Source organism: Chenopodium album, chromosome 22 (assembly GCF_948465745.1).
Source record: "Chenopodium album chromosome 22, dcCheAlbu1.1, whole genome shotgun sequence".
In the NCBI taxonomy this organism is placed as follows: domain Eukaryota; kingdom Viridiplantae; phylum Streptophyta; class Magnoliopsida; order Caryophyllales; family Amaranthaceae; genus Chenopodium; species Chenopodium album.
This window is the reverse complement of record NC_137855.1, coordinates 18,534,300-18,606,388: the sequence shown is the minus strand read 5'-3', so window position 1 is coordinate 18,606,388 and position 72,089 is coordinate 18,534,300. Positions and strand designations below refer to the sequence as shown.

Here is a 72,089-nt window from a genome sequence, read left to right as displayed (position 1 = left end):
AAAAAGTTACAACTTACAAAGATAAGTCATAACTAACACCAAACACCACAAGACCTGAACCAGGCCAAACAACCCCAAGACAGTTCCAGATTCTGCCCTAGCCACCTTCTAGACAGGGTTCTAGGAACAACCAGGAACAACAACTGGACTCAGGTTCCCAGCCATCTTCTAGGAAGGGTTCTGGAAACCAGGACCAGATAGCACAAAAAGACCAAAAGCAGCAGAAGAGACATGCCTAAAACTGCTACAGCAAAACTGGACTCAGAGGTGACAAAAGACAAAGCCACACTCAAGACCAGAGCATCACAAGTATAACAATTTCCTATCAACATCATTACATCTTATAGCAAATTTACACACAATGTCCTTAAAAACTAAGTCTGTAGCTTAACAGTCACCAGTAAACATCAAATTGTTCCTTTGAAGCCAAATGCTATGAATAGCCTCAGCAAAACACATCACATAAATTCTACTTTTACTGCTAGATCTCTTAAAATTCCTGAGAAGCCATTGTTGTTCACTTTGGAAATCTTGAGCTGATCTCTTAATCTTCAATAAAGTAAGGACATGTTCTCAAACATCTCTAGAATAAGGGCAAAGAAAGAACAGGTGAGAAACACACTCAGTATTGTTCTGACAAAAGAAATAGGCAGGATCACAGTTCACATTCCATTGCAGAAGCATGTCTTTAGTAACCAATTTGTTCAGCAAAGTGATCCAAGTGATTAAAATGCTTTTAGGGGAAGCAGAATTGTTACAGATAATCTTTTTCCATTCCACTTTGCTTCCTTGAGGCCTGAACTTAGCATAGAGTTTAGAGATACACGATCTGCTGTTATGCATTGCAACAGTCCAGCCACCCACCTGATCAATGTATTCTCTGTAGCCAAGGATCTTTTTAAGGACCCAAGAACATTTTTTAGGCACACTAGCAGTCCAGAGGTATTTATTGTTGAAATAGTAAGTATGCACCCATCTTACTAATAGGTTGTTGTACACCTGTCAAAAATAAATTCCTAACAAAACCAACTAATAATGTAGTAGGGTAAGTAGGGTCGAATCCATAGGGAGATGGTATTTAATCTAACCTCTAAGAAATTGGAGAAACTAACCTATGTCATGAAATCGGAATAAAAAGATAGTCTAAGTTAAAGTAAGAATAAAAATAATTAAAAGGCCTAGGGTTATGGTTCACCATGCTTATAGTTTTAAATCTATCAAGATACCAATAAAAATTCAATCAATCAATTATTTAGGGCAATTGCTAAGCCTGCGGTCGGGTCTTAACGCTCTCAATTCACATATGTAGTTCGGTTGCTAACATAATCAGAATTGCAAATTGTAGGTAAGCCTCTAAAAGTAAGATCTTTCGATTCAAGCTCTTATTAACAATAATTAATCAAACAATTGATCAAGTTTCAAGATTAGCAATAAAACACTATCAATTAGAGATATCAATAATCAAAATATCAAAACATCAATCAAGATTCATTATATAAACATGGATTCCTAAACCCTAGAAATAAACTACTCAAGCATGAAATAATAAAAACTAAATCTAATAATTAAAGAAAACATAATTAAAGCAAAGAAATAAAATTACCTCAAAATTAAAGTAACAAACTCAAGAACAAAACCATAGAGGAATCCATGGAATTGTCTAAGAGAAACCAGGGCTAGAGAAAACGAACGTAAACACGGCCTAAGGGAAAAATAATAATCCCTTGAAGTATTTATAAACTTCCTAAATTCTAATCTAAATATAAATAAAGAAAAAAAAATAAGAAAATAAAGATTACATAAGTTAAATTATTATTGGATGATAGAAGATGACGTGGCCAGAAAACTTGTGACGATGTGGAATGAAAAGGCTACTAGAGGCTTCAAGGCTACTCGACCAGACCTGCGGGCGCAGGCTGGTGGTCGCGGCCTGGCAGTAGCACCTGCTGGTGTCGTGTGGTCGCAGGACAGGGGCGCAGCAATTTTCCCGCGGGTGGCTGACAGAATCACTTGGATTCAAACGCCTATAACGAACTTCTGTTCTAGGAAGCTTCTTGGGGCGTGTGACCTATCATTGGAAATCTATTTAAGTCTAGTTTCCAACACAAATTGAATCACTTCAATCCAATCTGTAGAACTCAAGTTATGATAAAAAGAGTGACCAAAGGTCTGTTTTGACACTTTGTAACACGTCGTTTGACTTTATTTCTAACTCAAATTCAATACCGAAAGGTGCATAACGATCATTGTGGATTCTATTTTCATTTCTTATGCGTAAAATCCTCAGAGTCAACATCCACGAAAATGTGATCTTTGATTAATAAGCTCAATTCATCGACTTCCATTCAAATATCATCCGAATCAACTCCAAACACTACGAAAGCGTCCAAATGACTATGAAATCACCTGAAACATTAAGAAAAACACAAACGGAGCGTGATAGAGCACAAAACAAACAACTTATGCATTTGCGACCTAAAAAGTGACTAAAAGACCTAAATAGCAATTATAAACTTAGCATAAACGTACTTATAAATCCTATATAAATATGATTCATAACTTACCTACATATTATCAGCTTTGTGAGCTAAATCCCAAAGGACCTTCCAAATGGCAGCCGTATTCCAAAACTCAAGAGAAGTAACATTCCACCCCCACAAACCTTAGGCAGAGTCACGGACTTCTAAGGGACAGGAGCCTTTTTAGACATATCACCTTTTCCAGTCCAAAGAAAACTCTGAACCTAGACTCAATTTCCCTAAAGATCTATTTAGGGAGAATGAATATCTGAGCCCAATAAGTCTGAATGCCAAATAACAAACTCTTGATTAACTGTAATCTACCAGCATATGAGAGATGTCTAGCAGTCCAGCAATCAATCCTAGCTGTAATCTTTTCAATAAGAGGTCTACATTGAGCAATAGTGAGCTTCTTTGAAGAGAGAGGCACTCCAATGTATCTAAAAGGAATAGTGCCCCAGGTAACACCAAGAAAAGTCTGCAAAATAGATTTCTCATCCTCTAAAATTCCTCCAAAATAGACTTCACTTTTGCTGAGATTAGCAGAGAAACTAGAAGCCTCAGAAAACTTCTCAAAAGCTTTAAGAAGAAGCTGAACAGAAACAACATCAGCTTTAGCAAATAAAAGCATATCATCAGCAAACATCATATGAGTGATACTAAGATTCTCACATCTAGGACGATAATTGAATTTAGGATCAAAGGTCATCTCATGCAAGCACCTAGACAAATATTCCATGCATATAGCAAAAAGAAAAGGTGACATAAGATCACCTTGCCTTGATCCTTTCTTTGCTGGAAATGACTTGGAAGAGCAGCCATTAATCATGATATAATAGGATATAGAAGTCATACAAGCCATAATCCAGTGAACCATTTTGCTAGGAAAACCAAGCTCCTCTAGATTAGTTTTTAGGAAAGACCACTCAACAGAGTCATAAGCTTTCCCAAGATTAATTTTAAGCATACATCTAGGGGTAATAAACTTATAAGAATAACCCTTAATGAGTTCAGTAGCTAACAAGTTATTATCCCCAATATGCTTCCCTAGGATAAACCCAGCCTGAGCCTCATTAACAACAAAGCCAACCACCTTGGCTAATCTGCAAGTAATGATCTTAGAAATCAGTTTGTATACCATGGTACAGCAAGCAATGGGCCTATACTCTTTAACAAGAGAAGGATTCTAGACTTTGGGAACAAGAGTAATGGTGCTACAGTTCCACTATTGACAAAGCTTACTATGCTCAAAGAATTCCAAAATAGCAGCATAAACCCCAGATTTAATAATGTGCCAAGCTTTCTTAAAGAAAACAACATTGAAACCATCTATCCCAGGGGCTTTGTCATTCCCAATACTTGCAAGAGCTTGATCAATCTCATCATAGATGACAACAGCAGTAAGAATGTCCATAGAAGTAGCAGAAAGTTGTTTCCCTGCTCTCATGGTTTGAATATCAACACCAAGAAGGGAAAGGGCATTAGAACCAAGCAATACTTTGTAAAAACCCACCACCTCATTTTCAATAAGGCCATGATCCTTAAGTAAAGTGCTAGATTCAGTATAAATTGAATCAATCTTGTTTCTGCTTATTCTATACTTCATAGCATTGAAAAAATAATGAGTGTTTGCATCACCCAATTTAAGCCAGTCAATTCTTGATTTTTGCTTATACAGGTTGTTAAGAACATGAGTCCAATGCTTCACCACATTGATGTGTGTCATAAATGGCACACATTTGATGAGTATTTAGGTCCTTTTTATCCTCTTTTCATAGCTTTCTTGCTTAATAAACGTTCGGTTTTATGCTTTCTCTCTCTTTTCTACCTTCCTATGGTTTTCTAGTATTTTCTATTTTATTTCTTTTATTTTCGTTATTTTAGTTGTTTTCTCTTTATTTTAGATTTTATAGATTTAGTTCTATTTTATTTTAGTTTATTTGATTTTATTTTCATTTCATTTCCTTTACTTTATTATTTTCATTTTATAATTTTTCTTTCCTTTATTATTTTCATTTTCATTTTATTTCCTTTACTTTTATTTGTCGGTCTTAGTTTTATTTCACTTTGTTTTATTTCTCGGTTTTATGTGTGTTTTGTAGGTGTTGGTTCAAGTCCAAATTGGTTCTAGCTACTGCATAGTTGAACCTTCATCACCATCATGGTGATGACGGTGATGGTGTTGAAAGCTGCCAGGAACTCCTCACTTCTCTTCCCCTGTTCCTGCTCTCCTCTTCCCCTGCTCCACACAAAGCTTCCCCCGCTCCTCACTTCACAGCAGCACCTTCTACCTCACGCAACAACACCAAGCTGCTGCTACCTCGCTCCCTCACGCAGCAACACCAACAACCGCAATTAACTCCAGCCAAATACCCCGCAATACCACACACGCAGCCATTGCCCCTGCTCCATCTCCACTGCCACGCAAACTCCCAGCAGCCCCTGCTGCCCCTCCAAATCTCCCACCAAATCAGCCACCATATCTCCAGCCACAACCACCAGCTGCTGTCCCTTTTACCTCCTCAACCGCAACAGCAATTCCCGCAACCACCACGCAACACAAACACCACCAACAATCGCAATTAACTTCCCCTTTCAGCCACCTATTGCGCCAGCTGCTGCCCCTCACCTGCCACGCATCTCCGCCACCGTTTACACCACCAATGCGCTACCAATCTCCTTAATTAACCAACAGCTCCTCCTATTGAACCACCGCAATGGAGCTCCTTCGAACCTCAGCAGGTGCGGGCGCACATTCGATGAGTGCGGCCGCACCCAGCTGGGTTTTACTTGATCCGTTGACTGATGTTGATGAGTGGGTGTGATGGTGTGTGATTTGATGATGATGAATGATGATGATGTTGCGTGCTTGGCCGTGAGAATCATGGGATAATTCCCCATTTGAAGGAGTAGCAATTCTTGTGCTCTCCGATTTCCTTTTCATTTTCTTTTATTTTAATTTTTCTTTCTAACTTAGTTTTCTTTTATTTTTCCTTTTCTTTCATTTATTTATTTTATTTTATTTTCTTTTCCTTTTCTTTTATTTTCTTTTCTCTTTTATTTTCTTTTACTCTTGTATTTATAAATACCCATTTTTGGGTAGAGAGGGAAACAAGTAGAAGTAGAATTAGATTAGAATTACAATTAGATCATTTTCCTAGCTTAGTTGAGAGCTTCTCTCTCTAGTTTTCAGGGTTAATTTTAGGAGTAGATTTTAGAGAGAGAAAGTGAGGAATTTCAATGGTGATTGAGAGATTGAAGATTCAAATGTGACAATTGTATTGGAGATCTACTCTATTATCAAAGAGCATTTCTAACTCTATCTCATTTATTGCTTTGTTTAATATTCATTGTTTGGATTGTTGATTTTGATTAGAATTTGATGATTTGATGACTGATTTTGGATATTCATGTTTGTATTGGTAGAATTGATCATCATGTTTGAGTAGTTGTTTGGTTAGGGATTTGGTGAAGCTTATGATGTAATGAATTGATGTAAATTGGGGATAATTGATGGAGTTGATGATGTGATTAAACTTGGTTGATTGATCATGTGCATGTGTGTGATTAATTAGAGAGTAGCTAACTTTGATTATTGCACTAGATTGCATTGTAAGTTCACATTGATACGGAACATTGATTTGTGGCTTGCATTTACACGATTGAGGTGTCTTGTGATGTTTCCTAGCTAGAGTTTATCGTAGTTGATGCTAGTTTGACCTCTAGGAGAATAGCTTGACATGCTCTTTTGGTTGCATGATTGATTTTCCCTCACATTGCTTGACTTAGTCGACTTTCCATTCCAATTTGCATTGTTCATTGCTATCATAAGTGAATCCTAATCCCTAGCTCTTATATTTGTTTGGTTTCCTCGTTCTAGTAGTTGTTAGAGTCATCTTTTACCCCTTGTCTTCGACCTAGCTTAGGCACATAATTGAAAGCATTTAGACATTACCGTTCCTTTGGGTTCGACCCTTAACTTACCTCTATACTTGTATTTAGGTTTGTTGAGTGTTTATAAATTTTGTTTGGCTTAGGGAGAATTAGCCCAACGACCTAGTTTTCCCCACGTCACACATCAACAGCTGCAGATTCCTGCATATGAAGATTAGGATTTGCATAATCTAAAGCAATGTTGTTTTGAATATCAGTCAGGTGAGCCTGAGCCCAATTTAACTTCTCAGCAACTTTTGCAAAGTGTTTAGTATAAAGGCCTTTAAGAGCATGCTTCACATGCTTAAGCCCTAGCCAAATCTGAGTCATAATAGAACCACTAGAACCAATCTTCCAGGAATTCCTCACAACCCCATCAAAATCAGGATGATCTGCAAGGCAATTGAGAAACCTGAAAGGCCTACCCTTTCCCTGCTGCTCCTTATAAATTTCAAAGAGAAGAGGACTGTGATTAGAGAGAGTAGGAGGAAGATAGATATCTTCTACCTGACTGTAAGCTTGAATCCATGCTTGGTTCACCAAAGCCCTATCAATTCTAGCTACAGTCCTATCAACATCATGAGCCTTATTGTTCCAAAAGAAGAAAGCACCCTTGCTTTTAATTTCAATTAGATCCATGTAAACAATAACTCCTTGAAATGCTTCACTTCATAATCAGTAACAGGAAGACCATTACATCTATCTTCCGAATGAAGAACATTATTAAAATCTCCAGTCAAGAGCCAAGGAATAGAAGTAGAACCCAAGGATACAATTCCATCCGAAAGAGGGACTTTATCATGGATAAAGTGAAGCCCATAAACAAAAGTGAAAGCAATAACATGGCTACCATCCTTAGAGCTAACTGTAGTATGAATATGTTGTTCATGAATAGCAAGAACAATCACATCAACCCTGTCAGAATGCCAACCAACCCAAATTCTTCCCCAGGAAAAGCAGAATAGTTATAGCACCAATTCCAAGCATTACCAAATTTCTTCTGAAGAGTAATACTTTGATGAACTTTAACCTTTGTTTCCAGAATACTAATAACATCTACAAATTGATCATGTAATAGTTTCTTAACAGAAACTATTTTATTGGGATCCTTAAGACCCCTAATATTTCAAGAGAGGACAATCATGTTCCCAGAGGGGGATTACCATCACCCCCAATAGGAATAGCAGTATTATCATCTTTAATGTCCTAGAAACAGTTGGCTGAAAGAGGGAGGAGCTCACACTTCTGTTCTTCCTACCAGCTACCCTCTAATCCTTGTTAGAATTGGCTTGTTGGACAGTTGGGGCAGGGGTAATAGTAGCAAAACCATGGACGGTTGCATTCTCACCAACACCGGCAGCAGGAACAGTTGCAGCAGCTGCAGGGACAGAACTAGGCTTAGCTTTAGGAACCCAAACTTTGTCTTGTTCCTTGGTGACAGGCTGTTTGCTAGGAGCTTCACATTTATGGCCCACCTTATTACACTTTTTGCAGAAGGGAAGAGTCCATTCAAAGATCACTTTCTGCTCAAATAACTGTCCCTCAGGACTTTCCATCCAAACACTCTTAGGAAGAGGTTTAGTAACATCAATTACAACAAGTAAACGAGCAAAGGATACCCTTAACTGCCTAGATTTACACTCATCAGCACAAATGGGCACCCCAAGAACACTACTAAGCCTACTTAAGGTCCCCACCCCCAGCTATTAAGAGGTGGATTAGGAAACTTTACTCAAAGAGGTATAGTCCTTAAAACTTCAACCTGGAAGTCAAACTTTTTAGACCAAGGTTTCACTATGGCTGGCTTCCCAAAGAACATATGAGAGCCAGCACTCAATATGGTGGTCATATCATCAGAATTTTGCAAGCAGATCAGAAAATAACCATCATCATGCCAATAAATTTCAGGTTTCAAAACATTACTCCAGTTATCAGAAATATAACGGTGAATAGTAGCAATTGTAGGTTCATAGCCAACATCATAAAAGACTATAGAGTTCTTCCATTTAACATTACCTACCTAAAGATCACAGCTCTGCAATTTAGCAATCGACTTTCCCTCTTTAAGAACAGGGGAAACAAAGGAAAGGAGGGTTCCTTTAGTAGTAAGCTTACCCTTGAATAGTCCAGTCCCCTGATTAGTGTTCTGACCTTTAACAGCATGCTCAGGTTGTTCAACATTAAGCTTAGAAGCCATCGATTCCTCAGCAGAAACTTTATCAGCTCCAGAAATCAATGGAACAATAATCGCAGAAACCCTAGTTACTGTTCCATTGGATTTCTCTGGAATAGATTCAAAATTGATACCATGAATTAATGCAATAGTCTCAGCATCAAACCTAGAGATTAATCCAGAAGGATGAACAATTCCAGGTGCTGGAGATATAAGCTCATCAGTTTCATCAATCGAACTAGGTTTAAAAGTTGTACCCACATTCTGCAATTGATTCAAAAGCACATCAAAAGTAATAGGATTAGCTAGATTAGTTGTAGATTGAGGGAGAAGATTAGATTGTTTCTTCTTTTTCGCCATTTTTTATCGATCAAGTGTAGCAAAAACCAACAAGATCAAATCGCCATGAGAGAGAAGAAAGAAAAGTCAACGCTCGGTCAAACCCTCTTGAATGCGAGTCATAAAGCTTTTTAACTTTTGTAAGATCAATTTCTTTTTAACTTTTTGTTAATACGTAATTAGTGACATTGTTGGTCGGTAAATATTGAGAACTATGTAAAATAGATTTCAGCACATAATTTTGATATGGAGGGAAAAATAATTTATTTCCACTCCTTAATTTGTTTGTCCATTTCGTATCTTTATCTTGAGAGAAGGAAAAGTATAAATATGAATAATCCTTAATAAATATAAGAAAAGTCGCATATTCATATAAAGTCTTAAAGGTTGTTGCTCAAATATGTCAATGGAAAATTGTGCAGTTGAATAAATGGGGCAAAACAAAAAGGTGCAAATGAAGGGTATTAATAGTATTAAAAAAAAATCAATAACTGCCAATTAATAGACCGTTTTGGATGTAACCACAGTTAACTTAAGAAAATAGTACTCCCTCCGTCCCAAAAAGAACGACCCATTTGTCAAAACTTTGTCCAAAAAAGAATGACCCATTTGCATTAAAACACCCACCAATTTGCTACAATATTTGTGCAAAATTAGCTTTCCCATATAAAAATTTGCTTTTCCATGTTATTTTATTACTTTCTCTCTCTATTTTTTTACAAACCCTATGTAAATTTATCTTTCCAATATACTTTTACTTCTTTTTACTTTACTTCCTTAATACCCGCGTAATCAACCCAAATGGGTCGTTCTTTTTGGGACGGAGGGAGTAGATAAACATAGACTATATAATAATTACCGATCCGTCCAAAAATTTAGAATCTGTCAAAATATTCTGTTTGTAGTCCCCACTTATCAATTAGATGATAATAAATAGCCAACTAATTTAATTAGCTAATATCAAACACCTATTGTAACCTTAAACGCTTGAACTGAAAGCCTTGTCCACAATCAACCCCTGAATCAAATTTCTATCAATTTTCTATTAGCGTATAAGATTGATATTGCATTATAAATTAAACTTAAATCCTTAAGTGAACATAAAATCTCACTAAATTGGAGAAACATATATGTTAGCATAGTAATACAGCTATGCACAATAATTTTGATGTCTTGCCGTCTTTGAATCTTAAATAAATAATGTGCTAAAAACCTTTTCGCAATTATGTTAATAATATTATGCATGGTAAGTGGTTGAGAAGGGGAATATAATCACAAATAGCACGAATTTAAACAGATGAATTGAAAATGTGGAGCCCATTAAAGAATTATTTGATGGGCTACGTTTGTAAGTACTGCTAGCCTAGTCTAAATTTTTGTAAAATATCTTTAATAAATAATTCAGTTATTTTCAAATAGGTAGTTTTAGGATAAAAACTCATAGTAAAAAGCCAATGGTTAAATCTAACATTATAACATTCTTTATAATCATTAAGAAAATTCTCAATTGTAAATTTTATATAGTTCATAGATATAAATCCACGTTTTGATAATTTGATTAATATTTAAAATTCCTTATAACACCCCACTAATTCTCCCTTTTTTATACCGAATATGTTAAAAAAAATTATAGAATCACTATTAACATGTCACCACCATGTGTTAAATCATTAAAGTTTATATGAATATAGCAGCAGAGCTCATCAGTCAAGTCTAGAAATGATCTAACCAAAATTAAAAAAATTAAAAAAATAAATAAAAAAAAAAAAAAAAAATTTTTTAAAAAAAAAAAAAAAAAAAAAAAAAAAAAAACCATAGAAATGATCTAATCATTAAGGATCTACTTAAGGCCCTTATCTTTACCCATTAAAAAGTGAAAGCTTGGTCTACAAAGCTTAGGAATATGGGTTTTGGGTGTATAGTCAATGAAATCTATTACTCTTATTTGACACAAACGGAGATGGTTTGCAATGCTTTCTACATTTGAATTGCAATTTCATTTATTAAATCATTGTTAGCTTTTATCATTTTCGTTCTCTTTCACCCATTATGTTCTTGATATTTCAACTCCTTTTCTCTAATCCCTCTGTGGAAGCATTTTTCGAATTATTCAATACTCATTAGCATTCTCTCCTCCATCAAAGCAAATGCAATGGTAAATTGTTTATCGATTTATGAAATTATAAGTTTGAGCTATTTGTTCATCTATTGTGGAATATTGAACTAAAAAATTTTCCAATCTATTATCATTAAAATGGCATGTGCTTTTACTCTTGAATTGAATAAAATAGTATATAAATAACTGTATATTAAAATGGTATATAAATAACTGTATATTAAAAGACACACCAGAAATGACACATGTCTAGTGTGTCCTTACTCCTTAGTATTCTTTTTTTTTTTTTTTTTTTTTTTTTTTTTTTTTTTTTTTTTGAAAATATTCAACTATAGTATAAAAATCTTATACAAAAATAATTTTTATATACGTTAATAAAAACGATAATTACTTTGAATTAAAAAGATTTGGTATACCTTTTCACACTAACTTTTATGACTATAATAGAAATTAATAACATAAGTTGCGATGTATTTTAATTTACTTCAAGAAAGTATTCATAATTTTTCCGTAATTAAAATAATTCGTAATTTATTTATTGATTAGAATTCACATCAAAGTAATGTGTATAACTATTTTTTTTTTACATTTTTTTTAAAAAAAACCAATTATATAGAAAACTCGATATCATTATCGTCCATGACACGGGACCTTAACTAGTTAACAACTAATTTGGTTTCCTGACGATGCCCAGATTGTTAGAAAATCTAGGATAAAATTTTTGGGTTTAATGTTAAATACAGTCGTATAATCCTTTTTGATAATGTAGAATATTTAGACATGCGATTTCATATTACTTATTTATACAATAGTGTACTTTTGTGGGTTTGTTTATTGAAGTTAAATTAATTTTTCAACTGCTGATTGAAACTTATTTTACTGATTTTTATTACTTTTTTAATATTTTAAATATATTGACTAATTTTCTATTTTTTTAATATTTTAAACATACTATGAATGGATTTTATTTTAAATAACTTTTAAAAATGAATTTAACGATGGAAAGAGAACCGAGTTACGTGATTTTTTTTTTAAAGTTATGGTTAATTTTGTATAAATGAAATATCAAAATTATATTGATAATAAAACTCTATACAACATTTTTATCTAAACTAAAGAAATCTATCCAAAATTCACTTACGTAGTATCATATATGCTAGACGATTGGCGAAAAACTAGAATGCCCTGATCGTTGTCATGTGGCCTAATTGCAAGACCCACTTTATTTATTAGAGATATGATATGATAGCATAAATGATATATTTTTGTTAAAATCTTTCACTAAGGTCAGGGTTTTTTTTTAAAATAATTTTAAATAAAAAACCCCCATCACTCCCCTTAGCCCTCCCTCACCAGGCCACCAGCCCACCACCCCTAGGCCCTAGCCTAGCTGACCCTCGTCTTTCGAAGACGGCATTGACGTCACCCCGACCCCCCATCGCCTATTTTTCCTTCTTCTCTCTTCTTCTTTCTCACTTGTACCTTTGTTATTGGTCAGGTTTCTCGTTGAATTATTTTTTAAAAAAAAAAAAATTTTAAAAAAACCTAGAAAAATTCAACTTCAATTCTCTCTATTACTCGCAATGTCATCAAATTTTATCATCAGGCGTCGCAAAATCATCAAAATCTAAAAAATCTTGAAAAATTCCTCTGATTTCCTCATTCTATCTTACCCTTTGTTTCCGCCACAAATGCCACCCATCCAACTCCCCAATTGCTGTTGTCGTTTATTGGACCACTTTGCTTGTTTTAGAGCGTTTTTGGGAGGGATGAAGAGTTTTGGGGGAGTGGGGTTTATGGTTCGAGGGGGACGGGTCGAGCGCAATTGATGCATCGCCGGCCTCAAAGGGGGTCTAGCACAGCCAGCTACGGGTGCAAGGGAGATCAGAGCTAGGATCATGGAAGTTAGAGGTGTCAAAAGTACACCCGACCCGACCCGATCCGAAACCGACCCGAAAAATATCCGATTTAAACTTGGACTCGCGTGGACATAATAATTTAAATTTAGATTTTTATTTTTTAAATTTTTTAAAAAAAAGGAATTTTAAATTATTTAGTTATAAAATAAATAAAGTGCCTAACCCTAGTTAAAGCTTTTAACCAAAATATGTCCTTAATGATGTTAATATATACTTCTAATCTATGATTAACAAAGATAATTAAAATTTTTGGTGTTCACCAAAGAGAAAATTAAAAAACACGTGAGTATCAAAGAAAAAACTAAAAAAACATGTGAATACCAAAGAGAATTAAAAAAAACACGTGAGTACTAAAGATAATTAAAAAACGCATAAGTACCAAAGAAAATATCCCCCAAAAAAATAAAATAAAATAAACTAAACTGAGCTTGATATACAAGTTTTGAATGGGAGATATTGGAGTAGTTACAAAAACAAATTGCTAGGAATCAACAATTACGAAAAAAATACACAAGATCAAGAGAATGTCCCAAAAAAGAACAAGATTAATTTATAAAACTGGTAGGGAACTGGTGTCACAAAATATAATTTAGCTTTGTTAGAAGTTAAGCTAAAACAAATCAAATGAAATACTTGCATTTAGCTTTCGAAATTGAAAGCTATTCAAGCCCAATTCTGCAAATGGGATTCTTCTTCATCAATCCCAGATCAACCTAACGACCAAGAAACGTAAAGTATTATAACAAAATATCAATAATGAATTCTAATATAATAAAACAGAAAAAATTTAAATATTCATAAGACATACCTTGTGCCCGAATAGATCTCGTATGTTATCAATTCCATACAAGATCATCGTAGGCCTGCAAAAGAAATTACAAAAAAAAAAAAAAGATTGAAGCTACATGACACTAAATAGTCCCTCTTTTCACAGTGCTCGCATATATGTCAAAATTAATTACATCCATTTCAAGATTCATGATCTCATTTCTTGGGTTTGAAAAAAGCCAATAATTGTCACAAATTATTCAAAAGCCATGACAAGTTTTTCAGCTAATATCAATTTCCCTCTTCACCTTTTCTTTTCTGTTGGTTCTAGTCATCTCTTTGCCACAATATAAAGAAATGAATACTATATATTCTTATAAGAAAACATAGTTTTAATATCAGCTAAAGTTGCCACAATATAAGGAAATCAATACTATATATTCTTATAAAATAGAAGACATAGTTCAGTTTGCTTGAAATTACACTAACAAAATTGCAGCTGGTATATCTCAAGTGCAGTATTCATTATTAGAGAAATGAAACCATATTAAAGCTCACCTCTCAAGGGATAACCCCCATGCAACTACACGGACATCATCTGGAAGCCCCATAGGAAGCAACATCTCGGGTCTGAACATACCCGAATTTCCTATCTCCACCCACTTTCCAAAGCCTTCATGATAACTGGCAAATCAAAGATTAAAGGTTTCAATGCAAGTGACAATTTGGCAAGTTTTGCAAAGCAAATAAAACAGGTCCCAACAGGACAAGTTTGGTTCATTTATCAGTCCAAACCGGATTATGCATAACCACAAATATGATCATGGACACAGCAGTACACTGCTCTTAAATAATACATATACTTGTGCAAAAGAACATGCCATGATTTTTTAAATCACAATGACAGGAATTGTACATACACATTATACACTAATGTTTATATAAAATCTTTCTTACCTGAAGATTTCCATACTAGGTTCAGTGTAAGGGTTGTATGCAGGCTTGAAACGAAGTTTCGTCATCCCTGCACAAATCATGAAACACTTACTTTACATCACCAGGGAGTCATCCAAGTTGAAATCAAAGTATTGCTTTAAAGCTATATTCCAGATTCAGAGATCTGATAGTAGTTATAAGAAAAAGTTTCAAGGATGTATATGCTGAGCAGCATCCTGCCAAAGCTTAATTTTGGTTTTCTAGTCATCAATAGTATTTTAAGAAATATGCTGAGTAGCATCAAGAAATAAGTTGGATTTATATTCTCACTTATGGCATATTCAGATTCTCTCGGTCAAATAGACCATAGAATAATTTGTAACATGACACTAAAAAAGCTAGACAATAACTTGAATAAACAAAGACAAATCTTACCTAGACGTGAAAAAAAGTCATGCAGTACGCCAATAAGATCTCCTAGGGTGAGACCACGATCACATATAAGGCCTGAAATGAGAAAATACATGATTAGGCGAGTAACAAACAACAAATTCTCATTATTTTATCAGAGAAAATTTGATGCGCTGCTAATTCAAAGGTACCTTTCCAAAACCACACACTTATGAGCAATAAATGTTAACACAGATGTAACCCAAGTTTAAGTATTTTATTTATTTTAAAACAATTGGCCATGCAATAAGAAATTGGCCCTGTTAAATGATACACCGTTATGAGAATTAAAATTTGCAACCAACCTTTGTCAACCTCGTACCCAATATTTAGAAATATGACTATTGCCCAACTAAGAAACAAAAAAAAAAATTAAAAAAAAAAAAAAAGAGAGAGTTCACCTTCTATCTGATGGAATTCTGCCAAGTGCGTCCTGTCAACAGCTTCATTTCTGAACACACGATCTATTGAAAAGTATTTTTGAGGAGCAAATGGTTTCTGCAAACATGAGAAAATACATGATCAGAACATAGATACATCAATCTAGTTGAACACTATAATTTGGCAAAGTCATTAAGCATAAGATACAGATCAAATTAAAGGATATAGGAGTATTAAAGCAAAAGACCTCTCCATATCCAACGTAGAACATAATATGGTTTCATGTCTTCACCACTTACTAAACATTTTTTCCAAGCATTTGTAATGTGTTACAAATTACAATCAATTTATTAAATTTTTATATAATAAAGGGTTATTTGTGGACTTCCAAGTTGTTAGCTTGAATCTTGAGTTGAACATTGTAGAATTGTTGTTCTGATAGATTGATTTGCACCATTAGCCATACAATAGGTGTGTTATTGGCTCTTTGGCTTTTCTTGCCAATTTGCCATGTTATCTAGTTTAGGATTCTAAATGAATTAGAGTTACTTAGGTTGGTTTGTAGTGTATATAAACGAATATCCAATCATTGATTTTCTTTTTGGTCTACTCAAATCCATATCATTGATAGAGGACCAAAAGGGCCCTACAAAGGACTAGGGTTGATTTATTATATGTTACACGAACATGTAAACATCTATCCATTTAACTATCCATAAATACACACATGAAAACAAAAAGTCGTGGTATTCACCTCTTCTGAAGTAAATGTATACTGCCCCCATAAACAACTATTCGACTGATTATCCATCTATCCATCCATGAATAGACATAAAAACAAAACAAACAAACAAAAACCCATGGCATTCTCTTTACTTTTGAAGTAAATGTTATACTGCCTCAACTAACCATCCAGCTCGTAGGCCACATTTGATTAAAAGGGTCAAGACTCCACAAGAGCTAAACTAGAATCACATAACAGGTCTAATCCATGTCCTTTTAGATGATTAATAATGAGAGTTTAAACTTTAAAGTGCAACTTACTAAATCTAGAATTTTTATTCGTAAAAGTAAGTATAATTTACAAGTAGAGGGAATACTTACGTACAAGTTAGACTTTACAAATTGAAATGACATTACACAATATATATATATATGTATGTATATATATATATATATATATATATATATATATATATATATATATATATGTATATATATATATGTATATGTATATATATATGTATATGTATATGTATATATATATATGTATATGTATATGTATATATATATATGTATATGTATATGTATATATATATATGTATATGTATATGTATATATATATATATATAATATACATATACATATACATATTATATACATATACATATACATATATGTATATATATGTATATATATATATAATATGTATATGTATATGTATATTATATATATATACATATACATATATGTATATGTATATGTATATGTATATGTATATATATGTATATGTATATGTATATGTATATGTATATTATATATATATATGTGTATGTGTATGTATATGTATATATATATATAATATACATATACATATACATATATGTATATGTATATATATATAATATATGTATATGTATATATATATTATATATATATATGTGTATGTTTATGTATATATATATATATATAATATACATATACATATACATATACATATACATATATGTATATATATATAATATATGTATATGTATATGTATATATATATATTATATATATATATATTTGCTACCTCCGGTCCAAGTTAGTTGCAACTAAAGATGGGCACGGGCCGTGCCGGCACGCGGGCGGCACGGGCCCGGCACGACTCCGGCACGGCCCGGCACGGGCACGGTGGCCGGCACGGCACGGCACGGCGGCACGCCGGCGTGCCGTGGGCCGTGCCGTGAACAACTTTTTTGGGACCGGCACGGGCACGGCCCGTGGCACGGCGGGTGGCACGGTGGCCGGCACGTGGGCCGGCACGCCGGCACGACCCGCCGGCACGGCACGTGGCACGGCCCGGCACGGCCAGGCACGGCACGGCACGGCCCGTGCCACTAGCCGTTGGAATATGGCCGTTTATGGCCGTTTTCCAACAGCTATAAACGGCCATATTTTCCACCCCATTTCCCACCCAAATCCCCTATAAATACCTCATATTTTCCTCCAAAATTTTCACAATTCATCAACTCATCTCTTCTCTCTTATTCTCTAATTTTCTTACTCCCAAATTCTCAATTCTCAAATTCCTAAAAAACATACAAATTCCTAAAAAAAAAAATTGTTATATTTACATTCGGGAAATTAAAAATTCGGGAAATTATAAATTTGGGAAAGCATTGAAGCGTCATTGTAAGATCTAACTCAACTTTATTTTAATTTGTTATTGTTATTGTTATTGTTATTGTTATTGTTACTATTATTGTTATTATTATTAATTTATTATCATTATTATTATTATTATTATTATTATTATTATTATTATTATTATTATTATTATTATTATTGGAACTACTTAATTATATAAAAACTACTTTCTATTTTAATTGTGGGTTATTTGGATTGTTGAAATCTGTCTAAGGCGGGATTTGGGCTCTGGACAACGTCGCTCCTAACCTCTCCTACCTGGGATCTCATTGATCCAAGTAATCTACTATTATTATAATTATTTTTGAAAATTTAATTTATATAAAAACTACTTACTAATTAATTCTCATTGATCTCATTGTTGTTAATTGTTACTTTGTTATTGTTAGTTGTGTTATTATTATTAATTAATCATGGCATCAAACCCGAACGTTTCCTCCTCCTCTAGAAAAGCCAAGTCAACACGTAGGGAATCACCAAACCCAAACACTTCAATGTCTATGCCCCCCCCTAACATGCCCTTTCCCTCTCCTAACATGCCCTTTCCAAACACTTCCACCCCTTTCTTTCATCCCCAAAACACGGGAGGGCAAGAACAAATGGATGATATGGCTCCTTGGACCCAATTTCAACAAACCCAATTTCAACAATATGAATTTCCTTTTCCTCCTCCTCCTCCTTCCCAAGGTAGCCAAACACAAGCTTCCGGGTCGAGTGAACCATCCACAACAATATGAATGTTAGATGCATTTGTCATGTTCTTAACTTGTGTGTGAAGGATGGAACACAAGCAATTGGTCCATTTTATCACAAAATAAGGAATGCTATTTGCACTATTAATAGCTCTAACATGAGATATCAAGAATGGAAAGGTTTTTGCAGGCAACAACGGATAAAAACCATAAAAATAGCACCGGATTGTCCAACTAGGTGGAACTCCACCTATGAAATGTTGAGTCGGGCAATCGAGTACAAGGTTCATTTAACACTTTTTTATAATATGAAATATCCACAAAATGCTTTACTTGAAGATGATTGGGCTAATTGTGAAAAATATATGCAGTTTTTACAATTACTATATGGTATGACACATTGTTTTTCTTCTGTATATAATCCTTGTGCTCATTCTTTTCTTAGCAATGCATGTTTACTTGCACAACTTTTTGCGGAACACCGATCACAACACGTTTATCGTGGATATCTTCCATCCATGGAGGATAAATGGCGTAAATATTACACCGATATTCCTAAGATTTATATTTTTGCTTCTATTTTAGATCCTAGACAAAAATATGATGGCACCTTTTTATTAATTGATATTTATTATAGTAACATGAATTTTGAAGATGATGTTGAAACTTTTAAAAATAAGGTGACGGATGAGTTTTTTAATTTATATAATGTTTATGAAAGTAAATATGGAACCGTGTCTCGATTTGCCCCTTCTCAAACATCCAAAAATGTAAGTAAACGGGCCAAAGGTTTATTTGCACAAGCTGCTAACTTGATGTCTAAGTATTCAGGTACAGAATCATCATCATCTAGGAGAACACAAAGCGATGTTTCGGAGTTGCAAATGTACTTAAGTTACGACTTCATGAAAGGCATGGACGACGAAGAGAAGTTTGGCCTCGACATCCTCGATTGGTGGAAATCACAAGCCGTGAAACATCCAATTTTGTCGGCAATGGCTCGTGATATTTTTGCTATCCAAGTCTCCTCCGTTGCTTCCGAAAGAGCTTTTAGTGCGTCGGGAAGAGTTCTAGACGATAGAAGAACAAGACTAAAACCCGAAACACTTGAAATGTGTGTTTGCTTCAAGGATTGGTTGGATGCCGAAACACGTTCTCAAGATCGTACTTATGCACAAAACGACGACGATGAAGGAACGTCGACTTCTTTTAGTTCTCATACTTCTCAATCCACTCAATTGGCGGATGACCTTGAACCTCTAGGAGACGAAGACGAAGATGAAGACGAAGGCGAAGACGAAGACGACCAATAATAATTACATGATTACATATTTACATTATACAATATTGTATTCTTTTTGTATTATCGAACTTCGTATTCCGTATAATAAATGAAGTTATTCAATATTCATACACTATTGTACGATTTTTAATTATCATTACTTATTTTGTAATTTTGTATTATTGAATTATCGTACATTCGTACCGGCTACCGTCATATAATAAAATAAGTTATTCTTCAATTTTTTATGTTTTCGGATTATCGCACTCGTATTTTTTTTTTTTATATGCATTTTTATTTTTAATTCGTTTTTTTTTAACATTTTTTTTTTAAAAAAAAAAATAAAAAAATATCAAGAGGCACGGTTTGGCCCGCGGCACGGCACGGCACGGCCCGTTAGGCACGTGGGCCGTGCCGTGCCGTGGGCCGGGGTGTGCCAATTGCCGGCACGGCACGGCACGGTCACCACCCCGGCACGGCCAGGCACGGCCCGCGGCGGCACGGGCACGGCCCGCGGCGGCACGGGCACGGCCCGTGCCCATGTTTAGTTGCAACTTTGGAATATTTTATATCTCACAAATAATACCCCAAAGTTGAAAGATAACAATTAAGGCAATGGCAAAATGACGTCAACTATTCTATACAAAATATGACAGCTCAAAAGAGACAGAGAGGGCCCTGAGAGGTTCAACTACCACAAATTACTTACAGTAATTAAATCATTACAGTCATAAAATACCTGTGCAAGTTTATATAGCATTCTTGAAGAAACAGCAGTTGTATGTGTTCGCAAAAGATTTTTGTTCGCCTCCTCTCTTTTCCAGTCATATCCATACCTACATTAAACATAATTCAGAATAATCAAGGGACAATTTTAGAGCAAAATAAACAGTACTTACAGTTTCTAGGTAACTTAGGGACGTGTAAATATTTTAAGTGGCTAACTCCATGTTTCATATTTACATACTTGGAAAAACGGAAGGAATGACAAAACAGCACCCCAGGAGTGACACTATCTTAGTTATATATTAGCATACACATTTTTTAGGCATGTTTGCCAATGCATGATTTTAAATATAAATATCTTTAATTATCATTGAGCAAAGTTAAGTAAATTTGATATTTGGACACGTGTCAGCTAAAAAGAAACTACGGAAGTAAAATGTTAAAAGATAGAAGAATGAGATTGAATAAAATAAAGGAAGAAGAATGTATACCCTCTAGAACCATAACCACCCGATTCGTGAACACACTTTACCCTCTCAACATAATCTTCAGGCAGGCATTGTGTAGTGGACGGTTCTGCAGAGTAGCAATTACATATTCAATAAGCACAAAAACCAATGTTCCAAAGTTGCAAATTAGGTTGGCACAACCTTGTAAAAGTAAGCATCATAGCTAGGTCAGTGTAGAAAACTTAATAACCCTAGATTGTCCAAGGACATTTAAAAAAAATGAAGATATTTAAGATTATCCATTATCTTAAGGCAAAAAAACAATTGTGGTATAATATAAATATATTAGGACATCAGTATAAATCAAGAAACCATCCGCAATCTCTAAAATGAGCATCATGTAAATAATATCAGACGACAGCACAATTAAAGTGGTTTTATAATAATACAGCAATAGCTACAATAACAATCATTCCCAACAAAGCAACTAATCAGGGCTAGGACAGGTATGATGTACTCAGCCTTCCAGGAACTTTCCAAAAAATCCCAAAAAATTATATGGTAATATTACAGAGAAATTGCAGATAAAGTGTAGGTTTACCTACGGTTGGAGGATAAATTTCAAAAGAATTGATACAAAAGATGGAACAATAGACGTCTAAAAGATGCTATAAACATGATAAATTAAAGCAAACCTTTCAGAAAAAAAGTGTCATGTGAATCACGAGCTGGGTGTTGTTGTGGCTGGAACAACGCATCAAAATTCCAAAAGCTATAAGAAAAAACATTATAATCATCAAACATAAATAAATAAATAAATCCAAGCAAAACATCAAGATGCAAATTCCCATGTCCAACTTAAAATATCCCTGTATTGGGTAGTGCATATAGATTCTGGTATACTTCCTCCGTTTTTTTTTTTTTTACTTTAAAAAGGAATTGTCACAATACTTGCAATACACCATACATGGAAACTTTTCTTAGCCAAATTTACAAACTTGCCCTTACTTAACCAGCTTAAGTTTCTTTAATTAACCCACTTACCCACCTTCTTTAAAGTAATTTTCTGTAATTTTCTCTCTCCTTTAAACCCGTACATACCCACCTTCTCTAAAGTAATTTCTCTCTCCTCTCAACCCATACATACCCAACGTAACAAGCAAAATCACCACCACTATTCCCACCATAAATAACAACCACCCACCTCACCAAAATCACAACCCAATACACCACCTAATCCCACCGAGCCACCGAAACCACAACCCCAATCCCACCGACCCACCGAAACCACCACCTACCTTTACAAATCTCGCCAAATCTACCACCCTTCTTCCCAATTTACGAGCTCGCGCCATTGATAAGGTACACAATTCATCTTTCAAATTTCAATTTGTTTGATTTTAAATGAATATTTTGTATTTTTTTTTAGTTGAATTTGTTTTTGTGATATTACAAAGGAAGAAGACATTATTGAAGGAGTATGAACAAAGTGGAAATGCTTAGGAGTGACATTAGCAGTAGCTGTGGCAATGGAGATGGCGATTATATGGGTGTTGATTAGTGGGTTTGTTATTTTACAGGAATGAGTTTAAAGCAGTGGGTGGGTAATTAAAAGTGTTAATTGAAGAGTTAAAGTCATGTGGGGACCAGTGAACAGTAGTTTTCTTAAAATCTGTGCTAAAGGGTGTGTTGCATGACTTGCATCTATTTGGAAACGCATAAAGTACATTAGAATGATTTTTTTTTTTCCAGCTCACATAATGTAAGTCATGAACCTTGAGACATTGTTATGAAAAATTATAACATCATGCGACTTGGAATCTACCCACATAACAGCCTCAATCACAAAATCCTACACCACATAATGGCTAATGCTTAGCTGTTGAGTGGTAGTAAACAATTAGTTTTAAAGATTGCCCATTAAATCGGTGAACAGACTGCTTTAAATATAAATAAATAAATATAAATAAAAAAAAACAAAAACAACAACAGGCTGTGAACGTTCCCCCCCCCCCCCCCCCCCCCCACAGCACATCTACATGAGCCTTTAGATACCAAGCATTCATCCTTTACAGGAAATACACATAAAGAAATTATACCACACTAGCATAATAGTATAATTCATAAATTTTACATTATGGAGAAATTTTTTAGATCGTCCAATTTTAACATATACATAAGAGCCTTTAGACGCCAAGTGTTAATCTTAATGATGAACGAATATTGTGAAAAGTTCTTTGGACACGAATACGGGGACAAGGAAAAAATCTAAATTTAAAAAAAAAAAAACCCTAAAGAAAATTTTAAATCATATGCAGTTTTACCAGTGTTGCTATACTCTACGGTACAGAATGCTGGGCTCCTAAGAAGGAGCACAATAAAAAGATGCAGGCTAAGGAAAAGCGCATGTTAAGGTGGATGTGCGGGAACACCTAAGATATAAAATAAAAAATGAGGTTATTCGCAAGAAAGTAGTGGAAAAATCGCCTGCGTTGGTTAAGGCATATAAGATAGAGACCCGGGGATGCATCAGTACGAAAGTAAAATATATGGATATAAAGCGTCGGTCAATTTCAGTTCAGGTAATTATGGGTGGGCCGTCCACCTTTTCGAGTATAGGTCGGGTTGATTCGAGTCAAATTCAGATCGGGTTCAATTTCAGGTTCGGGTTGTGTGTGAGTCGGGTTTGGGTGGGTTAATAGATGGTACATTCGGGTATGGGTTAGTGTTGAGTTGGGTTAGTGTTCAACTTTAATTCTAATAAACATCGATATCAAGTTGAACCTATATAATTATGCCTTTCATAATTTGATCAAGCAATATCAAGATTTTATTTAACCTATATACGAGTAATAATAGAGAACAAAAGGTATATAAGTTGAACCAAATTGAGGGTTCACAGAATTGTACCATTGTATATAAGCTCAACAAAAGGTATATAGAATTTTATTAAACCTTCCATGACTCAATTACAGGTTTTAACTGGTTAAGTATTATTTCAGGTTTGAATTGCTGTCGGGTCCATTCGGATTAAATCAGTTTACAGTTACTATGTGCAGGTTCGGGTTCAGGTCATAAAGTATTAGATCAAATCGGTTGTCAGTTACTATGTGCAAGTTCGGTTAACATCAGGTCACGTTCAGGTGGGGGTTACAGATCACTAGCTTCACCCCATTGTTCGAATACAGGTTGAGTTCAGATCGTTGCCGGTTTCAGGTCGGGTTTTCGGCCGGTCAGTTTTTGACAGCTCTATAATATAGTAGCATGTGAATGTGTAGAACTTCATATCACCTCTCTCGCCTATCTCCACTTATTTTCAAACTTTTTTGAAGAAGTCGAAAGCCAAAACCTCACACCCCTCTCTCTCTCTCTCTCTCTCTCTCTCCCTCTCTCTCTCTCTCTCACTCTCTCTTTCTCTCTCTCTCTCTCATGTTTGACCATACAACCTGGTCGGGTTGTGTCGTGTCGACACAAATACGAAACAGTAAAGTGCGAGTCCATGTAAGATGTAACATAGCCTCTAGACCCCATGTCGAATTCCAATAACAAAAATAGACTTCTAACAATAGAAACCATGGCCATAAACATATCCATTTCAAGAACGCAAACTAATTAGTATGGATTTCAATCATTTCATACTTCTAACAACCACTTAAATCAAGTAAACATCCATCATTATGTCGCAAGTCTCCCGGCAATCAACCACAAGAAAAAAGAATACAGCTAATAATGTAAAAACTCCTTTTTAACTGCAGCAAAGAGAATCCCTCCAATAATTATTCTTCTCAAAGTATTCTTCCTAACAAGACGAAGTGCAAATAGTGAAATAGGACATGTTCTAAACAAATTAGTCTCCAATTAAATAAAAATACGTTCATTGCCAGACCATAAGTTCACTGCTATTGTTTATTCAGTAGATAGAAAATCCAACAGGCAGCTCCTTATTGAAACATGACTTAACATGTGTAGTGGAGAAAAAGATCTAAGCCACAAAAACAATTAATTAACAGCAAGTCACCATTTGTGATCATTGGAAGTAAATATTGTGCATAGAGTACTACTCTCTTAGCTTAGCCTCTTGAGTGCAAAGAAATTCTGTAACTTGTAGCTTTCTGAGCGACAGGGCACAGAAAGGTCATATGACACAAAACATGCATTAGATATTAAAATAAATGGAAAAAGAATATGAAGCAGTGGCTTTCTCATTTAAGAATCATTTTATAAAATAGGTATGGCAGAATTCAAGGCTTTCTTTGAATTCAGCAAATCATAAATTTTTACTTGTTACACATAGCACACAATAGTACATATTGGCATGACAATATTTAAATTAAAAAATACAAATAGGCTAATAGCATAGATCAGGAAGTTAAAGTATTAAACTAGTAGACAACAGACAAGTATTACATGAAAGAACAAACGTACCTGCTTTCGACATAATTGTTTGTTGGCATTTCCTCAAAGCTGCGCCCAGACCAAGACAAATTTGTAAAGCCAATAAAATATCAATAGATATCAGAGCAAATTCTTCCATCAAAATAAATACATGAACAAGGAAATAGAACGCAATAAAAATAAAAAGACGAATGGAATCGTACCCCATCTGAAGAAATATGTCTTTCAATTGCTTCCGAACCTGAAACGTTGAATGATGTCAGACATAACAAAAATTTAAAATAAGAGTTGACAGATCAGGATGATGAGGAAAATAATAGAAATTAAGAAAAAAAAAAGTCTGACAGGCAAGAGTTTAGACTTGAGCAAAGTAAAAAAAAAAAAATATTGAGTGAAAACTAAGAATAAAAAAAGTTCATTGTAAAACTAATGGACTTAGCATCCTTCACCTAAAAAGCGCATCTGCTACATTGAATGCCCTGCATTAATCCTATCTTCTAACATCTCTTGTTAAATTACTATCATATTGTTCAATTGGCAAAATATAACTCCTTTTATTAAAGTACTCAAGAACTCAACACTTCACACTTTTGCGCTTGCCAATGTAATACCATGACTATTACTATTTGTAAGGATTTTTTTACTTTTACCAACAAAAAAAAATCAAGAAATTGTTATTTACTACCAAAACTTTTAAAAGTTTTATTTTACCACCAAATAAAAAATTAAAAATCGTTTTTTACTACCTGTCATGAAAAATCTAACGGAATTTTTTAAATTCATTGACTTTCGTGACAGGGTTTTGGGAGCATATTGGACCTTTGGAACCAATTTGAGGTCAATAGACAAAAAAAGATTGGAAATGCCTCGTTTTGTGTGTTTAAAAATCCTCAATTTGCATGAAACACGCAAAACGAAGCATTTTTGGTCATTTTTTGTCAATTTTGACCTCAAATTAGCCTCGTAGAATTAAAATGCCCCCCTAAACCTGTGAAGAACATGCTTTGTGCACAAAAATCGAAGAATTTTTTTAAACCGTTAGATTTAACGGTTTTCTCAACGGCAGGTGGTAAGATACGGTTTTTAGAATTTTATTTGGTAGCCAAAAACAATTTATTGATTTTTCTTTTGTGGTGAAAGTAAAAAAATCCTATTTGTAATGTATATTTGTAAAATAAAAAAATAAAATAAAAAGATATTCCGAGAAAAAAACTAAGACAAATCTAATGAGATACACTTAAATATGTTTTTCTTTATAAATTACAAACGATGGTCAAAGTGGAGTTTGTGAGCAGTGCCAAAAGATAAACGTCAAAACTTTCAAAACCGCGAGTATCAATACAGTACATTGCTTGCAAATCTTTTTTCCAATTCTATAATAGTGATTGATGACAGAAATATAAAATTTCAAGCAGATCGGTTAAGCACATGCTCATTCCAATATGTCATTGCTCGGTTGAAACTTGTACAAACAAATTGACTTCTAATAATGCCTCATCTGTGCATGCGCCAGTTAAACAAAAATAAGGCGGAAAGAACATATAGGTGTTTGAAAAAGAACATACAAGTGTTTAACAAAGAACATGTTTGTGTTTGACAAAGAACATGCACCAAAGAACATAAAGGCATTACAAAAAGAACGTGATAAAAACTTTATCAAAATTTCACTGAAAATTATACATCAACAGAAAAAATCTTTACCAAAGATGTCATTTTCCAAAAAATAGTTCTCTCTGTCCAAAAACTCAAATTTCCATAATAATTTTCTACTGAAATTATTTTCCTAAAAACAGTTTCCTCTCTTAAAATTATTATCAACTAAAAATAATTTAAGATTACATTTTCAAATTTCAAAATTCAAAATAACATATGTCAAAAGAACATAAGTTATAATGTAAAGAACATATAGTTCATACCCAAAGAACACATTGATCAAACTCAAAGAACGTACGATAATAATCATAATTTAAATATATATATATATATATATATATATATATATATATTCCTACCTTTCCCTAAGTAGAAACATACTCTTATGAATAGTGTAATGCCAATTATACCCTTCAAAATGTGTATTTACATACATACCCTCATTAATATGTAGATGCTATTTTAATGAATAGTGTTTAGACAACTATACCCTCTAAAATATTTATGCACTTTTTGAACATTTATACCACCTAAATATAGTTGATTACATATTTTCTCTTATTGTTTTTTTTTTAAGGAAAAATTTCTCTTATTGTTCATTTAACTAATTTTGTGATTTAAAAGCCAAACCAAAAAAACCTTCAAGATATGGCTAGCTATGACGCGCGCATCGCGCGCGTTAGCTGCCCTAGTATATGTATATATATATATTTTAAAGATCACAAGCATAAAAGAACATATTATCAAACATACATAGGTATGTTCTTTGTCAAATGTCAAATACGATATGTTCTTTATCAAATACATGTACGTTCTTTCTGCCTTTTTTTTTTTTGTTTAACCGAGTGCACCATGATCGGGGGTACTATCCTATTTTTAGATTTCTGAAAGTTCTAACCACACAATCAGCAACTATTATAACAATAGTACAATAAACATGCAGTTATGCAATTCAAAATTTCAAATTAGTTAAAAAGTTGCATTTAAACTAAATAACAAATTGCTGCAACCAAATGAAATTATGAAAATGCTTACACTACCCCTGGAAAAGAGAATTTAAGCAAATAGAACCAGCACCCTAACCTTGAGTAAGGGATGCAAATGACCACCTTCAGGTGGAAGACCTTTAGCATTAAAGTTGTATTCTTTGAGTTCCAAATCCTTCCAGGCACCACTTGAGATAACATGCCAGCATTAGAAAGTCAAAAAAAAAAAAAAAAAAAAAAAAAAAAAAAAAAAAAAAAAAGAAAGAAATAAAAATAAATAAATAAATAAAACTGAAACTAAGCTCCCACCACAGTGTCAACAAGTCACACAAAGTTTGCTCATAGCAACACAAGTACAGATTACACTCATTACAGAGCACCAAGGCACAAAAGGCTTATTGGTAAGGGCCTGTTCTGATTGACTGACTGAGATGAGTTGAGCTCAGCTCAGCTGATGGAGCTGAATTGAATATTTTATGAGAGAAGGAAATTAAGATAAGAACCGAACCGAACTTATTGGAACTGAGTTGAATTAAAAACAAGCTGAAGAGATCAGGCCCTAAGTATGCCAAAATTGGAGAGAAGGTATGCGACAATGAAAACTGTGGAAAAGGATCACATGAAACAACAACTTCACAAATGGAACAAGGCCTGAAGGCCAACAGATTTTCAAACCAATTCATCAATGAAGCTTTAAGATCACCACTGGAAACACCGTCAATTTATCAGAGCAATACCAGGCTTATGCAATAAATGCCAACATGTGTGTGTGTGTGTATATATTTTTATATTGCAAGTCAGCTAAGTAAGCTAACAATATCCATTATAATCAATTTCTACCTAAGTATTTAACCTTACCTTGTTCACTTAAAGATCAAGCAAGCTGTAGAAATTTATTTCCCCATTACATGGTCTCAAAAAATAAAAATGATTGCAAGCTATTGCTGTCCTTGAATAGTTAAATGGCTTCAGAATATGTCCACTGATCACTCTCTTATATGGGGCATACTCACTTAATTAGTACAAGAGGAAGAAATTAGGTTTCATGCTTAGATATCTAATTTCACAAAATAATTAATGTTCCCTTCTTCTTAGTTGACAAATTTTTAGACGAGGAAAAGCACAGCAGCATTGAAATTGCTCTTTACATTATAAAATAGGAGTAATGCACCATGAATAGAGAACATCCGTAGCAGCTAACTGAATAGTGCACTGATGCAAAAAAAACCCTTTCCCAATCAGATGCATGAGTGAAATACCTTTGCAAATGCTCTCGAGTCAGATCAGTTGCTGCTTTCTTCCTTTTTGGGGCATAATTTGGACCCTTTCGAATTGAATATCCCTTCCATGTCCTAGCAAATACAAAAGATCAGCTAGCAGTGTAACAGCTCACAATGTGCATGCAGGAGACATAAGCACAAGAACAGTACATGAATAGAAACTAGCATAGAGTCATTATCCAATATGTCAGCTGAAAACAGATAAAGTATAATAAGAGAGCATGAGAAATCCTTACTGCAAGGTTATCAGTTTTCTCCGTTTGAGAGCATCAATATCATCTTGCTTAACCACCTGCAGACAAGAAATTCGCCAATTAAAGCTAAACAAAGAGACTATAGAAAATTTTCCTTAATATAAGGAAGACAAACTATCAAAGGAAAACACAAACAAGTAGCAAATTAAGAAGCATACCTACAAATTTAAAATTGTTTAACTTTAAATAACTACAGTTTTCATTGCAATATAATTTATTATGAAACACCAAGAAGTCTAGAACACTGGATGGATCAATAATATGAATTCTAACCCCCAACTAGCCAAGCCTTGTAAAGAGGTTACTACCAAAAGTCCCGCAAAGAAATTGCTTATCAAAAACAGAACAGCATAACCAGTAGAGCACTTTCTGCCCCGGCCAAACAATATATAAAGGCAGAACCAAAGGATCCACTCTTATTCATAGAATCATAGGGCATTTGTCCAGATTCGTAGTAAATATTTAGTTAAGTTTAAATTCATGGAAGCAATCCACTACAGCAAAATTACAATACTCAAATACTCTAACAACAAAACAATCAGAGAACATCGTTAACTGTACAAATAAATACATTGGAAGATGCTACTAGTTCCTAAGCCTGATAAGTGGGACCTCATCACATAAATAATGCCAGCATGGTAAATACCAAACAAGTAAAGACACCGTCTCACCTTCGCAGCTTGTATATGTGTAAGCAAGTCCTTGACCTTGTCGTCAACATGTTGAACCTGCCACAAAAAACTAAATTGTTATTCAAAAAAAAAGCTGCAAAACACAAATACATACATATATAGATAAGCTTACATTTGTACTTCACTACACAAAAACAACCACCACCACTATGTACAATGTATTTGATAGAAAGGCCAAACATTATAACCCTAAAACCCTTTTCTTCTTATACAATTTGACCCCAATAAAAGAGCATCAAGGCACCAAACAAGGCTTGGCTCACTTGATATTTGATAACGTTCTTACCTTAGGGGTTCGAATTTTGCAAATGATGGGGTGGGGAACTGAGGATCCCCTTACCTGTCCCCTACTCACAAATACTAGCTAAAGAAACTATGAAGATTGAGGTATGGTCAGGGTTCACCTCCACACCTGTTAAAAATTTAAAAAAGGGAATACTAAGGCACTGTGCTGAGTTATGTCTTTCAAAAATAGAGACCAAAATTTTGCTACGACTGATATACAGTTTTCAAGCCCTTAGTACACCTTGTGTGGTCAGTCTTAGTCGATTTCAATTCACATCATCGCAGATTGCAAATCAAAGCTCAAAGTATGAAGGAATTGTATGCAAATACAAGCCCGAAACAAACAAATGTAAATTTTATTGGTCTTCTGACAACACTTACGAGGTGTTTGGTACACACAACTAAGGTATAAGGTATGGATATGAAGTTGCTAAAAGCCTAAAACTCATGCATAGTGTTTGTTTAGGAAGATTTCATTTTCTAAACCTATAACTCAAGCTCACAAGGTATGGGGTTAAGAAACCTAAGGTGGGAGACGGGTATGTCTGTATGTATCATACCAAACCCATATTCCTGAACAAAACCCAACACTTGGAATAAAGCATTAAGTTCAAAATCCATGATTCTTAACTCATACCAACTTGAGAACCAAACACCCTTTTCATATGTTTCAAGAGCCTAAGATGATTCAATCTCACCCATTTTAAATATTTTAATCGAGACTTCTCAGTAAATGTAACCGATGATTAAAACAGGTGTAACGGCTTCATATGTACGTTCATGTTGGTAATGTTACTTATCGAAACATAGATATAATTGTAATTATTAACAATAAAAAATAAAATAAAATAAGCAGCTGTTTTTAAAATGTAATAAAAAGAAAACAGAAAAGTTGAAAGAATAAAAAACAAACAATATATTGAAAACAAGAAAAACAATAGAGTTTGAATTTTCAGGAGTACAGAACAAGTTTAGACAAAATGTAGCATAGTTTAGAAAGATATAAATAAAATCTTTCCAATAATGTAACTTCAAGAAATTTACCTTTCTGGATACCAATTGCTTTCCTCTCTCCACCCACTTATTCTTCATAGCCTGAGAAAATCCAATCTTAAAAACAGAAGGATCCACCTTTTTCTGCATCCAACATGAAAACTCACATTAAGATCCTTCACTTTATCAAAAAGAACAATCAAATATACAGCAAAGCAAAAACTGCCAACCTGAAGTTCATCAGGCGAAATACCCTCGGGTGGTATAGCTGAGAAAACTTGCATTTCAGGAGAGCCTGCAGCAGCATAAAGTTTTCCTTCTTCAGTGAGAACCCAGTTTTCCTTCTTAATATCCTACAATGGCAAACACACATATTCACTATAATAAATGCATAAATCCAAGAAAAAAAAATTGTTCTAATATCCTGTAATTTCAAAATCACATATTAGCGATGAATACTCCAATTTAATTCAAGAAATACCTTTCCAAAGCCTAAATCAATAGGCAAAGGCGCAAACAATTTTAACTTTTACATTTTCATCAAGTTACACACTGAAGTACTGAACTAAATTCACAAATAGGCACTCAAGTTACACCCTCCATTTGCATTATTAATAAATAAAATGGCCCCCACAAAGGAAAATAGTAGTTGCTAAACCTCACTGTCAATAATTTCCCATCCAACCAAAATACACAATAACACCAGTTTTTTTTATTAATTTGTAAAATTTGGAAATTAAAAAAACATAACACATTCTTCACCTCTAATTAAGCAAAAAGATCTTTGCATACTAAGCTGATTTACACCTTCTGACATAGCATTCACTTTTAATTTTCTAGCTCAAAGAAAAAAGAGGACTTTTGATAAAAACAAATTCACGTACAACCAAATCAAAATAAACTGCATAACTCAGCTTCAAGAAAATAGACAAATCCCCAATATGTAATTTTACTAAGCAATCATTCAAAACATGAACGAGAGAAGGAAAACCTGAGCAAGAACAAGCCCATAGCCATTAAGGCTCTTGGTAACATTGATCACTTCATCATGATCAATCCCAAATTCACTGGCAAATTTTCCAGAATCTGGAATTTCTTCGGTCTTTTCCAAACAGAGCAAAATAGCGTCTTCTGCCATCTTTCGCTTTTCGCTAATAGTCAATCCTACAATAGTTGATTGGTATTATTTGTCAATAATCATAAGTGAGTATGGAAGGGAGAACTATTTGATATTTATTGAGTATTAACAACAACAAAAATAATAAAGCACTTGTATAATACGCGCTTCTCCGACAACAAAAAAAGGGTCACATATCGCCACTTACTAACTTTTATACCAATGTGTCATCTGGCTGTTAATGTTTACAGGGGTGGTTCTGAGCATGTACAGGGTGGTCGATCGCACAGGGCCCCTTAAGTGAAACTACTATAAAAGGGCCCCGACTTTTAAATTTTTAAACATACTTTTCCTTAAAAAATTGATTTTAGGTCCCAATTCAACAAAATTGCACTGCCCCACTTTAAATGTTAGCATTTGTAGCCCCGCCTCTGAACGTTTATACCAATTTGGTGCTAACTTCTATACCAATGTGTCCCAAACTCGCAAAGGTGACAATTTTTATAATTGGCTTGCTAATCAGTAGGGGTGCTTGGCTCAAGCAGGCCCGTCCTCAGGCAGGGAAAAAGATCCAATTTCATATTCAATTATCTCGAAATATACATAATTTTAGGGATATTTGATTCAGTAACAAAATTAGGCTCATAATTTTCTTTCTTTTGGTTATGATGTTTCATAATCTAAGAATTTAGAACCAACAGTTCAGATTTTCAAACCCTAAACTTAATGCACTGATAATTAAATTAAAGCACAGATAATTAAATTAAAGCACTGATAATTAAATAAGCACTGAAGATATAAACCCTAAACTTGAACCACTGAGAATTATATTGATATGATAATACTCGTAACAAAAACAAACAACTTACCTCAGAAGCTGCTTCAATGGAGGACACAAGAATTACATTCAACGGAGAACGTGAACTGCGCTTCAATGGAGAACGTTGAGTGCGCTTCAATGAAATAAAGATGTAGGATTGGAGGCCTTGGAGCCGTGTTCAAAACTATGACCCGCCACAGTTATAATGGGTTAGATCCGTCTAAATGGGGCGGGTTTTTATACAAAGTATGATCGTCCAATTACAAGGCAAGGTAAGTCTTTATATGATCGTCCAATTACGAGATAGGGTGGTACTTTAAATAAACATGTTTTTATAAATATTAGTATTCTTTTATTCTTCTACTAGTTTTGTGTCAGGACGATATTCGAATTGTCCAATTACAAGGCAAGGCAAGGCAAGTCTTTATATGATCGTCCAATTACGAGACAGGGCGGTACTTATAAGAGTTTTAAATAAACATGTTTTTATAAATATTAGTATTCCTTTATTCTTCTACTAGTTTTGTGTCCGGGCGATATTTGAATTGTCCTAAACTTTTTAGCTTGAATATTAATATGATTGTGTAACCTCTATTGATAATCTAAAATATTTAGACATACGATATCATATTGCTTATATATATAATAATGTACTTTTGTAGTTTTATTTATAAATAGATATATATGTTATTATTAACTTGGGCGTGTTCTCCTCAGCTTAATTTCAGTTCAGTTCAGCTCCCAATTTCCTTCACTTATAAACTATTCATTTCACCTCTATTCAGTTCCTTTCGGTCCAACTCCAATCAGTTCAATTTAGGGGCGGGTCTTTATATGAATTATGATCGTCCAATTACAAGGCAAGGCAAGGCAAGTCTTTATTTGATCGTCCAATTATAAGGCAGGGCGGTACTTATAATAGTTTTAAATAAACATGTTTTTATAAATATTAGTATTCCTTTATTCTTCTACTAGTTTTGTGCCCGGGCGATATCCCAATTGTCCTAAACTTTTTAGCTGGAATGTTAATATGATCATGTAACCTCTTTTGATAATGTAAAATATTTAGACATACGATATCATATTGCTTATTTATATAATAATGTACTTTTGTAGTTTTATTTGTAAATAGATATTTATGTTATTATTAACTTGGGGAATGTTCTCGTCAAAAAAAAAAGATATTTATATTTATGTTATTATTTGTAAATAGATATTTATGTTATTATTAACTTGGGGCATGTCCAAGTTTTTTTTTTCCCATTTTTTTTTTTTTTTTAACAAAAAAAAAAAAAAAAAAAAAAAAAAAAAAAAAAAACAACCTGGGGCATGTTCTCTTCGGCTTAATTTCAGTTCAATTTAGTTCAGCTCCAATCAGTTCAGTTCAGTCCTAATTTCGTTCTCTCATAAACAATTCATTTCAGTTCTATTAGTTCAGTTTAGCTCTAATCAGTTTAGTTCATTTCATCAATTCAGTTGTTTTCAGTAAATCAAAAAGGCCCTTGATTCTTTTTATTGCACTTAAATTATTTCTAATACATTGAAAGTATTTTTACCAAACTAAATTATTTTTTTATGATTAAAACTTATTTTTAGTAATTTTCTATTTTTTAAACAAATCAATTTTCCATTTTTCATTGAAATATATTATAAATTGATCTCATTTAAATAACTTTTTAAAAAAAATTAATGATGGAAATTATACTGAGTTATAAGATATTTATTAAAAGTTAAAATTAATTTTGTATATATGAAATACTAGAAGTATATCGATAATAAAACAGTATACAACATTTTTATCTTTACAAAACTATCTAAATTTCGCTTATTTAGCATCATATGTGTCACAATAATACCTATTTGTCGCCTACGTAGCTCGACACTTGGCGAAAAACTAATATGCCAAGTGTCGTTGTCTTATGGTCTGGCTACGAAACCGACTTTATATATAAATAATATGAATATATGATATGATATGATTTCTCAAATATTAACACGCCAAAGCTTGTATCAATTATGTGAAAGTTTTTTTTGGATATTTTTTCTTATTTTAAAAACAACTGAAATTACATTAATTAAACCGAGTTTACAAAAAAAGAAAAGAAAGTAAAGTAACATCAATCAATCTATAACAATACTCTATACTTTATATTATTATATTATTTTATTATTAATATATTATTATTATTATTATTTTTATTATTATTATTATTATTATTATCCATACTTTATATATTAAAAAGCATTCCTAAGAACGTTTATGTGCCACATGGCACCCTCGCCATGTCATCTTTCAAATATGGGCATATTCTAATAAAAATGTCTACCATGAGATTCGAACTCACAGCCACAAAAATATGCATTAGATGTCTTACCATCTCATCCATATATTAATCATGTTTTCGATACTCGACTCATAAATATATAAATATATGGATTGGATGGAGATTTGAATATTTAATAACTGCAATTCTTAAAATAAAAAATATAAAAAAAAAATTGATCCTATTATTTGCTAATTATGATCACTGAGATAATACATACAAGCAAGAAAAATTAACTATTGTTATAAATTTTAGTTATTTAATTATTTTGATATTAATTATGTCTTTATTTTCATTATATTATAAATTATATACAAAGGATATGTCTATATAATTTTTTTACAAGAACATGTTTATATAATTGGTCAATAGTTGTTTCATAAGCAATTAATTCAAAGGTTTAATGAGAAACTATTATAAATTATAGACAAATAATGATTAAATAAATAATAAAGATGAACCTATCTATTCAATTACAAGTGTTAAAAAAAACCTCGGAGCCTCGCCTGGGCCACATACTAGTTATTATTAAAACCCATGACAATACATGCCATGTTGCCATGTGTCAATGTCAATATATGTTATGCCATGTGTCACCTTTTCTTAACCAATAACATGGTGTTAAATCATTAATTAAATCATATGTATAGTCACATATACTATCTTTTTTTTTTTTTTTTTTTTGAGAAGAGTCACATATACTATCTATGTTCTTAAAAACCAAAGCAACTAATTACCATTAAAATTAATGCTATCAATAAATAAGAACTTTAAGATGAGAGAAAACGCTTTAGCTTTTACACTATAAAAAAGATTTCAACGTGATTCATGTTTTCTTCAATTCCCATTTTAAATGGTCATAACTATTAATTTTAAGATGAGAGAAAACACTTTAGCTTTTACACTATAAAAAAGATTTCAACGTGATTCATGTTTTCTTCAATTCCCATTTTAAATGGTCATAACTATTAATTTAAAAAATATTGTAGTTTTGGTAATACTCCATAACTAATACTTCGTATAAAACTGAGTATTAACATGGGTGGAAAACCATAATCACTAATTGTTGCACAATTACATTACTTTTGACAAAATATTTTAACACAATTACATCATAATTATTCATTTATGATATGAAAAAAATATTGTCTCAAACATGTAAATTCCAAAAAAATGGATGCAAATGTAAAGGGTCAATAAACTTACATCTTATAAAATTTGTAGGATCATCCAAATCACTAATTAGAGGCTAATGTGACCCTTTGTAAAATATTTTAATAAATAAAAATTAGTTGCAATGGAATTATAATGATTGTGATTTTATCTATAATCTCATATTACATTTAGATGACCCGAGGCATATCTCGGGCCAACAACTATTTATTATTATATATTAAAAAGCGTTTCTAAAAATGTCAATGTGCCACGTGTATCACATTCTTGCACCAGCATAATGCCACATCATCGTTCAATATGCCACGTGTACCTCTAGCATATTTTTGTTTCATGTCATGGTTAACAAAAAATGCATACAATAAGGTTTGAACACAAGACCTCATTAAATGAAAACCAACTTAATACCCTCCAAGCTATAAGCTAATGTTGTTCTATCTATGCACAAAATATATAAATCCATATTAGAAATCAAAGCAAAAATTATTCAAAACTATTTATTGTTATTATTGTAATATTATAATTTCCGACAATAAAACAATTCTTTCAAGCTCTTTAATAATAACAATGATAAAAAAACTCAAAGTAACACCCGGAGCAACGACCGGGCCGAACACTAGTTAACCTATACTAAAAGCAAACAAGTGACACTGGTCACGATGTCATTATAAAATTTCCCGCTTTTTTTTTTCCTTTCCTTTTTTTTTCAAAATTTAATAACTACCATTTTATAACCTACAATAATACTTATTTTCATTATGATAGCACATTTAATTCAACTATACTCAATTAATTTTATTTAACATATATTCTATATATTAGGAATCTTTTAGTTACAAATATGCTAACATAGATTAAAATTAAGGTATGGAAATACATTATTATCCAAGATTAATATAATATTATCAATTTTGTTTCCTCCAACTTTTATCATTTGACAATAATATTTATTTTAATTAAAAATAGAAAAACTATTTTGGTAGCATTGTAAAAATCTTAAAATTATACATAACGTTTATAAGAACAACTAAACAAAATCATTTTATTATATTATACTCCCTCCGTTTTTTTATAAGGTAAAAGTGGATTTATAAGCTAGAATTGGATTTGCACATTTGTCGAGACACATCTTTGACCATCAATATATTTAATTAGAGATTATTAAAAATTATGACTAAAAACTATAAAACCAGACGTTATGACAATAATCCAACAACAACATATTAAAAAAGATAGAGTACATAACATATATTGCAAAATTCAATCTAATTACCCTATGCATTTATGCAATTAAAATAAATTAAAATATCTACTACTCACTAAAATTATTTTTTTTAAAAAAGTTGATTATATAATACTAATTACCCTAAAGTAATATAAATCAACTAAGTTTTCATATTATGAAGGTCAAATTAAAGTGTGTCAACTAAATATAAGGACAAATGTATATGAGTTCATATATGGTTATTGGCGGGTGTAGGGAATATTTCAAGCATTACCCTTAACTTGAACCCCACCGTGATCATACACTTAAGTATGGTGGCGTCCAAAGGGAAGGAAACAAGAGCAAAAGAGTTGTTGCCAACAAGTTTTATGAACTTGTAAACCGTTCATGAGGTGAAGGTTACACCCCTTAACGATCCATGAGATCGTCAACTCCTATAGGTCTATAACCATGACTAGTGTTCGAGGATGAGGGTACGAATCCAATCTAAAATAGAAAGAACCCGCCCTATAAAATAGGCCTCTACTTTATTCTACTTGTATTCATGTACGCTTTCTGACTAACATGCAATCATTAGATTAACCCTAAACCTGTTTAATCTATGTTAATTGAATATTAATGCACAAATAAAACTATTATTGGCGATCACTTGAATTAAAATTATATTAGCCTAAACCAAATTATTAATTATCTAATTAGGCGTGATTTCAAGTACAAATTCCCTTTAAACCTGCATAAAAGGCGTGATCAAGCAATAACAATAATATTTATCAAGCAACATGATATTAACAATAATGATCACAATCATAATCATAATAACTATAATCATAACAACCATGTTAACAATAAAGCATAATATTAATAGCAAGATCCTAGGCATGATATTAACAAGATTAATAACAAATCCTAGCATGTCACTAAACATTAAAGATCAAAGCTTTAAACCTAACATGGTACTAACATGCTATTAGAAAGAATAAAAGACACCCTAAACATGATACTAGAAATCAATAAATAACATCCTAACATGATACTAGGAATTACTATAACTATCTAAGCATTTCTACATTGAAATAAAAAGGAAGTAAGCTAATTACTTACTTCGAAGCCTTGTACCTCTTTCTAACAACAAAATACACGAGTTAGTAAACTTCAATGAAATAATAAATCAAAGAATTAAATTAAACAATTGAAAGAAAGAGTTAAAAAGTTTAGACTGGATTTGGGACCAAACCCTCAAAAATTATCAACCTTTCACGTCTAGGGCGAAGGCAACTTCGAACTTGGCTAGGTGTGTCTAGAACTAATGAGTGCAGTATGATGTATTTTGAAAAGGCTAGTTTAGAGAGCAAGAGGGAGAAAGAATAAGCTTTACTTAAAGAGAGAGAACAAAGATGATTGTGATCAAGCTTTTTGATGATTTTAAAAAGGGGAAATATGACCTCCTTTTATAGGAATAAAGAGGGTCGAAGAATAAGAAAAGAATCCGAATTCGAATCGGAATAAAACTCGATGGACATCAGTTTTGCGAATTTTGTTTTTATTATATCTTTTGATCCATAAGTCTAAATAAGGCATATAATATGTCGTTGGAAAGCTCTTGAAGTCTAATTTTCAACCCAATTAAAATTAGATTAAAATATTTTGTAGATAAAAATTTAGGCCGAAATAGTGGGACGGTGTTAGTTTTGGATAGATTTTCGTATTCCTTTCATATCTTTTTCGTTATAGATCGGAATTGATATCATAATATATCATTGGAAAGATAATTTCAAGATCTATCCAACCATATAAAATTTGGATAAAAATTATGAGGCAAATAATATCTGACTGTCTTTGAACATGTTTAAATTCGAATAGAATTAATACTTAAAAAAGAAAGTTTTTATAAAAGGAAAATTTTTATTCAATTTCAAATTCTATGATCTTATCTTTTCAAAAAGGATATTTAAGATCTTTTAGAATCTTATAAAAGCTTCTAATCAATCCTAATTAGTTTGAATAAGAATTAAACCCTTGGACCCTGCACATGATCATTGGGTCGTAGGTAAAATCCGGTTTGAGCTCAGTTTAGTATTTTGGTCATAACTTCCTCATCATTCATCGGAATTAGGCTTATGATATATCGTTGGAAAAGTCTTTCAAGCCCCCTAAACCATTATAGACCCATATCATGGACTAAATTAAACTGGACTGAACATTTTTATAAATAGAGCAGGTTTTCGAAAACAGAAAGAAAGATTATTTTTAAATAAAAACAACCGCAACACTAGACTTTTCACACTTTCACTTTATTCGATAATCATTCTACGTGAAAGATATTCATCACTAGGTTTGGTTTTGGGAAGATTGGATGTCTACAGCGGGTACTAACCCAAACTAATATTTTCATTTCTGATATAAAACCTTATAGCTTCTAAGTTTCTATATTATTATTATTATTATTATTATTATTATTATTTTACAAAATTCAATTCAATAACCTTTATGCATGTGGTATTGGTATAAATAAAAATTCAAGTTATTTTGTTACAAATATTTTTTTTTTGGGATAAATTATTCTTGAATTAACACCATTCTTTATAATTTTTGTTGTAAAGTTTAATTATGACCGTGCATGGCACGGATGACACTCTTTGAGATGCGCTCGACTTTTTCAACGACATCTTTATATTTTGACCTAGGCATCTCTAAATCAGTCAAAATTAGGTTTAATCTCAGGATTAGGCCTAATTATTGATCGGCCGTAGTTTTAATTAGCTTTAGTTAATTTCGTATTGGGTCGAGCTAGTCTTTTATGTGTTTAAGTCTTAATCAACAATCCATAAGAATCCTTCACGTTGATCCAACACAAAGATAGTTTTATTTATCGTCATAGCACTTCCGATCGGGACAGAGTACCAAAAGTAGATGTTTACACTAGTATCATATAAGGATTATTATGCTGATTGCTAGTATCATGCTATGTTGCTTCGTTCCAATATGGTGATTGTTATTTCAATAATATACTACAAGAGGGGGGTGAATTGTAGTATGTTCCTAATGCCTAATTTTCACGAAATATAAAACAGATTGCTATTAGGAACTTAGACAATGCAAAGCAGATTTTACGAGGAAACCATCTAGGGCGTAACTAGAAGTAAAACCTTAACCCTCCAAGGGATTTCAAACACTAAACCAATCCACTATAATAGGCCAAACACTCCTAGTTACAACCTATTACAATCAGACCTTTACTCACAAGTTTCTCACTGAACTTGCTACCTAGTCGGTTGTTACCAAGAACGTAAAATTTCTTCACTCAACTTGAATCCCAAATTCAAATTAAATCCCCTGTAGTACTCCTGGAGCACTACTCACTCGGCCTCACCCTAGAAGCTCACACTTAGCAATAACGAGAATCCTGATGAACTCTCACACCCTAATACATAAACACTCAAAACCATTTTTCCCATTACAAGATCTCAAAGAATAACTCTGAATACATATAAATGAATAAAGAGATAAAACTAATATGTTGGATACTCGAGATCTGTATGGAACTGACTAGACAAACTGAAACTAAATTTGACCAGAACTTTGACCAGGAGGACTGACTTAGCTTCATGGTGAAGGATGAAACCATTAAGCACGACCACCGCAGTTTGTCAGCCTCAACTTTGAATGAATCTATATGACCATATTTATAGTACATCCAATTATTCTTTTCGTAAAAGACAAGTTTTATCGAAAGACATATTTCAAAGATATTTTCCAATAATAAGTTTTCCAAAAATATATCTTTTTGTTAATAATAATAAAATAATAATAATAATAATAAGATATACTTGCCATAAAATCATATTTTATTTAAAACTTATATTCTAGTTAAAATATATCTTTTTGTTAAGAATAAATTCTTTCAATAATAATAATAAGATATAAGTTTGATAAAATCAGATTTTATTTAAAACTTATTTTAGCTGAAAATACTTTTCAAATTTAAACTTATCTTTTTCCAAAAGGGATTTATTAGAAAATAAACATCTTTATTCAGTAAAACAAAATCCCTAAAAGATATGCACGTAATAGGTAAATATATATATATCATTAAACCAACTTTTAACGATGTGCAGACTTAAGTTCCTATTAGGTTAACTCGATCTATAACTCTAATTTCATTGACTGTCTAGAGTTCACCTTGGTTCTTTAGACTTGTTCTAGACTGACTTTTATGTCCAACATAGTTGTAACACCCTAGAAATTCCTTTCCTTTAAATACCCATTTTACTCTTAAAAATACGATTTGGGAATATCTAAGACATTACCGCCACCGTGAGAACGGCTAAGGCAACTATCAAAGATACAAAGCGGAAGACTTAAAATTAAAAATCGTTAAAACAATGCAAGTCAACTCAAAAGTCAACCAAGCGAAAGTAAAGTTAAAACCAAAGTCAAACGAAGTCAAATAAAATCAACCTACAACTTGGAACCATTGTAGGCCCTTATCAAAACCAATTAAAATACGAAAACCTTTGTGTTAGTCTCATAAGCATAACATAATATAATATTTGAAAGCAATAAACCACATCTCAACTAATAGAAACTAGCATGATTCACTCTTCACTCATGCCCCGTCATGAATATGCTTCAATACCTGAAAAGTTCATCTTTACTTGTCCCCAATACTCTCCACTAAAAATGGGTTATCATAGGGCCAAGATAAAGACATGCCAAACACACAAACACACACAATCAGCAAAACTGAGTACATAAGCGTAATTAAACACACTAACATGCTTTCACCTATCAACAGACACTTACCTCATTGCACCTGTTTACAAGCACACACAACAATCAATAAGACATGTTAACTAGACACTAAATAATTCATTTACCGTTGATTACGCATCGAACGGGTTTCCAACTCTACCTCCCCCAAATAAATTGAGGTTAACTGACACGTGAACTAACCGTGCCAGTGACAAAACCACACATAGGTGGCGGAATTCCAGTGCATAATAATAATACTAAAAAGGAATGTACAGCGTCCTGTACTCCGTTAGAAATTATGATCAACTATAAAGTCACATAACTCCCCCCATATGTTCATACTCAAGGTATATACGTTCCAAGAGTTTTGGTGCGTAGTCTCTTTCACTTTATGTTATTTACATATTATTAGACTTGGTGATGACTCTCAAAGCATAACAATTCAATCATCAATAATTATTCAATCAACAAACTTACCAATTTAATTCTGAATATTTAGTGACCACATAATATTTAATGTTGCACCCTTTTTAATTCTACCTCAGTGTCAAAGACACCTTAAACGCATAAAGCGCCAAAAATCCTATCCCTCGGTGTTAAAAACACCTTAAGTGCATAAAGGCACCAACATACAATTTACTCCTCGTGTACATAGACACTTGTATAGCTCCTTCCTCATGCTTAAAGCATCAATAAAAATTATATGAACCATAATAAAATTTCTTTCCAATATTCCAAGCCAACTTAAACATGTAGTTTAATTAAACATGCACTCCAACATGCCATAAATAAAAATGTAGTCCATATAGTCATGCCAAAATATAATTTTTCAATCCATAAGCCATCACAAATAATTCATGCTTCACAATTCAATCACCAACACCAATAATCCACAATTCCATACATAAACCTTAGCATGATACTACTTGTTATTGATTGAAATCAAGCCTAGCATGATACTACATCACCAAAATATGCTAAGTACGCGAACGTACCTCAATAAAGCCCTTAATGTGGCCGAAAACACTACAACAATTCCCGAATCAAGTCTCCTACATAAAAGCACACTAATACTAATTTAATTTTCCTTGTATACACAATTTCCAGCAACTTAAACTCACTTTAAACTATTTAAAATAATCTGAAAATTATTTTTAAAACCCCTAATTAAACTCCTTTTCAATAGGTAATCACACCCTTTTATTAAGATTACAATTATACTACTTTAAATAATCAAAAACCCTTTAAAGCTTAATCAAAATACATCTTTATACTTAAATTAATTATAGAAACATTAAATTATCTCTTACCCTTTAAACTCAAGGATAAAATTTAAAGCAATAAAAAAAAACTTCGTTAAAAATCAAAAACTGCCCGTATACCATATTTAGAGTCTTTCTTAAAACGTTGTTTCCTCATGAAAAACACTACTTTTTTTTAACAAAATCGGATGAGTTCAGAACCTGGTCGGGATTAAAACGGGATTAATATTAACAAACGGAAATCTAAAAATTAAAACACGAATTTACGTGTTCATAATAATCTGGAATTAAGTTAAACTAATTAGTAGTTATAATCACCAAAATTTCAAAACATCATTACTACAAAAGCCCTAAATCAATTGTTCATAAAAACCCTAAAATCATGATTTTCAATAATTAAAAACCCTAGGTTATAAAATTTACAAAACTGAAAATTATGACATTTATAAAATCTGAAATTATAAAGTTTAATCATCAACAATACAATTTGATACTAATTAAATTAATTTCAAACAATAAAATCAAAACCCGTAAATCAATAATTATAATTACACAAATTAATAAAACAAAGGAGAAAGAAAATAAGACTAACCTTTTTGTATGGGAAATTTTTGTGGATTCATGGGGTATTTATAGAGTAGAGAGTGTAGGGTTAAATTGGGCTTATAAAAATGTGGGCTTAAGTTATGGGATATGGCTTAAGTTATGGGTTTTGGAATGGGTTATTCCAATAAGAGTATGTAGGAATAATTTACAATGCCCAATAATTAATAAACGTTTGGCCCAAAATATATTTTACTTTTATAAAACCTTATATTTAATATATTTCAACCCTTCAGAATATTTAATTAAAATACTTGAGCCCTTAACAATACATTTTATTAATACTTAAATACTTTACGGGGTATTACAGTACCTATTACGGAACACCTCATGTACCTGTTAGGGAACATACTCCGGCTCTCGTTGGAAAGCCTGCCGAAAGTTCCATCTGCATCGCATTGGAGAATACCTTCAGGTTCCTTCATGGTTTGGTTCTCGTGGGAGAACCTGCTTTAGGTTCATTTATTCTCTCTTGTTCCTCTTGAAGTGTTCTATGTTCCAATGACCAACGCATTGACTTCACCTAAGTCAGTTCCTGTCTTCACATAAATAATTAAGAGCATATCAGATTGAAGTTTGTTTGTCATAAGCAAACTTCAAGTGAGAGAACAAATAAAACTTAAAGCCACGTATATACTTCTACACATACACAACTCATGTATACACAGAATATATACTTACCTCATGAAGCCAATATATGCAAACACCTAATAAACATATATAGTTACCTTCATGGTTCTTTCGCCATCATCATACTTATCAACCATGATTCATCTTTGCTCTTGTTCCTTCTATTGCTTATCATATATATATATATATATATATATATATATATATATATATATATGTGAGAAATTATACTTATATGAGAACTGATTTAAAATTTAGAACATATGAGTAAAAATTTAGAACATGTGAGTAAAAATTTAGAACATGTGACTCAAATTAAAATTCTGAACATATGAGTAATAATTTAAAACATTTGTGTGAATAATATGTTTAGAACATCTGATTTAAGAGTTAGAACATGTGATTAAAAATTTATAAAATTTGCTTTATGAAATTTTAAACATATGAGTAAAATTTAGAACATCTGATTTAAGATTATGAACATGTGAATAAAAATGTAGAACAAACTGATATAGAATATAGAAAATGTGAGTAAAGAATTTAGAACATACGTGTAAAAAAATAGAACATACGCTTTAAAATCTGAAACATATAATTAAAAATCTTGGAATACACGTTTTAAAATTTAGAACATACGAAGTATAAAAAAAAAGTTATTTAAAATTTATGACATCAAACTTAACTAATTTATGGTTTAGAACATGTGAATACTAAATTAGAATATTTGATTTAATTTAGAACACCTAAGAAAAAGTTTAGAACATCAGATTTAAAATTTAGAACATATGAGTAAAAATTTAGAACATAAAGAGTGTTCTCACATAAGAAAAATTCTCATATAAGGAACATTCTCACGAAAGCCTTCCCCTATATATATATACACTTGTCATTGCTCAGGTTCCTTGGGTCTTGTTTCAAACATAACTTGTTCTTTCTATGCACAACTTAACAAACACATTAGATAGATAATCATCATTAGTTTACAATCATCAAGACCTAATTACCCAATAGTGATCATAACAATAAAGCAATAAAATCATGAACTGGTACGTAAATTCATAGTATTTTTTAAGTAGGATACTGTCAAATATATGTGGATGGTGGGGCTTGAAGATGTAACCAAGGCGAGTTTTCTGTCTTAAATCACCAAGCATGCCTCAAATGCCAAACTCAAAATTTGTGCATTCCATATAATTACACAGTGGACGAGTACATAATTTAAGTTACAAGGCAATAAGACAAGAATTTATTGCATTGGATAGCAATTAAAATAGATTTACAAAAGCTTTTATTTTTAATAAATTGTCTCCTATGTTTACTTTTTTTTTTGGTAAGAACCCGGACGGGGTGAGAATCGATCCAAAGATTTCCTGGAACCGGGAGGGAAACTCTAACCACTTGAGATATCTCTCGCTCGCTCTCTCCTGTATTTAATATGATGGGGAATAATTCACTTGAACTAACAAAATGAACACAAGTATCTGTTAAAATTTGAAAAAAGGATGAAGTAGAGAAGTCACTGCCAAGAATACAAAGGAGTTGATTTGGTTGGTGTTGATTTCTTCTTCCATGAAAATATATCGGTCACCAACGGAATAATAGGCTTCTTCTTCATCTTTTTCTTCGCTTTTATACCATCCCCGAAATAGCAATCATAGTCAGTAATACTTAGTATTTGAGCTAATGTAGGGGAATCCACATTTTTCACCATCACTTCGAATTTTCTCGTTTCCTCATCTTTCATTCCTATCTCTCGATTTCCTTGTTCAACGACTTCCAAAGATTTTGCTGCTGCTTTTCCTGCTTCAGCAGCCTCAGCTTTGGCTATCTTGGACATATTTTTGTGTAGCTCTGCATTCAAAGACGCCAATGCCACCTCTGTCTCAGATTCTCTTTCTTTTAGCAGCTTCACTTCTGTCTTTGTTTCCTGCAACTCACTTTCTAGTCTTTTCAATATCATCAACATCATCACTAAATCATTCCCATGTACTATTTTCCCTTGCTTGTCGTTTGTCGGTTTCTGAAAACTTGGTGCCGGTTCAATTTCTTTACTTGAACTACTTGGAGATGGTGATATGCTCTTATCCCAGGGCAAACTTGAACAAGGATAAAATTTGTTCTCATTTTTCGGTATTTCAAGACTTGGTGTAGGTTCATACACCGATGAGTCTACAGCTTCACTGGTAGCATTACTCTGAGGCTTATAGGGACTCTGTGTAAACTCATATGAATCAGGTGTACCAATTTCGAGAGCAATACCAGGAGATTTTTCTGAACTTGGTGTAAACTCTAAGGAAGGTGATAAAGAAACCTGCTCAATTGGCGGGGTTAAGGGTGCTAGCAAAGGTGACTGAACTTCTCTAAGAAGAATCCGTTTCCCAAAATTGGCAACCGCCTCTTTAACTGAGTGAAAAGGCCGAGAGGCATCCACTGTGGAGTTGCTATCTGCATCTGGTGTTGCAGGGGCCAGATTGTCCATCATTAAGATTTTGAATATTGATGGTGGACAGATTTGAGCATCCAAAAGCACAAACTCAATCTCTCTTATAAAGACAAAAGAGAGAGTTAGTTTGAAGGCTAAGACTTGTCAGATGTTTGGTGCTAAGAAGACGACGACCGTTCACCTGTTTGGTTGGTTGATCATTTACAAAAAAGTGTAAATTGCATTTGGCGGAGAGATCATAAATGCTAATAATGAAGACAATGATGTAACACTTCATAATTTGGTAGTATTGTACAGTATTATTTACACTTGTGATAACAGCAACATGCACTATGAAATATAGAATTTTCTCTTATCATTATAATTTCTTTCTTTCACCAGAAATATGAAAGCTACAGAAACTTGACGTTAAATGTAGTACAGTAATTGCAAATGTTGCAAAATGGTTCATAAAGTTAGTAAAACAATAGAAATTAATGAACAAAAAATGACTGTTTGACGTCCAAATCCAATACTACCATTTTAGAATGTGATTTGTTAAGATATGAGATCAAGAGTTGTGCCGTCAATCCTGCACTCCAGCAAAAGCTTTTCAAGGGTTATCTATGACTGCAACCTAACTACTTTGAGTGACCTTCAAGCTTCGATACAATTCTCGGAAAGTGACAGATGATTTGATTCCAGAAGTCGGTTTCACCCCCTCACAAGGTCATATGCACTTGATTTTTTAGCTGCATAAGCAGTCTCCACTCGGTGCTCCTTGAGATGTTTAGAATCTGGCCAATCAGCGACTCATTCATTTGAATTTGAAAATTAGTCGTTTATGGATAACATGTGATAGAGGAACTAGTAGGATGATTCTCTATACCGTCTCCCTCAGGGCTACCGCTGCCTCAATGGTAGAACCTAAAAGAAGTCTCTTTCTATAATAAATGAAAGGACTGACCGCTTATCAACCAGCCATATCAGGAAAGGGTGCTCCAGACACATTAGTCAAGGTTATAGAAGCTTGAATCAAGTCTGATATTAGACTTACTCATCAACAGATAATTTTCTGTCAATGCTGGAAAATGTTTTGTAATATGCTTTGAAAAGCTTATAAGCAGTGTCTATATCTTCCTTTCCACATATCTCCCTCACACTACATATAAGAAAACAAGCATTCAGGGTCAGCAGCATATTCAAACATCAAGAGTTCTAGCAATAAAAATATTCATGAAACTTATATCATACTCCCTTAGTTCTACAAAGTTCTTCTGGCGTATTGTAGATTAACATATCAAGGAAAATAAATAAAAAAATGTGGGAGATCATAATAAAAAGCTTTACAAAGTGAATCAAGTTGGCGTAAAATAATAGTATTTCTTTGACAAAATGCAAAAGTGGGAAGAACTTTGTGGAACGAAGGGACTGTACAATGACATTAATCTGCAAATATTAATATATATAACCACACCTGACAAAATTAAGCTTAAGTGTACACAGAACAAAATAGTTTAGATTTGACCCACGTCAAATTTAACTCAATCCAAACAACACCAAAAGTAATAATAGCCTGAATGGAAGGACAGACCGCTTATCAGCCAGCCTAATCCAATTACAAGCCAGATTATAGCCTGATTCGAACCAATTGGATAATCACCCGAATATAACCTAAACTAAACTATCTCCAATTAAACTTGAACAGAACACAATCAACATTATTCTTTTTTCACATCTAATACAAGGCTTGTATGTGCACACAACCTTTACTTTCTGCATCAAAGTATCCACTTAACATAGACTAGTTACTTTACTTTTCCCAACGTATTTCAGCGATCAACTAATGACCAAGATTTAACATCCTTGTTGATTCTCGATCTTTCTTCACAATCAGGGAAACAGGGGAAGCAACATTTATAACTTGCTTCATAGGACAGCAATCACCTCATTCAATAGTCATTTTCTTCTTTATAAGGAAATACTTTCATTCATAAGCCAATCTGACTTAGCCTTGGGAAAATCCTCCTATTGGTTAAACCATGTGGTACCCAGAGTAGTTGCCTAATTATTTCCTATGTTTCCAATGTAAGCTTTCCTCTACTAGATACTAGGTGAAAAAAAGCCTAAAACCTGGATAGTTATTGAAATAGAGCTTGTTTCACATCTAGATTATCAAGTTTATCATCTCAATGTCATAGTCAATGCTACATCAGCCCTCTTGTTATAATTCAAAGCATGATAGAACAGTTAAATACCTGTGCATGGAAAGCTGAGGAATGCCACAATCAACAGTTCGTATCCCAACACCTGCAGCAAGTATGGGACCAATTGTTGATCCACACCCCATGTCATTTCTGACCACAAATTCCTACAATCAGAGAGTTAGATCACGTCATTATTACACACATATAGACTTAACAAAAAAAAGTAATTAAGTGACGAACAAGTCTTGTACAGCAAATCCAAATAACTAGCTTAAAAGTGTTCTCAGAGGATAATCCATTAGAAGTCGAGGATAATCCATTAGAAGTCAAGCAAAACTTTATGACTCCTGTTTCCAAGAGAAGCATAGATTCTGGGAATTCAATCCATACTTGCTGAAAAGGGATGGTGCCTACTAGATGAACCTTCTTCACAAATTTGTGTGACGATAAATACATCATTGGAAGCCACAGTGGCTTGAAAGAAAGATTTAGGCAAAATCTATGTCATGATCGTGGTAATAATTGCAAACCCTTAAAAGTATGATTTCACCAATCCCTGGTTCGTAGAGGTGTATGTACCATGCGCATGGTACATATGTTTCCTTTTTTTTTTTTTTTTTTGGTTAGAATTTTAATGAACATATAGCTACAGTGAAAAGAACATACTATTAAAATGTAATGAACATATACCTAGAGTGAAAAGAACATATTGTTATAGAAATGTAATGAACATATAGCTACAGTATTATCAGAGAACATGATGTACTTTACATTTGTATAATGTACATTTAACTATGAATACTATGTTCTTTTCATATGTTCATTATTATATCAGATAATTCTCTTTATTAAATATATTAATAATCTATTATAAATGTCCATGTTTTTTGATTGTCAGTGTAATGTACTTTTTATTTGTCACATAATGTTCATTGCTTATTGTGAAATGTTCTTTAAATTTTATCTTCAGATTATGGTGGGTATATTTAAATAATGTTCATTACATAATATTATCATGTTCTTTATTAATATTACGGATGTTCTTTAGATATACAAAAATAACATAAAGCTGGATGGTAGAAGCACAAAGAGAGCATTAGTGAAGCATCGCCACACTGGTCAACACATAGTAATCCTTTACAACTCTCACTAATCGGGTGTAATTGTGTATCAGCCAATACTTAAATCTATGTCCAGGCTTTTAATTTAGATGCTTTTGGGGATAAATATTTGCTTAGTGAGGACTGTGATCATTGAGATGCAGGGGGTTTGGAAGTCCATGAACATTAGATGTTTAGAAGACTAGTAGAGGTAAAAGTCTTTTCTTTGGGTCGCTGTTGGATGCTCTAATAGATGATAAAAGAAGCATGTTTTAGCAAATATTATGCAATCAGCATAAAGAGGCAAGGTCACAAGGATCTTAGAAGTTAGAGCATCTAATGTCCCAGGCTGCTTGGACCTGAAGATTGGTAGCAAACTAATGAGCATTACCACCGGTTTTTTTTTTATCTATCCATTTTGACTTGCATGTTTCCCAACATGGAACATTGACCATCAATAACTTAATACTAAAACAGTCTCCGGGAGTGACACATGTCTCTTTCACAATAAAGCGATAGATGGAACCTGGTGTTGTTTTTTCCCTCCAAAACTCCTCTTCCCTTTCTAACTTCTTTCTTTTTTATTTATTTATTTATTTATTTATTTAATATTTGATTCTATAATAAAATCATTCCAAATCTTTTATATTATCTTTATGATAGATATATTCCTTTTTACTTGGTGTTCATAATACTTCCCTAAATAATTATTTCAATTTCATTTTAATTATCTTTTAAATAGGGTGTTATTAGATTTTAATTCTCTAAAAAAAGTAATAATAAATTGATTCATATAATAGATCTTATATAAATTACTTTAAAACATTACTTAAATTATATTTTTTCAAATACCTCTAGGCTCTAGCTAATATTTTATTTCAATTTCAATATAACTATATATTCAAATAAATTACAATTTTTTTCTGAAATTTTACTACTACGTATATATTATCACAAATTAAGGATTTCTACAATATAGTATGACTATAAAATAAATGTAGTGTTTGACAATAATATCATATGTCTAATTCTAAAGAAAGTTAAAATATCAATTAATTTTTTTGTAAATTACGTAATTTTAAATGTAGAGCATCAATCCATAAATAGAAAATGAAATAATATAGATTAGTGTTGCCCAATTATTGATTATTCTTTGCCTAAATGATCAAAGTAGTATTTATTTCCATAGAAATGATTTTTTAGGTATAAAATGTGATATATGTAATTAATATGTATATGTGTGTGCGCGCCCGCACACACACTTTTGTGCACTTTTAATAACAGTTTCAGTGGAGATTTTAATCTGTTGTTTAAATAATTATGTTTTTTAAAAATGCATTTATAAATATCCACCAATATGGCTACCAGACCTGATTAAACCAAGTGCCTCGCCTAAAAGAAATTATCGGGTTTAGACAGCCTAAAAAAATCCATTTTTGTTTAATTTTTTTTCTTTGCCAATTAATACAAATTATGACATTATAATTTCTATATATTTGATGTGTATGTTTTATCAAATTTTATTTGTTGGATATAATTCATTTTCTTATAAAAAATTAGACTTACCGTGCATGGCACGGGCCTTAAGCTAGTTTGTTTAATATAAATAAGTAAAAATTATAACAAGACTGCAACAATTCTAACAAGATCCTACATGACCATGTCTTTTCTTAAATCAGCAACATTGGTCAAAGTGGATTATGTAAATGGTGCAAAAAGCCAAAATGAGTAAATTAAAAAAAATAAAAAAAAAAGATATGAGGATAATTTTTTCCCAAACTCTATGGTACAATGTCTAAAAGCAGGTACGGTCTGTGTAAAAATGAGTGTAATACTTAGGATTTTCGGGTAAATCAAAATCTGAGGTAATTTTTTACGCTTCTACTCTAGTTGTAAAAGTGGTGTGGTTCAAAGCAAATCCGGTTAGGGAAGATGCTTGGATATGCAAGCAGCCTCTCTATGGTTGTAATCCTCACTTTTCTTTGTTATCTTTTCTCCATATTTTTCCAGTATTGAGTTTCGATATTGGCAAAGCGCTGGGACTTACACTTGAGGTATCCATCCAACAACCAAGTGATAGAGGGTCTGTGCATAGCCATATGATATTCAATAAAAGGACTTAGAGAATTCAGAAGTGAGGATGGGTGATTTTTAGGGGTCTAAGTAAAACCCCTTTTTTATGCTTTGTGCTGATTTCAGCTATTGAATTTCAATTGGAAGTCAAAGGTCCCCTTAAGGTGAGCTACAATGTGTACTTTAGGTTTGGAAAGGCTCTATCGATTGCTATGCTCGAAACGGTAGTCAGGAATGGCCACATCACCTGACATTTGCTTTTTTTATCAGGGATAATAATGAGTCTTGCTCACATGTCTTCTAATGTGATATGATTTGCTAACTTTGGAAACGAGACCTTGCATCACATGAATTATGAATTGTCTCGTGTCAGATCTAGAAGGGCTTACAGATTTTCTCTGCGGGTTTGGTTCAGGGAAGGAGAAGAAGTGACTTTGGAGAAACACGTTAATCGCCTTCATGTGGCGATTCTAGTTGGAGCAAATGGCTGATTTTTTTTTTTTAAATGGTGTTGTTTTCCCACATGATTTATAATGGGATAAAGTAACCTTATTGGCTTTTTTGTGAGCAAAGGAGGACAGGCGGCCAGGTTTGGAGGGAGAAAAGGATAAGGGGTGGGGGAGAAGGTCTTGCAAAGCTGGGACCCAACACATGTCAACCAGGCCAATGTTAGTTGGCAAAGCCCCTTGGGGGTGGGGCGAAGAGTAAGGGAATCCCCACCCCCAAAGAGTCCTCATGATTTTTTTTTTTTTTTTCTGACGGGGCCCTCATGAGATTTAATCCCACAGCCATTAATGGCTTGTTTCTGATTACTTTATTGGAGACATACAAAGGAATTGAGTTAAGTATTAGTCCCTCCATTCTTTTTAATGATCTTGTTTTGACTGTGTATGTTTGTCAGTGCACATCTTTGAGTATCAAAATGTCTGATTATATAGCAAAATTATAAAAATTTGATATTACTAAAGCAAAATTTGATATTCCTAAAGCATTTATTAAGAAGAATTAAACAAGACTCCACATAACTATATATTTTCTTATAATATAAGGAATAATTTAGAAGGTTCCCTCAAATGCAAATAGTAGCAAGATTTTGAACACGAACATCAAGAAGAAACATAGAGGGACTATTTCTATCAACATAATGACTGGACACCATCCTAGCAGACATATAAACTAATGCATAATTGAGGGATTGAAGGCAGCTTCTGTTTTGAAATAATGGGCATCATAAAAGACAAATAAGCTGGGGCTACTGGGGTTAGATGGGAACTGTTGATGTCACATAGGATTTAATTAAAGAAAATTGCTCAGTCCAAAACGAATGGCCTTGATGGCAATCAAAAGGTCACAAGCCTTTGGAGTTTGGTCCCACTATTTAAAAACACTATTAACTTAGTAGGTCTATTGTTTGTTTATTACTATGGCCTTGGTTGTCCCCCTACTTCAACATTTAATTAAAGGGTAGAATTACTCCAGCATGCAGAAATAAGAAAGTAATAGACTGTATCTATTCCACTGCCCTCTAAGGTTACATTTGATCCTTGATGACAGCAAAAATAGTTCATTTTTTATTGCTGCCTCGTCACTCAGAGAAGACACAGTAGCCAATCATGCATAAGAAAAGGAACAGCCCAATAGAGGCTGAACATCAATAAAAGTACCTGAGTTGGTAAGTTATGAATTTTTGCAACTTCTTTGAAAAGAAAAGCAGTAACTCCACTGGTAGCATAGCGCTGGTTAGCATTATGTTTTATAACAAGCCCCTTTTGCATTTGTGGCCGATGGTTTTCTTCATGTTTGTCCATAAAATTTGGGTGAACTCCATGAGCCATGTCAGCTGACACTATTAAACATTGTTCCCAAACAGAAATAAGATATGTTCAGAACAATATACTTATAGTCACTATCACAACTTTAAGTGATCTTACAATTTATGTGAATTCTTTTTCACAAAATAGCGACTGCTTCAGTAATGTACTCCCTCCGTCCCAGAATTGTTTGAACTATTCTGGAACAGAGGGAGTGCCATTTAAGAATTAAAAAACTCAGTGCTCAAAACTAGGGGAAGGTCACTGAAATAGATTGAAAGCATCAGCAGAATAAATTCATCAGAGTAGGGGTTGTGGCATTAAGAATACTAGATATCCAGCTAAGTGATCTTTGGCAGACATACCTAAAAATGATTGCCGAATCGCTCTTTCTACAGTCCCTTCACCAACATTTTCATGAGCCAAGCAGCTAACTATGCGTCTCATAGCTTGAAACATTGTGGGTGCACCAGCACCCTGGATTGAGTCAGAACCCACCTGCAACACAAGTAATTACCAAATATATTTCAAAATACATGACTAGATTACTAAAAGTGAGTAACAGAGAGAGAATGCCTACTTGGATTTCCACATAAAATATAAAAAAAAAGATTCAAATGCACATAGTAGAAGGACATGGAATGTCACAGTCAGCATATTATAACCAAGAGTATCACTTTGGAAAAATATGAAAATAGCAAAATGTCCATCAGTAAACTTTTTAAATACAGCAGTCCCAATTGCAGACAAACCTATGACTCTACGAGATAGACAAATTAATAATGGAATTTAAATCAAAGAGTTAGACAGTACAAGCTAGATCATTACAGGAACATAAGAATAAGTACCCAAGTCAGCCTACTGATTCAAAATATATATCTATCAACAAAATATAGGACATAATCCCCTTCCAACAGCAAGAAAAAACAATGGCAACCAAGAAAATCCTACCTCTTCATTATCAAATAAAGCAATCATCCGTACAGCATCTTCATTAGATAAATCTCCCGGAGATGAACAAGAATCAAGAAGAGCTCTTAGTGCGCAAAAACTTGAGGCAAGATTATCTAATCTTCCAGAAAATATAAATTCATTGTTCATGCCCCCCAGACAACTGGCTTGAGTATCACAAACATTAAGCTCGAGACTCACTATGTCATCAACACAACAATCCAACTCGTCAGACAGAACCTGCCATATAATATTAAAAAAAATTAAAGACAGGAGTGGGAATATGTCTAATACATGCATAGGCAAATTGCTCAAATTTGCCAGGATCAATAATGGTGGGATAAGAGCTGCCATATTATCATTTTTCATTTTGGAAATAAGTCCAAAAGTACACTAAAATTCATTAATTAAAGTCATACAGCACCTACAATTGACAATTAACGATGATGAAAACAAATTTAACAAATCAAAAAAGAATAACCGGGGAAGGGCTAAGAATCCTAATACATAAATATAACAATTCGGCCCATTCTCGATTCGTTTTCTCATACAACTATATGAGAGGATCCGTCGTCGCTTCGTAATTTTGTGAGAAAGAAAATTCTTGTGCTAATTTTGTAACCCGAATCCGAGCATTATTCAATCATAGCCCTGCACAACCAGTGTTTGAAAAAGTGCGCCTTAGGCACAAGGCGAAATGGGGTAAGCGCTTAACTTGGCTTGGGCAAGGCGTTTTTGGTTAGGCACAGCCTAGGTGCATGAGGCACACCAAAAGCGCACAAGGTGCACCCGAGGCTCACCTGGAGAAATTTCTGCCAATTTTTGTATACTGCTTGTAAAGTGCGCCTCACTTCAAAGAGGCGCGCCTTGGCGCTGCATGACCCTTCTCGCTTCAGTGCACCTTGAGATATTTTATTTATTGCGCACAACTGGAGACCAAATTAAACACAAATAAAATCTTGTCTTTCAAATGAGTTTGAAAAACCTTTTCTTTCGAAGGAGACTGAAAAAACCTTGTCTTCCAAAGGAGATCATCCCTTTCTTTCAAGACATTATTATAACCTAAGAAATAAAAAGGTTTAAAGAAATAAAGATGGCGCTTCCTACTAGTGAAATCCGATGGAAGCCCCTTCAAAATTAACAAAGGAGGCTAGACTTTAGGAGAGAGAAGAGAGAGAGATGAGGCTAAGGTTTTTTTAATAAATTAAGATTTAATATCCATATTATCATATTTTTAAAAGTAAGGTCTGTTTTTATATAATTTAACATGTCCATTTGTCCAAGAATCAAAGTGGGCCAGCAAGTGTTACTGGGAACGTGATACAGACCCCCATTCGGTAAACCAAATAATTGATTTCCAAAACCTGATCCAATTTGCTGAACCATAAAACCCAGTTCAACAAGCCTATGACCCAAATCGTTGAAGGTCTTTTTGATATATTCATTTGTTCCTGGATGTATTTAATTCACTACAGGCAGAATTCTGATTTTATTCTCGTACCACGAATTGTATTGTATAGCGTACCATATGACCATATAAAATTGGTCCTGACATATCCAAGTGTCTAGAGATTATATTTTGACATAAAATGAAACACCCAGATAACAAAGTCCCATAAGCATATCCAAGATATAATCCTTTGTAGGAAAATACAGAAAATGAGTAGAAAATTAGCTTATATTAGCAACATTTTAAATGTCCAGTCTCAGCTTCACAACAAGTTTTTACGTATAGCAGTATAAGTACTATAGTGGGTTATCTAAATGACTGAACTACTTACACGAAACTACATATATGACAATTGCTTTAGGAGATAATCAACTACTACTACTACTACTATTATTGCTATTATAATTACTATTATTGTTATTATTATTATTATTACTATTACTATTATTATTATTAATATTATTATTATTATTACTATTATTATTTTTACCAATTTTATCCGTGTAAAAAGGCCATGCCTATGGCAGTGTATGAGCAAATACATGGTGAAGTCCACAACAATAAAGCAAGTGATCAGTAATTACCTCCAGAAGCTGTGGATGATGCCAAGCCTTAGAAGATTTTGTTGGTCCCTGATCTTTAGGCTCTGGAAGCTCTTCTTCACATCTTGTTGACAGCAATGGGACAAGGTGTGTTTCTAAATTAGGTTTGAAACCATCCTGATTCACTGTTCTATAAGATAAGAGGCAAAAGAAGGAAAAAAAAAAGTATCAAAGATCAACATAAGGCTCTTCCCAATGGGGAGGAACAAATTAAAAGTTAGATAGTGTTTTCTTCACCTGAATTTCACTTATCTTATACCTAGACTTACTTTATCGAAACTTATCAAAATTTATTAGCCCTTATCTTATCCCATCTTATATTATTTTATCTTATAGTATCATATTTGACCTTATTGGACCTTACTATAAAGTCTTTTTAGAATTTAGTGGAATTTATTAACCCTTATCTCTAAATTTATTAGCTCCCTGGATTATCTTATCTGACCTTATTAGCCCTTATATTATCTTATCTAAAGTTATAAGACCTGAAATAAGTGAGAATAACATGAGGAGAACACTGCCTTAGTTGTCACCTCCAATTGGATAACACAAATTTAGATGGACGATTTATAACAGGATTATTTGCATCCCCTCTACATTTACAGACATCAAATGACCTTATGATTTTAATATTCTAATTCAAAAATGAAAAAATCTTTATTACTTAAATGACTGCACCCCTTTAGTAGAATGGTAATAACCTAATAAAATAGAAATCCATCCAGCAGCTAACAGCACTCTTTCCTTTTTTTTTCCTTTTTTGGCAATCAGCTGATAGATATTTATAAGGCATGCAAAGACAAAAAATGTTGGGGACACAAGTCAGCTTTGACAGAGTTGCAAGTCTTGAAACACATACCGGTTGAGATGAATGGCTAGAGTAGGTATTCGCAATAGTGGTCTTTTTATTTTCACAAGTCTCTGAATGAAGGAACCATCATCACTCCTAACTATAACTCTTCCAGCAACAGTTAAGTCTCGGTCAAACCAAGTGTGCCACAAGCCACCACCATATGTTTGAACATTCAGCATTAGATATCCAGGTTTTGACGATGCTGATATTGGTTTAAGTTTTAAACATGGACTGTCGGTGTGGGCTGCAATAATGTGAAATCCATTGCCAGTTTTGTAACTGCAAAACAGATGATAACTTTTAGTTCACAATTTGCTCAGCAAATCTTTAGTCTTCACTTGTTAAGCATACTGAGAATATACTGCAAAGCACAGTCAAGATTGTTTGTCACCATTTACGCTATCACATGGTAAAGAGAAGGCGGAAAATGTCTAAAGTCTATTCCTTATAGACACAAGGTGATGTGATAGTGTAGAAAATCTAGTAACCAAACAGTACTAGAGAAGACCATAAGATACTCAGAAAAAATATTTAAGTTTAATAGTATTACACAGCAGACCACCAATGTTGAGGATGATTGTTTTTGTTAGCCACATTTACCATTTGGTCTAGCGGTCGAGCCTTATATTTAAAAAGCTAAATCCTTCTAAGAACTAATATTTAGAAATAATCTCATAATGACAAACCATTCTTACAATGGATAAATGGTAATCTATAAATAAAATCCAATAGTCCATCTGTCCCAAAAATTTTGCCACAAATGAGTTTGGTGCAATTTTTAGGCACTTGAAAGGAGCACAAAAGATGCCATATTTGGACCTTTTTCATTGTTTATGAGGGTAGATAGGAAATTAATGGATGGGCTCCGGTTTAGCAAATAAGAAAATGAATAAATTTGGATGACTATGCCATGGGATGGAGAGAGTAACTTGTTACACAAATACACGGAAAAACTTTTATGTTTAGAGCATCAAATATTCCAGAAGAAGTCAACAAATTAAGTTAATATCAAAAGATTACTTAAAATGTAAGGCTCTAATTAGCTTGCAAAGCTTCTTTGTTATAGGTGAATAATTTTCATGTTGGTTTGGGCATGTCAGAGATCGAAAGACACACCAGTAAGGAAAGTAGAGGGTTGTGATTAAGAACTAAGGAGATAGGTAAACCCCAAAGATGACTTGATGGAAGGAGTTAAGGACAAGAAGTTGGGTTAGCAGGAGCATATAACATTACACAGAAGAAAATGGAATGAGAGGATCATGATAGGCGAGTACTGGAGATAAAATCTTGGCTCATGTAGCCTGCCCCATCTTTGGGATTAAGGCTTTGATTGTTCTTGCTGTTCTTATTCTGGTTGTTTTGGATACATAGCTCGGAGTCGGAATCCTGTGGAGCAACCATAAATATGACCCTACACTAAAGGAAAACGAAAGAACACTATGGAGCTTGTACTAAATACAGCAGGTACACATGGAACACCAAACTACAGCAGCCAGCAAGTATACATAAAATTTACTTCATTAATTATGAAAGCTATTTCTTTGAAATTTTTTTTTTTTCTTCTGCTTTTAAGGCAATATTACACATAGCAAAAAAAAAAAAAAAATGTCGAGAGATTCACAAAGTTTTGACCATTAATAAAATATATTAATACCCCACACATTCCATGTAAGACATATCACATACCCATACTACATTTCAAGCCTAAAGGCCCTACACGTGATACAAATTAGGTAATTACGGTCAAATTAAAGTTCAAATAGAGTACAGAAAGGTATTGAAGAGTGGGAGTGTCATCAAGCGAGGAGAAACTACAAAGTAAGAGAGCAAGCTACCATCAATAAAAGAAGTAACAATTGTCAAAAATTAACCCAATTTTTTAAATCTTTAAACAACTATTACTTAGTAAATAACTAAAGTATATAAGAATTGCACTTAAACAAGCTTATATCTTACCTTTCACCAATGGAAAAAGCAACCAAAGAAGACATATTTCTTGTGAAAAAGTATCGACCACCAGGCTTGAGTTCCCATTCTTCACTCTCATTCAGTAGGTGGAAGCCAGCAGCAAGTAGTTGCCTTTTAGCTTCAGCTGCAATGATGTTACTGTGATCAGCAAGAAAGGACGGACTTAAAATGTTTCTCTTCTCGAAAAAAAAGGCTTCATAAGAGCTAATCGATTGCAAAAAAATGTGCATAGAGGCTTCATGTCAGCAACAGGAGAATATGTGGTTACCAAATTAAAGAAGTTGATGATCTAAGAGTTTTTGTACCAATAAAATAAAATGCTATGTAGGAATCAACTACACCGATAGTCCTTAATCTGTAAATGTTATACTCCCTATGACTATTTATTGCATTTTGTTATTATTTTTTTTCTTATGTACCCACTTCTACTTTATTCAAATTTTGGCACACATTAGATACCATCTTAGCACCCTATCTCCACAACAATACCACATGTCTACTCACTCTCGTACTTTATCACCTTTTTCATACACCAAATGACCTCTTTACTTTATCTCTTCTACTTTAACCACCTTCTTCTTACACTCACTTAGTTAAAGGCTAGGAGTATCGTGCATGTGCTGTTAAGGTTAAGTAGTACTCTGTATAATTAACTAAATAACAGGCACGAGAACAGGTTATTCAATGATTAATTAAGATAAATTTATAAAGAATTACTCATCTTATCACGAAGAAAGAACCACATAAAACAGTTAGTCAATGCCTCATGTCTCCCAGCCTACCGTTGTATGATTTGACATATTCATTATACTACAAATATCATTGTTATTCATTGTTAGTTTTAAAAACACCAAAAACCACGAACTTCATGACAAAAATACAGTCCTTTTTAATGATTTGCTTGACTTATGATTTGACATATTCATTATACTACAAATATCATTGTTATTCATTGTTAGTTTTAAAAACACCAAAAACCACGAACTTCATGACAAAAATACAGTCCTTTTTAATGATTTGCTTGACTTAGTTGCTTGAAAGAGGTGAAACTATTTCAACTTTGGAATGAAAAAAATTTAGTCCAAATCTCAAATTTTTGAGAAAGCTTGTCTAGTTGTCTAATCTAGTGCGAATAACCCAATGCAATTTTCAAAGCCACCTTCTATGTTTTCCATTTGGACTCAACCGTCGCAATTTCTAAAATTTAATACTCTACACAATACAAAATCAAATGTGCAACAAATATTGCATAAGTAATCAAAAATAAAACATAATTATAGCATTGATATTTTGATAACTTTCTCAAAACCAATTACAATGCAGATATTGATATATACTAACCTCACAATAATAAATTACAGAACCCAAAGAGGAAAAACATTTATGTATCCATAAAAAATTGGAAAATTGTCCATGCAAAGAAGTGTGTAGTTCAGCATATACGTTTACACATAGAGTTTTCTTATACTCCCTCCAATCCCAAAAGTTTGACTCGCCTTCCATTTTGAGTGATAATAAAGGAAAATCTAGATTCACTTCTACTTTATTCCCTCTTTGAAAACCCCCCTTTTGATAGTTTAACCTTGTACCACAGATTATTTACGCCTTTGTACAACTTCACTTACTTTATCCCCCTTTTTCTTACACCCATCAACATTTTCACCCATTTCCAATTCACTCACTTTTTACTTACACCCCACTCGTTTTTTCCATGCATTCTTAACAGCAAGAGTCTACACTAAGCAAGTCAAACTTTTTCTTACGTTCTTACGGAGGGAGCACTTTTTCCATGCATTCTTAACAACAAGAGTCCACAATAAGCAAGTCAAACTCTCGGCCACGGAGGGAGTAACACAAATCTGTCCGGTAGTCACTATTTCTTCCACTGTCTACTAGATTGACTTTATTATCGCCCAATTAGTTTACGTTAATTGAATGCGCTCATGTCCCTAAATTTGTAGGAACATCAATATAACATCATTATTTACATCCTCAAGGCATCCTATCAAATTCAATCCTTTGAATTATTGTCAACCTAAAGAAACCTCAAATTATTAATCTTAGTTGAGTACATTTCTTGAAGTAATTCACTAAAAACTTTACCAACTTTTAGTAATCCGGTGAAAAATTCATCGAACCATAAACATCACATTGATTATTTTCTGACCTATTGGTTCAGCAAGATTAAAATACACACAAATAAAAGTCTATATGTAAAAAAATAGCTCAAATAAAATTGATACAAAATTCAAAAATTTCCACATTTGCAGCAAAAATTTCGTAAAATGAAACAAGTTGAAATTGTTCTTGATAACATACCAGTAGCATGAAATTGGGTCCATGATTCATTGAGATAATTCAGCAAATCCCCCACAATTGACCCATCTTTTTCATTATGGGAAGAATTCTACATATAAATTATTAAATTGTAACTATTAATAAATTGTAACTATTAATAAATTGATAAATACTATAACGTTAATGAAGAAAGAGATTTTTTTTTTTGAAGAAAAAAACCTGATGAATTTGATCGACATTGGAGGAAAGGCAACGAAAGGCAGAGAAGCTTTTCGAAGAAGTAGAGAAATTGAAATTGGGGAGTTTGAATTTGATGTGAGGAGAGAGAAAACAGGGTTTGAGGAGTTTAGGGTGTAGATGTAGTTGGAGAAGTTGCAGTCTAGCAACAGTCGCCATTTTTGCTTTCTTTAACCTTTTAGAGAAGAGTTGATAAACTAATATCCAATGCTAGTTCATCTTGCCAAAGGGTGAGGGAGATTCAATCAAAAGTGGAGAGGATCCAATTAGTAGCAAGTGGGGGCAATATCGTATTTCCGCTACTTTAGTTGGGGCCAGCTGGGTAAGCAAAACGGAGTCTTTCGGCAAAGCAATTAAGAGAGAGAAAGTTCAAATCAATCTATACTTCTATACTTATATATTAAAAAGCATTCCTTCCACATGTCACCATATTCAAGTTCGACATCTAAAAAATGCTTATAACAAGACTTGAACTCAAGACCAACAAGTCTTAAGTGATGAGTCTTACCATCTTAGCCATTTATTAATTGAGTTTTTTTTTTCAACAAAATTATAGTTAACTTAGATAAGTTAAATTGTGTCTTACTATCTAAACAGTTGAATTTGATTGTTAAATTAAACAAGTATAAACTAGCAACTCGTGGCATCGCCCGGGCCACACACTAGTTTGAGAGAGAAAGTGTGAGCAAGTGCGAAAGAGTTGAGCATTCACCTCTTCCTGTTTAAGGTAAATCTCAATTGAAAATCTAAATTCCATTTTCTTGTATTTGTGTGAAAATTACTAATTAGTTTTATATTTTGTTTGATTAATTCTAAATTTAGAATAAATTGATTAATTTATGTATTTTTCGATCGCTTGTGTTTGTAATTGACTAAAATTGCTCCATCTGACTTGTTAATTGCGGTAGATCAATTATAGGGTTATAGTTGAAGACCATTAGTTCAATTTAGGGTTTGTGAAATTGGGATAAATTGGTCCTTTGACTGATTTGGGCATGAATTTAGGGTTTTATATGAAGAGCAGTAGTTGATGAAGTTGTGTTGGTGTAAAAGGACCATTAGCTCAATTTATTTAGTTCAATTTAGGGTTTTTGTTGCATTAGCTCAGTTTAGTTAAATTTAGGTCTTTGGTTGAAGTACCTACACCATTAGCTCATTAGTTCAATTTAAGGATTTTAAGGTTGTCGTTTAATTGGCATGTAGGATTTGAACAAATTTTGTCGTTTGTGGGGCTAGCAATTCAATTAGTGATACTAGATCATAAATATGATTGCCAAATGAAATCATTGACAATTGATTCACCTAATTATAAACAAGAAGGGGATACATTTAAACTTGTGGATCAACAAGTAACTACTAAACAAAACAAAAAGGCCGGAGGAACAACCCCATTAGAAAGAGAAACATCATAGCACCTTGTATATTGCGTTCCATAACACAAGTATGTTGAATAAAGCACCTAGATACTTTTAAGACATTTGACTAGCATAAGTGATCAAGTATGATTACTTAATATCAAATGTGATTGAAATAACAAGCACATTCAATACAAACATGTTGTGTGTAATTGAAATAACAAGCATGTTGACCGCAATTCAAAATTCAATACATATATGTTCTATGTAATTGAAAATATAAGCACATAGATACTTTTAAGACATGTTCACCATTGTAGCTACACTATATGCAAAATTGCAAATCGACTAAAAACTTGCAAAGTAGTGGAAACGTTGTCTTCTTAAAATTAAAATTGCTACGTTGTATGACATCAAGCCTAACTTGTTACTATATTTTTTTAGATTATGAGGTTGATTATATTATTCTTGGTATGTGTAGGTTTTCTTTGTGTTGAATTCTTGTAACAATTACAAAGATCAAGGCAAAGAAAGTCGCTTGTAGAGGTAGATGGGGGGGGGGGGGTAAGTTCTGGTTAAATTCTGTTGAATTATATGCACATGTTTACTTACATTTTGATTAATATATGAATCAATTGGTTGGACAATGTGCACTATACTTGCAGAGGTCATTGAGGAGGGTGATGGTTGTTCAACAAGTTAATACAACAAAGAAATTAAAGCTACAAAAAAAGAATCTCAATGCAACCAATGTTGTGAAACTCAACATGATCAAAGTGACGATAAGCAGGAAAGTAGTTACTCTAGTTCAGATTATGCTACTGATTCCTCAGAGTCCTCGAAGGAGCCTAAAAGAGGAAAGAAAAAAGTGGTTGGGTCTAAGATGTCTAAGAGATCATAGAGCAGAAGGTCTGGAAAGGTCGATGTTCTTGAGAGTTCTTCCGCAAAAAAAATAAAAAAGGTTGTACGGAGGTCAAGGTTGGTGACCCAAAATTTGAGATATCTGCTGGTGATAAAGTGCGTAGTAAAGGCCTAGTCATCTACACTCAAAAACAAAGGACAAGAAATAGGGTAAGCACGCACTTATATTTGTGTAGATGTTGTTGAAATGTTTTTTTTTTTTTTTTTTTTTTTCTGTTATAAGGTATTTGCTATATATAACGTTTCTATAAATATTATAGAGCAAATAATTTCTTAATTTATTGAAAATAGCTATACTTATGGTCTTCGCTCTACTATTTGCAACCTCCCAATGTAATTTGTAGGGTTAATGCTAGGAGCAAACTGATAAATGAGCTTGATGAGACGAGAGTTATGGCTGTCAAGGGAATGGGTTTCGGTGGGTTGTTGGGAATTAAGCTAAATTTCATGCCAGGTCAACTATGTTATTGGTTGATGTCAAGGATTGTTCGCATACCTTGTTATTGGTGATATGGAGTTCCCTTTGTGCCCCACCCAAGTTAATTGTGTTCTTGGGTTGCCTTTTGGACCGTTACAAGTCCTAAATGTTGAAGGCGTAGGAGAAGCAACTCTTTAGTTGGTTGATGTTGTTGTTAATAGATATGGTACTCTTCAAGAAAATATTGACGAAGATGGGAATGTTAAGTCGATTGTCAAATTTTGTGTAGATGATGTTATGAATGATGTAGAATGACCAAGGGATGAAAAAGGTGATGTTGTACCATTGGGTGGTGATGATGATAGAAAAAAATTTCACACGGCTTTCCTTGTTGCTGCTTTGGGTTTGATTTTGTGCCCCACAACAGATGGTAGTATCCTGGCAACTAGCTTGCTGCCCGCTGTCACATTAGCTTCCAATGCAGGCAATTATGATTGGTGTAATTTTGTTCTAGACTGGCTCTTAGATTATGCTAAGATGTTTCTGAAAAAAGTTTAATGCCAAGGGATATGCTGGGGTTGTTGAGGGTGTACACTGTTTTTGGCGGTAAAGTCCTATTTTTACAACATTTATTCTAATTCCATTCTCCTATACATTAACATTTTGTATTCGTGTTGAGATTTTCTACTTGGATCACTTGAAATTAAAAGACCACCAGTTGAATGGAATGTGTTTCCACGGGTGATGGTACGGTGTGGGATTCTGAGTTGGTGCGCCGTTTGGTGGTAACTGATAAGAGTACGGGGAAAATCCTGGTGGTAACTAGTGGAAAAATCCTCATCCGTAACAGGCAAAAAGGGGTCATTCGTAACGGGCAGCGTCCGTTACGTATGCGGCCGTTACGGATGGCCATTGTTATTCGTAACGGGCACTGTCCGTTACGAATAACTCATTATTCGTAACGGGCACCTGAAAAGCCCGTTACGAATAACCCATTATTCGTAACGGACATTTATGTTGCCCGTTATGAATAACCCGTTATTCGTAACGGGCACCTGAAAAGTCCGTTACAAATAACCCCGTTATTCGTAACGGACTGGTTCTGCCCGTTACGAATACTATGAGATCCAATTAAAAAAAAATCCAGCACATGGCTGGACAGCTAGCTTGAAAAATTGTTTTATCAAATCAAATATATACAATCAAATATATATATATATATATATAATACAAGTACAGTATACACTTAATAATTACCGAATAATATACAATCAAGAAAAGCTGCTTTAATTATTTCCTAATAACTAACACTAAAACAAAGCAAAAACAAATCATTGTAATAATAATTAAACAAGTTTACATAAGACTACCTAAAATAATAAATCGTCTAGTCTAGCCATAATGTAAATGCTAAGCTCTCCAAAACTCTTGAGTAGCTTTGCCGCATTGCTTTTCCAACATCCTGCACGACAAGATAAATGCAAAATTTTGAGTACTTTTTCAGTATAAGAAATGCATGCCTTCCAGCAATCACATGGCAAAAACTAAATGACAATGACAATGAAGATTAAATTAATAATAAAAGCACCATTACACCACCTGATGAAGATCTTGATATACTGATTAAGGTTTGTGGCAACAATTTGAAGCTCATGCCCCTTCTATCTTTGGGATGAAATTCAATCAGATCTAATGAAAAATTCACACAAACAATCACTTACAGAATGAAAAATTCAACCAGAAAATTAACATTGCTCTGTTCAAGAGCAGGGCAACCTAATCAACTGAAAATTTCCATGTCAAAACATTCACACATGCCTGAAACAAATCCAATTTCACACAATTTGGCCGAGCTTCTGTATAATCCCTTAATTTTCACACAATTGATCGACAAGTACGAGATAAACCACCATATTTTACCTTACAACAATACACAACTCAAATTGCTTATTCACTCGAATTTAAAACCTAATTCAAAACTACCACAATAATACAAAGATTTTAATTACACATCAAAACAACCTAATGAAATCAATTTAGATAAATTAAACCTAATAATAATATTATGAATCCCGCTTTATATTAATAATTCTATTTAAAATTTAAAAGGAAAATCAAGAAATTGAATTAGAGAGAAAGATATACCTCACTTCTGGGTTGCCGCAAATATTCCGGATGAGCTGATACCCGCAAATTCCGACGGCTACACCAACCGATGCAAACAGAGGGTAAACCTACAAAACCCAGCTAACAATTTTTATTAAAAAATATTACAAATTATTATATTTTTCTAATCAAATCTATTTTCCTCCATTAGATCTGATTGAATTTCATCCCAAATCACTAAAAATCCAGTACCCAGAAACTAAAATCAATTAAAAACAACATAAATTTCAAAAAATAAAGTTGAATCAACTAACTTAATATTCGATGATTACAAAGAGAATAATCTTACCTAGCATCGGTTCGTTCAACGACTTAGATCTAAAGAGGAAGAAGCCTACGGGCTTGGTTGTTCGTCATCGCCGGTTACACCTCCGCCCAAAACCGACGCCGCTGCCTCTGCGGTGGTGGTTTTGTGGTTGTTGCTGCGACGGGTAAATTCTGGCGCCACTGACGACGGTGGAGGAGGCGGAGTTGTAATCTCTAAAGCTGCGATTCATGTTGGTTGAAATGTTGAATGGAATAATAAAAGAAGTTGGTTGTGTAAATGGATATGGGCAGATGGGAAAAGGAAGAAAGCAGTTGCTACTTTGAAGAGGTGAATGACGGAGAGGGGAGGAGAGGAGAGGAGAGAGAGGGGGAGTGAGGGACTGATGAGAGAGAAATAGGTATGACGGCTGTTAACTGAAAACCTAAAAAGCCGAGTATTGGGCTCTCCTCTCATTAGTTGGGCCACGTTTGGTCATCTACGTGTAATATAGTATTCGTAACGGGCAAACTAGTGTCCGTTACGAATACTTATGTATTCGTAACGAATACGTACGAATATCTTAATTGTAACGGGCAAAGCTTTGCCCGTTACGAATAGCCTGTTACGAATGAGATTTTTTCCACTAGTATACAACTGAGGACTATGGATAATTTGGGGTGAGTATGCTGATCTTTAGTAGTTGATGTATAATATGTAAATGATTAATTGTCAAATGTGTGTTCTAATTTGATCTGCTTTTTAAAAATGAAAAAATGAAAATCCAAATAAATCATTTTAAAAATGGTTGACCTTTACATTGCATAGCTACAAGTTGCTTGTTTTTGGATGAATGTTAGATGGGTACTTCCTCATTCACTCATTTGATATTTTTTTCCTTTCCAAAAGGTTGTTGATGCTGCTTATGGGCATGCGTACCCGAAGCTTCCTCGGGATGGTAGGGTTAAATACGTTGAGGAAGTTGCAACCGATGTGAAATTTTTGCTTGTCCATTTCAAAATATTGTCATATGCTATATTACAATTTGTGTGGTAAAAGGTTGTTTGTTATTGTACGCAGGTTGTGAGGCTTATTGGCCCAGAGATGCAGAAAATGATATTTTATTTTTCGCAATTGAATAAAAATATTATTGAACTACTCACAAGCTTATCGAGCCGAGTTATAGCATGCTTAACTCGAGTATAGGCAACTGGAGTCAGGTTTAGACCAAGAAAACTGGGTTTGAGTAATGTCCAACCACAATCTTGGTAATTACCAAGAAAAACCATAATCTTGGTAATTACCAATAAATTAGGTTTAGGTATTATTCATGGACATAAGTATTAATTAATTTATTCTCTTTAAGGGAATATAAAATTAACTTATATGATTTTTTTAATTTCATAATTAATAATAATATTACCAAGCTATTCACGAACTTATTGAGTCGAGTTATAACTTGCTTACCTCATTCTCGTTAAGGTTAACAGTTTGAGTCGAGACAACTTAAGTCGAGTTTGACCAAGATTTATCAGAGTTGACCTCGGGTTGCTCAACTCGATTAACACTCCTAGTGATATTATTAGTTGTCTCAAAAAAAATTTATAAAGTATCATTAGTGTTTGTCACTAATTACAATTATAGGGTAAAGTATTAATATATAATTACAATTATTATTACAAAATCACTTGCTAAACAATAAAATGTATATAATTTTGATAAATAATTAATTTAAGTTGAATTGTTATCCCAAAACCTTTGCTAATGAATTTTTAACAAATAATAATAATAATAATAATAATAATAATAACAACAACAACAACAACAATAATAATAATAGCAGTATCAACTCTCTTCATATAAATAAAAATAAATGACAATTACAAAACTAATTAACAAAACTCATAATAATTAGCTCAAGTATAGGCAACTAGAGTCGGGTTTAAACCAAGAAAACTAGGTTTAGGTAATGTCCATCCACAATTTTGGTAATTATCAAGAAAACTAGATTTTTTCTGTAACTTGATATATAGCTAAAATAAAAAAGCTATATAATGTCATAAAAGTTAAAGCCCAAACAAAATTGGACCCAATGTTTCAATAACTCAAGCCTTAAACAAAAGCTAAGTTATTCATACAATTGAAGAGAGGCTAAGGGCCTGTTCACTTTAGCTTAATTATTTCAGTTCTATTAAGTTTAGATCCAATCAGTCCAGTTCAGCTTCTAATTTCCTTCTCTCATAAAATATTCATTTCAGCTCAGTTCAGTTCAGTAAATGTGAGCAAGCCCTAAGTTTCTCTTTTTATAACCTCTCCATGTCAATACTTTCTATTTCTTTCAAAGTGGGACTTTTTGCTCAACACAATATTACTATCCACTCTCTCCATAGCCTACTTTGTACAAAAATATTTCATTAATTTTCCTTCACTTTTCTCTAAAGAGGTACCAAATTATTTTTTAACTATGATATTTTATTTTCATAATTAATAACAATAATTATCAAGCTACTCACGAGCTTATCGAGCCGAGTTATACCTTGCTCCATTTGAGTCGAGTTTTTACAGAGCATTGACCAAGTTGTTCTCAAATTACACAACTCGAATTAAACCCCTAGTAATAATATTAGTTGTGGTGAAAAGATATTAAGTATTTGTAATGATAGTCATTAGTTTGTTCAACGGAGTGATGATATTAATAATAGTCATAAGTAATAATATTAAGTGTTAGCAATGATAGTCATTAGTTTGGTAAAGAATTTAACAAAGTGTGTTACTTATAGCTTGTTCAACTCATGCTCATCTAACTTACAAGTTTGAAACGAGACAACTCAAGTTGAGTTTTGACCAAATCAATATTAATTTGCTCAAGCTAATTAGTATATAGTTTTTAACATCGATTTGCTTTGAGCATAATAATAATAATAATAATAATAATAATAATAATAATAATAATAATAATAATAATAATAATAATAATAATAATAATAATAATAATAATAATGACAATAATGATAATAGTAGTAGTAGTAGTAGTAGTAATAAATAATAATAATTATTATAATAATAATAATAAGAGAAGATTTTAATAATAATATTAATAATAACAATAACAATAATCATAATAATAATAATGACACTAATAATAATAATAACAACAACAACAACAACAACAATAACAAGTACAATAAGGATGTGGAGTTGGCTTGATGGTAGCACTCCCATCTCGTAACCTCGAGGTTACAGGATCGATCCTTGCCCCCAGCATATGCTGGAATTTCCCCCGCCCCCAGTTATACCCGCCCTTGTGGCTCATAAGAATAAAAAAAAACAAGTACAATGATAATAATTATAATATATTATCAATATTTTACTTGATAATTCTAATTAAAAATATATATTATACTTGATAATTAATTTATAATGCCATTATTTTAACTCTCAATGATGCACACAAGTATTTTGATTTCACTAGAA

General features: G+C 33.1%; 3 protein-coding genes across 4 annotated transcripts; all 3 read right to left on the bottom strand.

The window, feature by feature from the left end:
- Positions 1 to 13,526: 13,526 nt before the first annotated feature.
- Positions 13,527 to 33,776, bottom strand: LOC145604798 (phenylalanine--tRNA ligase alpha subunit, cytoplasmic-like). The gene is made up of 19 exons (XM_081660754.1): positions 33,620 to 33,776; positions 32,625 to 32,797; positions 31,864 to 31,986; positions 31,685 to 31,777; positions 30,335 to 30,391; positions 29,646 to 29,701; positions 29,389 to 29,481; positions 28,227 to 28,317; positions 25,694 to 25,731; positions 25,521 to 25,559; positions 21,791 to 21,867; positions 21,138 to 21,222; positions 20,660 to 20,756; positions 15,555 to 15,651; positions 15,139 to 15,210; positions 14,725 to 14,791; positions 14,326 to 14,451; positions 13,808 to 13,862; positions 13,527 to 13,712 (listed from the first exon to the last, which is right to left on the bottom strand). Exons 2-19 carry the CDS (start codon positions 32,769 to 32,771, stop codon positions 13,659 to 13,661), a joined length of 1,467 nt encoding a protein of 488 aa, XP_081516880.1. The 5' UTR covers positions 32,772 to 32,797; positions 33,620 to 33,776; the 3' UTR covers positions 13,527 to 13,658.
- A 12,959-nt stretch (positions 33,777 to 46,735) lies between these two features.
- LOC145605954 (uncharacterized) lies at positions 46,736 to 48,034 on the bottom strand. Its single transcript, XM_081662020.1, has one exon. The coding sequence runs from the start codon at positions 48,019 to 48,021 to the stop codon at positions 47,056 to 47,058; it is 966 nt and encodes a 321-aa protein (XP_081518146.1). The 5' UTR covers positions 48,022 to 48,034; the 3' UTR covers positions 46,736 to 47,055.
- A 286-nt stretch (positions 48,035 to 48,320) lies between these two features.
- Positions 48,321 to 63,744, bottom strand: LOC145604751 (putative aspartyl aminopeptidase). Of its 2 annotated transcripts, none has more exons than XM_081660691.1 (10): positions 63,494 to 63,744; positions 63,296 to 63,383; positions 60,965 to 61,100; positions 59,015 to 59,287; positions 58,138 to 58,285; positions 56,104 to 56,343; positions 55,518 to 55,650; positions 55,006 to 55,187; positions 50,220 to 50,332; positions 48,321 to 49,123 (listed from the first exon to the last, which is right to left on the bottom strand). In XM_081660691.1, exons 1-10 carry the CDS (start codon positions 63,668 to 63,670, stop codon positions 49,015 to 49,017), a joined length of 1,599 nt encoding a protein of 532 aa, XP_081516817.1. In that variant the 5' UTR covers positions 63,671 to 63,744; the 3' UTR covers positions 48,321 to 49,014. The 2 variants fall into 2 exon arrangements, with proteins under 2 accessions (XP_081516817.1, XP_081516818.1); XM_081660692.1 differs by having other exon boundaries at positions 60,965 to 61,114; positions 63,494 to 63,633.
- Between the last annotated feature and the right edge of the window lie 8,345 nt (positions 63,745 to 72,089).

Bases quoted from the DNA above. Each gene is read 5' to 3' on its own strand.
- LOC145604751 (XM_081660691.1), bottom strand. From the start codon at position 63,670: ATGGCGACTGTTGCTAGACTGCAACTTCTCCAACTACATCTACACCCT. The intron at 61,101-63,295 runs GTATGTTATCAA...ACATCATTGCAG, and splicing joins GACCCAATTTCATGCTACTG to CTGAAGCTAAAAGGCAACTA. The intron at 55,651-56,103 runs GTAGGATTTTCT...CTTGTGTTGCAG, and splicing joins CTTTATTTGATAATGAAGAG to GTGGGTTCTGACTCAATCCA.
- LOC145604798 (XM_081660754.1), bottom strand. From the start codon at position 32,771: ATGGCAGAAGACGCTATTTTGCTCTGTTTGGAAAAGACCGAAGAAATT. The intron at 28,318-29,388 runs GTATTTCACTCA...TGTTATCTCAAG, and splicing joins ACTCGAGAGCATTTGCAAAG to TGGTGCCTGGAAGGATTTGG. The intron at 14,452-14,724 runs GTAAGAAAGATT...TTGATTTGCCAG, and splicing joins CCTAGTATGGAAATCTTCAG to TTATCATGAAGGCTTTGGAA.
- LOC145605954 (XM_081662020.1), bottom strand. From the start codon at position 48,021: ATGATGGACAATCTGGCCCCTGCAACACCAGATGCAGATAGCAACTCC.